Raw genomic sequence first — 59,491 nt, forward strand, 5'->3', positions numbered from 1 at the left:
ATACTTTTTCAAATTGTTAGATGTTCTCACTCTTACAGTTTTTACTCAATATGTATATTATTTTTGTGCTTTATCATCAAACATATTTAAGAGCACCCACTTATTTTGTAATTCAGTTTGAGATAAATTTTACATTATAAAATTCACAACATAGGTTTTTATCTATCTATCTATCTATCTATCTATCTATCTATCTATCTATCTATCTATCTATCTATCTATCATCTATCTAATCTATTTATTTATTTTGGACTCAAATCTCAGTAATGTTTATTAAAAAAAAATAGGCTGTTTTTTTTTAAAGAAAAATTTGTTCAGAACAAGACCACAGTCTTTTGTATTCTCCTCCTTCCTTCCTCCCAGTGAAAAAATTCCCTTTTTGAAAGGGAACATGGATTTGAAAATAACATTCTAGCATTGTTTTTATTTTCAAACTTCAGAAGCAAGATAGACATTTGTATACCAAGGACAGATTGCGATAAATCTTAACTTTATCACTTAATTTTTAGCAATGGGGAAACAATGTAGCGTGGCTTGTATTTTTATAAAAAAGTCCAGATGTCATTTCCAGCATCAGTTTACAAACCATTTCATGTACATATTGTTTATGGAACAAAATACTTTTAATATGATGGAGTTCCAAGTCTCATTTTTTGAAACAATGTATAAAGTTGAAGCTCTGCTAGTCAGAGAAGGGACAAAGCAGTTTTAGTATGGCATTAACTTTCTCCTAAACTAGACGATGTTGTTCAAATTGATAAAAGTGATTTTACTAAGCACAGAATTTCTTGTGATGTTGTGTACAATTCTCACTATAGTGTCCTGACTAAGAACTACCAACATACTTTGGCCTTGGCATTTGCTGTGATGGAGATCAATAAAAACCAAGACATTTTGCCCAATATCACTCTCGGCTTCTGTACCTATGACAGTTACTTCACTGAACGGTGGACCTACCGTGCTACAATGCAACTTCTTTCTACACAGGACAGGTTTGTTCCAAATTATGGAACAAACTATCCAAACTATAGATAACCATGACCATCTGAAACACCTGGACAATTATTTTCCAGTTTCCAATTTTCCCTTTGTGGGGAATGTTGTGGAAAAGGTGGTCAGATGGCAGCTATAGAGGATTTTGGAGGAAGCAAACTATTAGGAGCCATTTCAGTCAGCTTCAGACCTGGATATAGTATGGTGACAGCATTGGTTGCACTTGCTGATTACCTTTGACTGAGTCAGAATGGGGGTGGTGCATCCATCTTTCTGTACTTGACCTCTCAGTGACTTTCAATATCATCAAACATGGTATTCTTCTGGACTGGCTGTGGGGTTGGGCATGGGGTGCACTGTGTTGTAGTGGTTTGTCTCCTTCCTCAGTGGTCATTTATAGTTGGTATTGATGGAAGGAGAAAGACTGAGCATGCAGCCCCTCACATGTGGGTGGTTCATGGCTCAATGTTCTCCCACATGAAACCATTGGATGAAATCATCAGTTCAGAGTTTGGTATCATCAGCATGCCAAAATAAAATAGAATAAGATTACTAAACCCAAAAGAAAAGATTAATGATATAGAAGTAGTGGTCTAAATCCAAACTAACAAATCTGTCTCATTGGTACCAGTTGTTGCCATGTTTTCACTGCCGCCACCCAAAATTTGGCTACTGTGTTGGTGGTAACATGGTTGAAGCCTGAAAGAAGAAGATGGGTATAATATACTTCTGTCATACCTCAGAGATGTTGTAACCAGGTAGCATATTGTCCTTATGTGGATTCCTGTAAAAATTACAGTGAAGCAGTAGAAATTAGATGATCTCTACTTGCCCACATAGGCAGCTGTGTTCCGTTAAAGGGGTTTTGGTGAATGTGCTGATGGAAGTACATTGAACATCTTGGGAAGGTTCATGATTTATGAGACTTTCCTTCATCCATATCCAGGTGCACACCAAGGAGGAGAGGTTTAACTTTCAGAAACCATGGTAGATAGTTTACACTAATATTGAACACTGCTGGTATTGTAGGACAGCTGTGTTAGTCTATGGTAGCCCCAGATCCTCAGCAGTCTGCTAGCACCTTTTCTAACTGATACATTTTATGGAACGGCATAAGCTTTCATGAGCTACTGTATACCACTCCATGCATTTGATGAGGTGCAGTGTAGCTCATAAAATTTATGCCTTTTCATAAAAGTGTTAGTTGGAAAAGGTGCTACTAGGGTGCTGTGGATTATTGAGCATTGCTGTGACTCTGAGAAAAACAAGAGGTCCAAATGTTGGGAGAGATTTAATATCATATTTACTTCAAAAGTTCTTGAAATTACAACTATCCCTTCAAAAAAACTAGACACACAAAGAGAGATTCTTATCCATTGTCCAATGTGTATGCAACATAAATATATTGGTACATATAGTTTTGTGTATGTAAAATAAGATATCTCACTTAACAGATCACCATCTACTTATGCCAACCAATCTCTTTTGCAGAAATCATTTTCACATACAGAAACATACAAGAACACATATGGACCTATTCCCCTCCCACTTCCGATGATGATGATGATGATGATGATGATGATGATGATGATGATGATAATATAAGGGAAAAGGGTTGTTGATGTGGTGAGGGAAAGAGGTAGTTGCACTGAGAAGGAAAGGAATGAGAAGCTAAGAGACAAAATTTGGTGGTAATGAGGTAAGAGGAAACTGGATGGGTAAAGAAAAAAGATCAATATCCCGGGGACTGTTGCAAAACCTTAATTATCAGGAGAAATTACTAAACTGTCTAACTTTCAAGCAGTTATATTTTGTTTATTTTAATGTTTCATTCATTCATTCATTCATTCATTCATTCATTCATTCATTTTTGTGCCTTTGGATCAATATTGACTGGTGGCTGCCTGGACAAGTCCCTGCACTTTCTTGGCAAGATTTTGGAAGTAGTTTGTCATTGCCTTCTTCCTCGGGCTGGGAGAGAATGACTGGCCCAAGATCATCCGTCTGGCTTCATATCAAAGGCAGGACTAGAACTCACAGTCTCCTGGTTTCTAGCCTGATGCCTTAACCACTACACCAAACTGTCTCTCTTCATTAAATTAATTGATATATTTGAATTATTATATTGTAAATTTTCTGTTTGGCTTGAAATGAAGACTACACATTATGGGGTTGTTGTAATAAATATGGCTTATGCACGCTAAATGAAAAAAAGTTGTATTTTCAGAATACTACAAAACTAGGAAATGTTGCACATCTAGGGAAAAGTACAGGGAAAGATAGATAATAGGCTTTTTTATTTAAGAAGTCTATGGTATTTGAGCCATTTCATTTTTCAAAGAAGATTGGTAAATGAGGGAACATGACACTGATAATCTATACACAACAAATGTGGGTAATTTTTTCTCCCTCTTACAAGTTTAGAATTTAGTGACATCCACTGAAGCTAAACATCACAGAGAAGTGTTATTTTGATGGCAATAATATTAAGTAAATTCATATTCCCTTGGGAGAAGAGAAGTTCAGAGAAATGGCTACACGTTCATGTAAGTTGTAATTATATAACCTGTAATTATTCTTCTCACCAAAAACTCTTGTGGATTTCTGGCAGGTACAGGGCATCAATGTGATATCTGTGGCCAAATATTCACAGTTACATTAAAAGGCACATTTTTAAATTATTATTATCATTTATTTTTTCATTCCAAAAGAGAATTAAGGAGATAGGATTCTATTGCTAAAATTTCTCTTTGGTCTTCACGAGGCTGTTAAGTGTTTATTGGGACACAATCATAGTTGTACATTATTCTGTCAGCAGAGAAAAATCTGCTGCATATTTTCCCCTCCCTTGACATTTGAGAATGCCATAATTAGTATCCAAAGTGTTGCAAGTGCTACGGGTGACTCCAACTTAATTTCAGGCAGAATTGTGAATAGCAATGCTGATGTTTTCTCTTATAAAGTTATGAATAGTATCAAATATATGAACTCACTCTCAATTCCATTTACTTTTTGGATTTTCAATGTTTCAATAGCAATATTTCAACAGACTAGAAATATTGTTACATTTTAGCCCCCAATAACTGAAGTTTATATTGGGTTGCCAATAACAAATTAACATTAATTAATTGTAGTGAACAAATTGTTTGCATTTTAGTGACTGAGTTGAATTAATTATCTTCATTAATTAGTTAAATATAAGCCTATTATCAAAATAACATCAAATGGGGTATGAATTTAATTCTCAGCCCCAATAATTGAAACATGTCAGACTGAATAATATTAATCTTATGTAGAATACAATAAGAAATTGAACTGTATAGCCTCAGGGACAACATCCTAGATGTTGCACATACAGTTCATCAGATTTCTCTGTATCCATAAAAATTGAACCATTGACTCACTCAGTCTAATCCTAGAAACTTAATGGATATTGAAGATTTATCAGGTGTGGTCCTAAACTCCTTGAAGGAAGATTCTTAAAGAAGACAAAGAGCATGAAAAGAGTGTCTTTTCCACAAATGATTTCATTAAACACCAAAACAAATTTTCACCAAAACTCCATATCTATGAACATATACTGAAAGGAACTGAAGAAATATCAAATCTGAAAATCTATGTTTCCCATCCACCTCTCCAGAACCTGTAATCAAAATGCTTCCTCCCAACCACTTGGCATTGATAGTCTGTAAATATTTTTAAAACTGTGGAGAGCAATTATGAAATGTGAAAATGTTCAAGCACAAGCATTTTCCCCTGAACTATGCAAACTACATTAGTATTTGTCTGTTGCTATTTTTGGGAAGGAGGAGGTTTCAACCTACTGGAGACTTAACATTTTCTCTTTTATTTAGCAAAACTGAAGTATTCACATTCCCCAATCCTGTCTCACTGTCTCACTCACAGATTCAGACTTACTGGTTTAAATTCCAAAATTGTACACAGTTTGAGCTTATTGATGAATTTTGGAAAACACGATATTCAAAACCTTGTGCTCTGACAGACAACTGGTGACCCTTGTAGCCCCAGTTATTGTATAAAAATGAGTGATAAATTCTTCACCTTTAATGTTAGCAGAAGATAGCTATCCATCTGTATCATCTGAAATATTTACTAAACTTTTAAGGCTACACTAGTTCCCCACTCTCCAGTTTCATGCCATTAACTCCCATTATCCCCCAAGGACTTAACTCTATCTGATAAGGTATCATCTTTGCAATGTAGCAAATGTACTTTCACTTTAAAGAAAAATTGATTGCCATTAAAAAAGGGAAGCTGCACTTATTTTGAGATCCATTCCCTTTCCAGACAAACCTCTAAGTTTAACATTAAAGCATATTTGTTAAAATAAAGCAACTTGTTTGCTATTATACCAGTCTCCAATCATAATTTGTACATGATGTAATGCATGTGCATTTTGTTCCATTTTCCTGTTCCTTAGAAAAAGCATATAGATGTGAGCAATAAAACTCAACATAGCAAAATATGTATATCAGTCATGAGATGTGGAATGAGATGAGACTATGAGGCACAAGGAGGCTACATAAGTCCATTGATCTTGGTCCACTTGTAGATAGCCTGCTAAGACACTATATCTGAGTTTATGAGAAGGTATCTGTCACCAACACAAAAATGTTTCTGGCAAGCAGCACACTTGAAGCATTCCAGATGGTACACTTTATCATTTACTCTCATAGTCGTCACATAGGATCACCTGAGAGAGTCTTTTCAACAGAACTCTCTGCCCAGATTATATTATAGTGTCCATACTTCATTTCTTCAAGATGGTACTCACATAAGTCACAGCTAAGACAGTCATAATGACAGTATTGGTCAGTGGCTTTTAGGAAATACTGGTTCCCAATATTCTCCCAACAACCTCCACAGGTTAACAGGGAAGGGGGGATTTGGAGCACCTCATCTACTGGCTCCATTCTAGTCAAACTGCTAACAACTTTCTCCCCAACTGGCTTAATTATAAATTTCTTTATTGGATCTCTCATCACAACCACTGTCAAGAATTATTTGTCTTAATGATTCAACATTACTTCCTAATTTGTGTGTGGGGGGAGGACAAATACCCATTATACTAGAATAAAGGTAGGAAAAGGATATGTTTCCATCTTCTGCTTGCAAGCATCTAGATGGCCATTGGGAGAAATACAATTCTGGATTAAGGCTAGACAGGGACTTATCCACCAGGACTGTTCTTATGTTCTTAAAAAGTACAGTTTAATCACGCCTTTATTTTTGGTGAGAGGAAGGACCTCAGATTTCTGTATTGTGTAACACAGCAGTTAAGGAAGCTATAAGAATAGCATAGACAATGCACTTCCCCTTAAGCCCTTAGAGCAGAGAATATAGATGTTACATGATGTTATACTTATGTGTACAGGTTTTTATAAGACTTCCACCCCTCTCCCTTGGAAGGGGATTTTTTCCCCCCTATTTTTATAGAGTGTATAACCGGTGTGATGCTTTTAGTTATGTTTATCACCAGGAGACAGGCACTACGTGACTGTTTTGTCCTATTTGGGACTCATCAGATGTAGGTAATCAGATGTTATTCTACTGGTTTATCATCTGGCTACTTACATCTGATGAGTCCCAGATCGGATGAAACCAGTCATCTAATGCATGCTTCTTAGTGATCAATGCAACAGTTAGCAGCTAATGGTGCCAAATAAGAAAATGATAAATTAGCTTTCATGGACATTAGCTTATGGAGTTGTTCTTACCTTTCCACCAGATTTGTGGTTAAAACTAGCAGAATGTGTAGTACCACATTGACAATAGGGAATAAAGTTCCCAAAAATAAATAAAGCGTCCAGATTTGTATAATGGAGTCCTTTTTATTAAATATGAAAACCAGTCTGTATAATCATTATACATTATATATAGACATATACTATAATAGAAGTCTTCAGAGTCCGCTGGACTGCTAGGAGGTCAAACCAGTCAATCTTAAAGGAAATCAACCCTGACTGCTCATTGGAAGGATTGATAATGAAGCTCAAGCTCAGATACTTTGGTCACCTAATGCGAAGAGAGGACTCTTTGGAAAAGACCCTGATGCTGGGAAAGATTGAAGGCAAAAGGAGAAGAGGGCGGCAGAGGATGAGATGGTTAGATAGCATCACTGAAGCAATGAGCATGAAACTGAGCAAACTCAGGGAGGCAGTGAAGGACAGGAAGGCCTGGCGCAATATGGTTCATGGGGTCACGAAGAGTCGGACACGACTTAACGACTAAATAACAACAACAACAACACCCTCACCACTGTCATAAATACTTGAACTCTACTGAATTGGATGAATAAATATGCATCTAATTGTTATTTTAAGCTTCAGAAATCAGAGAAATATATTTTTGTTTTGTATAAATGTGGTTTTGTTTTATATCACCTATATATGCTAACATTTAAGGATTTCAGGAATGAGCAGTTAAAAGGTAATAAAACCATTCTATATCAGTCTCATGAAATTAACATTCATACAAATAGCCAATAGCTTAAAACTGAACATTACATTGGTCTATACGTAGCTTTAGGTAGCATTTAGAAGAGGCTGGTTCAGTAGTAGTTAAAGGAAAAAAATAAGCATGCATTTTACACATTCAATTCAGATTAACAGTTTCAATGTTTGTGCTTCATAAGCTGTTCCCGGTTGTTTAACTCAGGCCTCAGGAGAATTATGTAACATTTTGGAAAAAAGATACAACTCAGAAGCCCAGCACTGGAGGCTAAGATACAGAAGATCTCCACTGCTACAGTATATTTTCCCCTGGTACTGAGATAGGCTGGTACAAAAGATGACCAAACACTGCAGAAGATCAACATACTAAAAGTGATGAACTTGGCTTCATTGAAACTATCTGGCAACTTTCTGGCAAAGAAAGCTATGATGAAACATGTTGTTGACAGAAAGCCCACATAGCCCAAAACACAGTAAAACATCGTAACAGAACCTTCATTACATTCCAGTACAATTTTTTCAGTTACTGAGTTCATGTCAGCTTCTGGAAATGGAGGACAGGTGACCAGCCATGCTGTACAAATGCCTGCTTGGATAATGGAGCAACAGAGGACAATGGGAAAAGCTAGTCCTTTTCCCACCCAAGTCCTCATTCTACTTCCTGGTTTTATAGCCCTAAAAGCCAGAATAACGGTAGTGGTTTTTGCCAATATGCAAGAAATAGCCACTGAAAAGATCATGCCAAAACTAACTTGTCTCAAAAGGCATGTCACTTTCCCAGGTGGGCCAATAAATAGAAAAGCACAGGGAAAACAGAGCAAGAGGGATATTAGGAGTGTGTAGGTGAGACGCCTATTATTAGCTTTGATGACTGGGGAATCATGGTGCTTCACAATAGCTCCTAAAACCAAAGCTGTGAAAACAAACAGGGTGAGTGCCAACATTATTAAACTGATCCCCAGTGGTTCGATATAGGACAAGAACCAGGTATTCTTAGGAACACAGAGGTCTTGAGCTCTGTTTGGATATTCATCTTCAGGGCATTTGTGACAGTCATCCATGTCTGAAAATGAAAGGATGTCATTACATACAGTATTTCTCCAAGTTTCCTTAATTATTCTCCCATAAACATAAACTTGAACACCCACGTGACTTTTCATTCCCAAAAGATTTTGCCAAGTAAAGTAACTTAAATCTTAAGTAATGTACCAGATAATGTCTTGTTTTATGGAGATAAAGAAAATGTCCTATATTATCATAATCAATGCAACATATTGTGTTGCTGGAGAAAATAAAGCTTTAACACACATGGTAACAATTCACAGTCATGTTACTCATTTATCCATTTGATTTATTTTATTTATTTGCTTCAGCAAATATTTGATTCATTGGCTTTATCCCTTTCAACAACTTCAGAATAATTTTCAAGTGTAATTTGAGTGTCATAGTAAATACGTGTAGAAGGAGGAAGCAGAAGAAAAAGCAGCCTTTGATCAGCGTTTCTCAAACTTGGCAATTTTAAGATGTGTGGCTGGGGAATTCTGGGAGTTGAAATCCACACATCTTAAAGTTGCCAAGTTTGAGAAATGCAGGTCTAGATCTTGTTAACTGACCTTTAAGAATGTAATTGGTCATCCTATTACTCAGAAATATATTCCGCTGAATTTAATTGGAGTTGCTCCTAGTAGGTTTGTATAAGATTGCCAATATATTGTTCTGCTATTGGACTTTTAACCCAGGATCAAACTACATATTACATTTTTCATTAAATATTTCATATGGATTAGGCTGTATCCAGGTTTAATGATAAGTAAGTAGACCTATGGCAATAAAATGGGCTTAGTTTAGTAATTACTAACAAGTCCTTCATATTTCTAGTTATTAACAACAAATATGAAAAAAATCTAGATCCAATCCATTATGTCAGTCAGCCTTGCATATACTTATCTATTTAGCTATCTAGCTACCGATCGTGATTGATGGATGCCATATTTGCCAAACAGAAAATGAGTGTTTTTCCCTCAAATAATTACCTTTGAAGGGTGGTTTTGAAAATATAAGTAAAGACTATTTAAAGAAGCAGATTCCATTTAAAAATGTGCAGATGTTATTGAAAAAGAAAGATGGGTCCACCTCTCAATGAGTAAAGAGTATACAAAAATAGATATAGAGTTCTCATTTTCAGCAAGGTAGAAACAATTGGCTACAGTGCCCCCCCCCCCTTTACAACTAGAGGACCAACAATCTAGATCTCTTTGGGAGTTATGAAAAAGGTTACAACTCATGAGAGTATCAGGGAGGAACCTTGCTCCTCCCAAATCCTACTGGCTATTCCTAATTTTTTTTTTTTTTTCCTTTCCTGCAGACAACACTACTGAAAGTTAGTAGTATTACTGGAGTAGTAACTTTTAAACAACTTTGAAGAGAGCTTCTGTCTCTTTCCTTGTTTTCTTCAATCCCTATTTAGAGACCTCCTCCCTCAACTGCATCCAGTTACCTCTTCTCAGATGCATTACTTTGATAAATGGAGCATTTTATTTTAAAGGCAATTGATTTTAATCAGGAATTATCAAGTCAGTTATAATGTATTTAATTACTGATCCCACCCCACTTTTATTGTGTGTGTGTGGGGGGGGGGCATGGTTGGTTCCTGCTGGACTTGGCAATTCCAGATTAATACAATGGGGAAGATGGAATTATGCCAGATTTCTGCTTATGCTTTTTGGGGAAACAGGGTTGTAATAAATTCAGGGTCACCATCCTTTTAAATAAATACAGTCAATAGACCTTAAAAATTCTTCAGAATTTTAAAATGCATTTCGTACCTGTTTGGTCAGTGATTTTTTCTCCTGGACATGGCATACAATCATAGCAACAAAATGGCTTCCCTTCCTGTTTTCTCTTGAAATAACCAGGATGGCAGTTGTCAGAGCACACAGAGATGGGCAACATCTAGTTAAAAAAAAAAAAGGACAATCCCTATATATATAAAGCTGTTCCTATTCACTTTAGAAAACCAAATCTGAAAAGAAATAAAACAAAGTAGTGATAATTTTTTAAAATCACTTTGTTTTCTCTGCAGGAGAAAAACAGCAATTATGTTTGAAGTTTCAAACACCATTTATGTTTAGAAATGATCTTAGTTTTATTAGCTTAACATAAAAATAAAAATAATTAGGAATCACCAGCAAAACATATGGCAAAACTCATGCATGTCCAGAGAAGACCACCTCCTTAATGAAGGTAAAAATTGCAAGCAAGTGGAAGGAAGGAAGGAAGGAAGGAAGGAAGGAAGGAAGGAAGGAAGGAAGGAAGGAAGGAAGGAAGGAAGGAAGGACTTGCTCACTATGAAACAAAACTGAGGATTTCTCAATTGTACCACCTCATGTCTCTGTTGATGATTGTTTTATCTCATGCCTATGCCGAGCATCCTGAAGCCCTGATGAAATGGAGAGTATCTTACCTAGCCTAACTTTAATTGCTGATATTTAGAAGAGGTTCTTAAAGGCTGGAAATCCAAGGTGCATTAGCCAATCAAATACTGACTAGTGAGCATTGGGTGGGATTCTCATTGTCTTGTCTTTTTTTTCATTTTAAATATAACTTCATGAAAATTTTAAAGAGAAAGATAAAAACTAACAAGAATTAATATTTAGAATGAAGAAAGAAATGCAAAGAGGGAAATAAGAAAAGAACGGAGTTAAAAGTGCAGAAAATAAAAAGAGAGAAAAAGAAAAGAAATATAAAGAAAGACTCAATTTTCTTTTACAGCAGTTTTAACTATAAATGTAAATTAACTTCTTACTCTATGGTTACTTGCTTACATTTTTTCTATAATCCAAAAGGGCTAGAAACAAATTAATTTTAAAGGAGTTTAAACATGAATAATCTAGTCCAGTTCCATTCATGTACATGTTCATGATTTTGATGAATATTTGGTAGCTTATAGTTTACTGGTTATTATTATCAGTTACTTCAGTTGTTTTCCTTGAATGCATTTTCAGTCTTGTGTTAACCACTGAACCGAAATGGAAGGAAAATATCTGTAATGAATTCCATCCTATTTATGGAATACATTGCTCTGTTAAAAATATCCAACTGGAGTTCACACAAGATCTTATTAGAATGGAACATCCAATCATACCTGGTTAAAACTGCTGTGCCATGTGATAGCTTCATCACAAATGCTGAACATTTTGTCAGGTGAAACATGGGGATCTAGCTTTCCAACTTTCACTCGATGGAAAGATTGGTTTGCAAATGCAACCCAATTTACTATATCGAAGCCCCCTATCAATGCACCATTTTGGTCAAAAGAAATTTCATCTCCAACAGTATTATTAAATGAGACTCTTTTTAGAAAATCGTGGAGCTGTTGGAAATATAATAAAGAAATTCTTTATCAGAACTTACAGCATGGAAACTCATCTCACAATGTTTTAGAAGATATATGTTTCCTTTCATTGAAAACAGCTCTCTAAAATTATTAATACTTTTTGAGTTATAGTACCCAGTACCTTTCTCAAAACAAAAATTATGCTCAGTGTGTGGAATTGATTCCTAAATTACACATGTAAATGCAGGATTTTGGATGTTGCTCTTCTCCTGATTTGTTATACTTGATCTAAATGGAACACTAGAATGCTGTTCTGTGATAAACATTACAGAATATTTATTTATTACAGAATATTTATTCTGTAATTCTGTAAAGAAATGTTGAAAGGAGGAAGTTTCTATCATCCCAATATAATCCTTGTTATTCAGTCAACCATCAGCCATGTATTCTTTTGCAATAATTAAAATATCTCACAGTCAATCCAATATCAACTGTTTTTACCAGGAGAAGCTATTCAGTGCCACCTTCCTCATGGAATTATTACTGAACCACTCTTGTTATTCTGGTTTTGGAGTAAGAAATTGTTTTTCTTTGGATATAATTCTTTCTTGTTTCTTTGACTTGATCTTGACCTTGACTGTGATCTTACAGCAAGCATCATGACTCCCCAAAGAGCAAACTTCTATTTAAGTATGCAGATTGATGATGTGGTATGATAATAATATTGGTAGGCAACTGAATTTGTGGTATCATAAGCAGATTAACCTTTCTCTGTGAGCAACCCTTTTGAGAGGAAAATTTTTGGGATGAATCCCTATTCCTCCCACATATGGGGATCTCAATTTACTGCTTTATTTTATTTGTATATGTTTGCTCTACCTTGCCACTGACCAAAATAAACATTATCTATCTATTTATCTAATCTATCTTGGTGAGTGTAGCCAAATAAAACAAGCAAAACAAGATTAGCATATTGATTAAGTATACAACTAGGATGGGACGACGACGACGACGACGACGACGATGATGATGATGATGATGATGATACTTATTATTCCTTCATTTCACAAAGGACTCTGGAAGGCCATACAATGTTTCTATGGGATTTCATAAATTCTGGATTGCTCTTGGATATGACAGTACAACTATAAAAGGCATTGCTGGATGGAAGAAAAAGGAATGCCTCTTTACTATCAATAACTTGAGGGCCACTGCAACCTTTTGGCACATTTTCAACAATGTAGTACTGTGCTTCCAGAAAGTCACCATGTCCTGGCTCATCAGGTAGGGCATGCACATTGAAAGATGGACAGCTAATATTCCTGGTGACTAGTTAAGTAGAAAAGATAGGAAGATGAGAAGAATGGGAAGAGGCATCAATGGAGAAATATGTTTATATTCATATGAACCTGTTGTTACATAAAATACAGCATGCTGGCTATCCTGGCTCTACTTGGTATGCAATTGTTATGGTGCATTGGTTGGAATGTGATGGTTTTTAATTCTGTGGAATCCTGGTTTTAATTTTTCATATATTCATAGTGACTTGATTGTTGTTATCAGCCCAGGGTTATATTGTATAAGATGGGTGACCATATAAATATTTTAAATAATAAACAAGGAAGCAAGGAAGCAAGGAAGCTTGCCTTCTGAGGCCATTACCTGCCATGGTTGTTGATTCTGTAGTTTCATGCTTCTTCCATGTTTGGATTCACTTGACTGCATGTCATGTAAGGCATGGGCAACTGCATAGACAGCATTATAAACATTGTAGCTGTGGCCAGTCATGCTTATTTCAAAAAAAGCCCCAGGAAGATCATCTAGCTTCTCTTCCCCAGTGCAAACTTTAATATCATTTTTGCTAATGAACAGACCTGGAAATGTACAGTCAAATGATTGTTCCCAAAAATCCCTGATGAAGCCATCTCCTCTTGTCAAGAAATGATTTCGAGTTTGAATAAAATTTTGAAATCCTAATATTTCATTTGAGTGAACAGCCATTGATAGAGCCCCATGGATAGTTAGTATATCCCAGTTCTTCTGAAAAGGTAATGTGCTGAGCTCCTGCTGGATAGCCATGATCCATACTTTGCTTTCATACTGCATGGTTACAAACTCCATTTCTGGCAAATATAGTAGCCATCTCAGGTGTATCATATTTTCTTCATACACAACTATTATACTGGCTTTGCTTTGAAATATAACATCATGTGTTCTCAGCATCCACTGCCATAGATCAAAAAGATTACTGATGTAAACTGTCATGATCCTTTCTAAAAAGGCAAAACAGATTCCACTCAAGGGAAACACTGAGACTATGTTTTCTATAAATCCTTCTCCATTGTTATCATCTTTAGCAAGGATCCCAACCCATGTCCATGCAAAGTGCAGCAATAGTCGTAGAATCCCTGTATATTTGTAGGATTCATTTGGGACCATCTGGTAGAAGGAGAAGACACCATCTCTGTCATTCATAGATGGAATAGATCCATAAGGGAACTATAAAACCATACGTAGGCTTGGTTATATGTAAAAGAAAAACAATATAAAGAGACATCATCAGAATTAAAGTTATGAGTAAGATATTGTTTATCATGCTATGCATTGCTGTGCTAATTTTAATTAGCAAACCTTGTCTACTTGAAATATGCTTGGAAGAAATATATCATACAGAATGATGAAAGAGATTCTTACAGGTATTCACCAATAACTGATTGATGAGGGTGTTCATTGAAATCCATTGAGTAGGTAGGCATGAAGACTTGAGATGTTATGCAGCCAATAATGATTCTTCCTGGTTGATGATACCTGTCAACAGGAAAATGTGCACTGGTTAAGTTAGATTTTGCTCAGTTTCTCATTTTTCCAGTCTTAAATTAATTCTGTCTGGCGTCTTCATCACTTTGCAATTTAAAAAAAAAAAATCCATGTGAATATTCATATGGAGATTCATGCACACAACTCCTAATATACTGTATAACTTTTTCTCATACAGTGCACACATTTTTGAAAATAGTTTCCCTAATACAATGCACTTTCTAATGCACCTCCCCTAATAGATACATATTTGAGTTATAAATTGCATTACAAAGTTTGAGATATGCAGGTATCAGGATATAACTCCACTCTGATTCATGTATAAATTGGGTAAGTATCATTTAAATCTGTACTAAGAACCTTTCTCTTCAGACCTACCTGTGCAGAATAGGGATTGGTTCACTGCTTTCACACTTCCTTTTATGAGATTTGCATACCAGATGAGGCAACATTATGACTAGAATAATCACAAAGAGTGCCATCATAAAGAAAAACTTCTGTGAAATTCCAGATCAGTAGAACAAGGCTTGTTCTATTTTAGCATCAGATCTGATTAATCTGGGCTCCAGTTGGGCTATTTCTGTGACTCCTCAACACAAAGTACGATCCTTTTCCAAAAGAATCAGAACAGAAATGGGGATATTTTGAAACTTCATACACCATCCAGTAGTTTAGAATACTTCAGAAAAGCAGAGTGTATGTTGATCAAAAAAGAAAAGGCAGCCCTGATTCTTTGTTTCTCTTTTGTGTTTCTCTCTGAAATTCTAGAATAGAATGTAACGGTGGGAGGAGAAATAGAATTGTGAGACTGATAAATCTGTGTTCTAATCACGTGGAATAGTTTATAAGAGTGGTAATTCTACTAATTATAGGTTGCAAGAGAGACAGAGTAGAATTAAAATTTCTCTGTAGAATTGCAAAAAATGTGTGTTCTGTTGTTCATTAGAATAATACATTAGGTTGATTGGAGAGCTAAGTTAGAGGATTAGGATCAAGAGCAAACTATAAGGTAAATAGAGGAATAAAATGTTATATAAGACAGAGGGTTTATTGAAAAGCCAATAAAATATATTTATTTATTATTTTTGTTTGTTTGTTTGTTTTGTTCATTCATTCATTAAAAAAGGAAAATATGAAAAGGCAGAAGTATCTGTATCTGGGAAGTCCAAATCTGGAAAATGTAAAGAACAAAAGGAAACCACATACGTAAACCAATCTAGGAATGTGTTGATTGGAGTAAATTGATTGGAGTTGCCCAGAGTCCCCCATTGGGGGAAGATCGGCAGGGGAGAAATCCAACAAATAAAATAAAATAAATAAATAAATCTAAAACAGCAATAAAAACCATATGGGATGACTATTTGGATGGGCTGCAATGAATATTGTTGCTGTTGTTGTTGTTGTTGTTGCAATTTGCAATGTCCTGAAATTAATACCCAAGCTCTCAGACTTTTGTTTATCTTTTTTTGGTGCTTCCAATACAATCTTGTCTTCTGGCAACTACCAAGACAGGTTCATTCAGTTTTCTTGGTCATATTTTCAGATATGGTTTGCCATTGCCTTCTTCCTAGAGCTGAGAGTGAATGGCACAAAGTCACCCAGATGACAAAGAATGGGGTCTGTTCTGTCAAGTCATGCAAGGAATTGTTGTAAGCAAATTCAGAGAAGGGTAGGAGTTGGGACCAGTTGTCCTGTTGGTAGCTAGTGTAGCAATGGTGAAGTTACAATACAGCGAAGTTACAATGGTGCTGAATAAGTGGTGGTTAGAACTGATCTTCGAAGTTCTGGCCATTCCAACACCCTGTTGGTCATGTCATCATGATCTGGGTATGTGGCAACTGGCTCGCACTTATGACAGTTGCACCGTCCCATGGTTAAATGATCGTGATTTGTGACCTTCCCTGCCAGCTTCCCACAAGAAAAGTCCTGGTGTAGCAATGGAGGTACTGTCCCAGTGCAGCCTTGGCTAAGGCAGGACTGGAATTCATGGTTTCTCAGTCTCTAGACCAATTCCTTTAACCACCACACTAACCAGGTTCTCTAGCCTTTTATTATCTTTGAAGAAATATAAATTTTATTGCCTTTGAACCAATATGTATTTAATGTTGAGAACAAAACAAGGTTAACAAGCACTAGACTTGGCAGTGGACAGTAAAGAATAACTGATGGCAGTATTGGAAATAGACTAAATAGATTTAAAAAATGAAGAACAGTTGTAGCTTTCATTCTGATTTTGATTATCAGCAAAAAATATAAGAAATGCACCATGAATATTTCACAGTTGTCCACATGGTGGTGGATCATTTCACCAAAATGGCCCACTTCATCCTATGTGTTGTTGTCCCCATTACCAAGGAGACAGCTTCCTTCTTCCTCCATGTCTTCTGGTTATATGTCCTACCTACTGTATTGCCTCAGATTGGGCCATCCAGTTCACCTCCAAGTTCTGGAAAATGCTATTTAGCCTTCTAGAAGTCAAACTATACCTGTTTGCCACTTTCCATCCAGAGTCAGATGGAGAGGTGGAACAGGCCAGTGCTATACCAGCTATCAACAGGACAACTGGTCCGAACTCCTACTACTCTCTGAATTTGCTTGCACCAATTCCTTGCATGCCTTGACACAACAGATCCCATTCTTTGTCAACTATGGTTATCACAACCAGTACCTTTCTGCACCTGGATCTTCTTTCTCACTTCCCACAACTGATGTAGCCCTTTCTGAGCTACAGGCTGCTCATGACACCATTTGAGAACAAGTGGCCAAGGATTGATACAACATTTTGTTGACCACCTTTGCCACCATCAAGCAGGGCCACCTTTAAAAATTGGTGACCGTGTCTGGCTCTCTCCAAGCACCTGCCATTACATGGCCACAATAGAAAACTAGCCAAATGATTCATAGGACCCTTCCCCATCATAGCACAGATCAACCTTGTCACCTACAATGTTTAGCTTCTCCCTTCTTACCAGATTCTTCCTTATTTTCATTGCTCACTCTTTTTCCTGGACACCTTACCATATCCTGCTCATGAAACTCATGCACCACCTCCACCCGTACCAGTAGAAGATCATGAGAAACATGAACTAAGCCAAATAATACACTCTCAGCAGTACAAAAGACAGCTGCAGTAGCTCTTAGACTGGAAGAAGTATGGTCCAGAGGAAAGTGCACAAGAAGATGCCACTATTGTTCCTGCATAGGGACTGCCTTTTGTTGCTGGAAGTAGCTTCGGATCTGGCTTTGTACTTTGCTTATTCTTGCTCCTGATTCCTGCTGTATTTGGCCTTGGCATTTTCCTGACCAAGTCTCTGACTCTTCCCTCAGTGCTTTTTAAGATGGTCTGTGTTTTCTGATTACAGACAGAGTGACCCAGCTTATGTATTGTTCTAAGACTATAATAACCTGTCTTATACATGGACATTCTTTCTTTGGTTCACCAGCTCCATTTCTGTTGCCTTTCCCATCCATATGCTGCTGTTCATCCAGACAAGCCTTCTTGACACTTTCACAAGCCTCACTGCAAACATACAGCTCCAACCACCCATATCAGCACTCTCCTCATGCCTCCCCTCCTTTCCCCTCCTCACTGCATTTTTACCAAGCTCCCTCCACAGTGTGTGTTCTCCCACCCAGAGCTACTGCAAGCCTTGCCCCCAACCATCTGCATCATGCCCACATCTTGCCTGACACCCTGAAGCCAGGAGATGAAAAGTGTAACATATATACCACATAAAAAGACTGAAACTTTGACAGAAATGAAATTAATAAAAATATTTATTTTCTCAAGGAGGAAAGGAAAGGAAAGGAAAGGAAAGGAAAGGAAAGGAAAGGAAAGGAAAGGAAAGGAAAGGAAAGGAAAGGAAAGGAAAGGAAAGGAAAGGAAAGGAAAGGAAAGGAAAGGAAAGGAATTATGGACCCTGATGTAATAAGGAACTGCAGTGTCAAAAAGAACCAGACCAAGAGGGAGAGCATAGATGCCTGGGTACTGGGTATTGGCTTTGAACATGGCAGTATGGACCATCATCTAAGATCATGTTCTAACTCTTTAAAGTCAGGATGTACAAAGATCACAGGGTTCACCTCAGGGAGACCCTGACAAAGAGATATGAATTTAATTTCAACACCCACCCGTCCCAATAAGGGAACAAAAAGAAAACCAAGTGATAAAAACATTAAAAAAACAGAGGTCCACAATTCACAATAAACATCAGTTTATTATCATTGTTGGTCAGCCAGATGTTCAGACTGGATATGTCATTTTTATCCACCTATCAAGTCCTTCCCAAGGACCTGGGATAGGCAGATGTTGCTGTTTTTATCTGTGTGTCTTTTGCTTAATATTAAGATTAAATCAAAAATATTAAGATTAAAATAAAGAAGGCTAGAAAGAGAAGGAAAATTGAAAAAGATGTTTCCATTTTGTTAATGTTTTCTCTGTGTTAGCAGTTCCCTGTTGTTTAGCTCAGGTTTCAGGATAATTATGTAGCACTTTGGTAAGAATATGCAAGTGAATAACCCAGCACTAGAGGCTAAAATGGAAAAAATCTCCACAGCTACCACATATTTTCCTTTGGTGCTCAGGTAGCTGGGAATAAAGGATAGCCACACACTGCAAAATGTCAACATGCTGAAAGTGATCAGTTTGGCTTCATTGAAAGTGCTGGGGAGTTTCCTCGCCAGAAAAGCCACTATAAAACTGGCCACTGCCAGGAAACCCATATAGCCCAGGACACAATAAAACATAAAGACTGAGCCTTCATTGCATTCTAGTATAATTTCTTCAGTGACGGAGCTCATATCAGCATCTGGGAAGGGCGGAGCCATTGCCAGCCAAAACATACATATGACTGCTTGGACAAGAGAGCAAGAAAGTACAATGGAGGCTGTCAATTCTTTCCCTACCCACTTTTTCATCCTGGATCCTGGCTTGGTGGCCAGGAATGCTAAAACCACAATGATGGTTTTGGCCAAGACACACGAGACAGCCACGGAGAAGATGAGTCCAAAAGTGATTTGTCGGAAGAGGCATATTGTAGTCCCAGGTTTAACAAGGAACTGCAATGCACAAAGGAAGCAGAGCTGGAGAGAAACAAGTAGAGTGTAGGTGAGATCCCGGTTGTTGGCTTTGACGATGGGGGTGTGGTGGTGTTTCAAAAATGTTCCAAGCACCAACGCGGTGAATAAAAAAAAGGAGAGGGCCACAATAGTTAAAGCAATGCCCAAAGGTTCTTCATAAGTCAAGGAAGTTACTCTCTTGGGAATACATGAAGTTTTGTCTTTGCTTGCATATTGATCTTCTGGGCAACCTGAACAGTCCTCAGCATCTGAAAAAGGGAAAGACTCATACTCTTATTATTGTCCCACAAATATTTCTATCCTCAGTGGCACAAAATCATTACGGTGATTATAATTTAGAACAAATTTTAGTTTTAAACCCAGTTTATTCCTGTTCATTCTGGAGAAGACTTAGGTAGGTGGTCACTAAATTTGGCCTTCCCTTGATGGAGCACAATCAATCAGTCAATTATGGTATCATATTAAAGATTTTACTGCTTTTAGAATAAGAACAAATGGCAAGAAACCTAAACTTTTCTTCTTTCTTATTTAATTCAGGATTCAGATTATTTCTGTAAGAACAGCAGGGGTCTGGATGAACAGAGATTTACAGTCATGTTGAAAACACCATGAAGAAAAATGTCATTTACGGGTCTTCACTGAACATCTGAAGATTATAAAGAACAGAATATGGAACTCCAGTGTTTTGTTACTAATTATTCCAGGGTGATTTTTTTTTTAAATGATGTACTTAAAATATGATTTCTCTAGTTCAGCTAAATTTGAATTTCACCTATGCAATGTGAGCAAATCTGTTTTAGATTATCAGCTGAAATAGTTGCATTCTATGCAATTGATATTGCTATATTGGGGTAACAAATTTCTAAGATGAAATATATTAATTGTAAACAAAGCTATGTTCAATTAAAATTATAGGTTTGAATAAGACTAGCACTTTTTTTTTCCTCCATCAACTTTGTGTGTGTGCTGTGTGTCTGTTGGTATTCCCACCATACACAGGGAAAGCAAATTCTGCCTTCAACACAAAAATACTGTATGGATATTGCAGTTTGCAACTAATTTTTCTTGTCTGTTCTTCCAGATTGTAAGATAACCCTGTTGCTTGATAGCACTTACCATTCTGGCCTGACACTTTCCCTTCAGGACATCGGATACAGACATAGCAGCAAGGTTGTTTCTCCTCTTGCTTTTGCCTGAAGTAACCAGGATGGCAGCTATCAGTACAAAGAGATGTGGGCACAGTCTAATCCAAAAATGAGAAAAAGCAAAGCTTTACTATTCAGGACAAATATCTGTAACATTTAAAACATAAGTTTGGATTTTTAAAGACTGATAGGTCTACCAAAATTTCAGTGCACAATTCAATGAATCTGAATTGCCCATCTGGATGGAAGTTGGGGTATAACAGATATACTTATGACGCATATATACCATTTGCTTTGAGTTCCTACAGAATGGATACTCTGGAAAAAGTCTAAGAAGTTCCTCTTTCCACAATGCTAGCCAAAGTGCTTCCACACTAGAAAACGTTTTTGAACTCTATGGACAATTCAAAAGCATTTGCTAAAGCTCCTTGCCTGGAACATGATCAAATACCCTAAAGGTCTTTCAGGATGAACACCATCAGTTCATTTTCCAAGCCACACAGCTGCATTGTCCAAATCTGTCCATCATGGAGGGCAATGGATGTTTTCTTCCAGGGTAACTGGAAAGCTTCAGAGGGGTTTCAGCACATGTGGTTATAGCTTATAAGCATTAACTTTCCTTCACACAGATATCCATGGTGTTTTGAAATGAAGTAGATAAATATGGACAAATATGTGAAAGGAAATAGGCAGAATATGTTGGGGAATATTATACATTTATTGTCTTTATATTTATAAGGAGGGAAGTGATTATTTTTATTTAAGGGCCTGCCTGGAAAAGGGGAAGGACTTTGGCAGCTTTAGACATTGGATGGACGGATGGACGGACAAACAGACAGACAGATGATAGATGCAGGAATTACAGATATTGATGTACTTGTTGATGTAGATATGGATCTAGATGTAGACAGATCTGGATGACATAAATACAGATGATATAATATGGATAAGTTAACCATGTCCATAATATTAATCTCTCAATGAATGTGCAAATGTTTAACATAGTTCAGCTCGATCTTGAATGCAGTATAAGCTGAGCTGATAATAACTGGGAGGCAGACAAGCCATCTGAAAGGTCTTATTTGTACAAAGACACAAGTATCTCTACTTTTAAAGAATGTTGCATGCTTTTAAAGCTTGCTTGTTCTCCTTGCCAGCCATATTTGTAAATTTATATTTGCATGAACATATATGTTTGTATAACAAGGGATTTAATATTGTCCACTGAAAATCATAGAAGTTGGACATTTCAGGCTACCTGGTTAATGCTGCTGTGCCAAGTGATGCTGTTGTCATTAATCACAAGCAAGTTCTCTTGAGGAGCCCAAGGATCCAGATTTCCAACTTTCCTTCGATGAAGGGATTGGTTCGGGAAAGTTATCCAGTTTATAATATCAAATCCAACTAACAATTTCCCATTCATGTCGAAAGAAATTGCATCTCCAGCACTGTTATTAAATGAGACTCTTTTCAGGTAATACTGGAGCTGAATATGGAAGGAAAAAATAAACACATATAATAGTGTAAGTTAGGAAAGACATGAAATTATTTCTTTCCAAGTATACGGAACTCCAGAGACTGCTGAGCTAGAATGTCAGCAGCCCTCATCTTTAACTTTAATTACTAATTATAATCATAATCATAATCCAGCTGCCAGTATACTGATTGTCCATTCAGTTGACTGGGAGCACAGGACCTCTCTACTATTCATTAAAGCCAAAAGAAAAAGAAAACTCCCTTTTAAAAAAGCTGAATGAAAACTTAATGAACCATGGTAATCAATCATTTAACAGAAGAAAGAAACCAGATTAGGTGGCTTTATTATGGACTCCATTCTTCTGGGATTCTCTGGGTACCACAAAAAGGATGTTGGAGGTACTGCATTTTGTCATCTGAATTTTTCTTATGAGAATGGAGTGACCCCATTAATGTGTGTGTGTGTGTGCGTCCAAGTCAGTGTGGACTCCTGGAGACTGCTTGGACAAGTCCCTCCAGGTTTCTGGCAAAATTTCAGAAGTGGCGTGCCATTGCCTGCCTCCTTGGGCTGAGAGAGAGTGACTGGCCCAAGAACACCCAGCTGGCTTTTGCCTAAGTTGAGAGTAGAACTCATGGCCTCCTGGTTTCTAGCCTGATGCCTTAACCACTACACTCAGCCCCATTAATACATTGCCTTAATTTTAGTTACAGATCTGTCAGAGAGCCAGTCAGTATCTCATCAGTGTCCTGTGATGGAAGAAAAAGTAGACTCTTAATCATGTCTGCTTGAGCTCCTGGGGAAAAGGTGGGCTATCAAATACATGAAGGCTATCAAATACATGATAGAAGGAAGGAAGGAAGGAAGGAAGGAAGGAAGGAAGGAAGGAAGGAAGGAAGGAAGGAAGGAAGGAAGGAAGGAAGGAAGGTTTATTTGTGGGGGGAAACAGACACACATACACACACATTCCTCCTTATTGTCCAGAAATAAAAGAAGGATCCAATACCAGATAGATAGGTAGATAGGTAGATAGGTAGAGATAGGTAAACAGTGGCACTACTGAACTGTTTGATGTTCAGATATTGCAGTCCTCTAATCCAACGGAGAGAAAAAAGATAGAAAAATGAATTCATAAAATTTTGGTAAAAATACATTATTCCCTTGTATAATAAAACATTTAAATTAACTGATCAGACATAGTACTTTCCACTTTTTCTATAACTTCTACTTTACCTTCCATGGCTGCTTATCTTGAAGGTGCAATTTTTCTCCATTCATTCGCATTCTATATTTTTGTGGACTTGACTGCATGTTATGTAATGCATATGCAATAGCAGAGACTGAATTGTATATGCTGTAACTATGGCCAGTCATGCTCATTTCAAAAAGAACCGCAGGAAGGCTCTCCAATCTCTCTTCCCCAGTGCAAGTGTCATCTTCATTGACAGATGGAGTAGGATAAACACAGCCAAATGCTTGTTCCCACACTTCTCTCACAAACAAATCTTCTTTAATGAATAAATGGTTCCTACTTCGAAGGAAAGTTTGAAATCCTGGAACTTCCTTGGAGTGAGCAGCAAAAGACAGAGCACCATGGAGGACTTGTATATCCCATCTCCTTTGAAAAATGTAGGAAGCAAGATCCATCTCAGAAACCAGGATCCAGACTTTAGGTTTAGGCTGTATAGGTACTTCTTCCATTTGAGGTAAATGTAACAATATCCTCAAAAGTAAAACATTTTTTTCATAGACTATCATGACATTGGCTTTGCTGTTCATGATAATATTATATACTTCCAACAGTTGTTCCATTCCATCAATAAGAGTACTGATGAAAAAAGTCTTAAGTCTTCCTAGGAATTCAGCACAAATACCGGAATGAGGGAACATGGAAAGCATGTTTTGCTGAAATCCTTCTAGTTCATCTTCTTTAACCAGAACCCCAACCCAAGTCCATCTGAAATGCAACAGTAGTAGAAGAATCCCTCTGTACTGGTGTTCCTGATTTGGGACCATTTCATAGAAAGAAGGGACCTGGGTTGTCTTCTCCATTTTTGGAAGGGAGCTATACACAAACTAGAAATATAAAAATTAGATGGGAGGTTGAAAATAAGAAACAAAGAGGAAAGAATGTTATTCACAAGCACCTGGTGGTTCAAACAATTAGATTGTCCCTTCTATAAATTTATCTAAGATGAATTGTGTGAAAAGAGATTGGTGTGCTAATGTTTTTAATAGTTTTTATTATTTTATTTTATTTAGCAGACTTGTCCCCGCCGAACTCCCCCCAATGGGGGACTCTGGGAGGTTTACAACAATTAAAACAAATAAATACATAATTAAAATTAAAAAGAGAAAAACACATTTACCCAAAATGGAAGGAGGAGAAAAAAAATCCAAGAGGCTGATGGAAGCAACACCAGGCCACTCGGGGGCTAGCCAATCCCATTTCTGATGACCTCCCTCCCCGCCCCAGGCCAGATGGCAGAGCCAGGTCTTCAAATCCCTCTGAAAGACCGGGAGTGAGGGGGCCTGTCTCACCTCTGGGGGCAAGATGTTCCAAAGGGTGGGGGCTACAGCAGAGAAGGCGGAGTTCTTTTGCCAAGGGGGTCCAGAGCATGCCCTCTCTTTGAGATCGGGTGGGATGGGTTGAAATCATGGGGGCGAGGTGGTCCTTCAGGTAATCTGGCCCCATGCCATGTAGGGGTTTAAAGGTGATAACCAACACCTTGAATTGGACCCAGAAGCAAACTGGTACCCAATGCAGCTCATGAAGCAAAGGTGTTATATTGGTCCTTCTTTGGACCCCAAAAATAGCTCACGCGGCTGCATTTTGGACCAGCTGAAGCTTCTGGATACTCTTCAAGGGTAGCCCCATGTAGAGCACATTGCAGTACTCTATCTGGAAGATAACAAGGGCATGAGTGACTATTCGAAGGGCATCCCGATCCAGGAAAGAGTGTAACTGGTGCACAACCTGGAGCTGTGCAAAAGCCCTCCTGGCCGTGGCTGCCACCTGCTCTTCGTGCAGGAGCCATGAGTCCAGGAGGACCCCCAAATTATGCACTGAGTCTGTCTGGGGCAGTGCTACCCCATCCAGCACCAACGATGACAATATCCCGGATACAGAGGAGCCATTAACCCACAGCCACTCCATCTTACCAGGGTTCAGCTGGAGCCTGTTGTTCCCCATCCAGACCCTCACAGCCTCCAGGCACTGCAAGAGGGCGGTCACGGCATCACTTACCTCACCAGGGATGGAGATATATAATTGAGTATCATCAGCATACTGATGATACCTCATCCCATGATGACAGATGATCTCACCCAGTGGTTTCATGTAGATGTTGAAAAGGAGCGGAGAGAGAACCGAACCCTCCGGCAGCCCACAGAGGAGGGGCCAAGGATGGGATCTCTCACTCCCTATCACCACCGACTGGGACTGGCCCTGAAGAAAGGAGGTGAACCAGCACAAAACTGTGCCGCCCACCCCCAAATACCTGAGCCGTCCCAATAGGATACCATGGTCGATGGTATCGAAAGCCGCTGACAGATCAAGGAGAGCAAGGATGGTCGCACTTCCACCATCCTGCTCCCACCAGAGATCATCCAGAAGTGAGACCAATGCTGTTTCTGTTCCATAACCGGGCCTGAAACCTGACTGATAAGGGTCCAGATAATCCATTTCCTCCAGGACCCTTTGGAGCTGTGATGCCACCACTTTCTCAACCACCTTCCCCAAGAAGGGGAGGTGGAAGACTGGACAGAAATTGTCCAGTATGGTAGGATCTAGGGAGGGCTTCTTGAGGAGGGGGTGCACCAATGCCTGTTTAAAGGGTGCTGGAAACACTCCCTCCTGCAAGGATGTATTAACTATCGCCTGGATCCAATCACATGTTACCTCCCGAGCTGCTTTCACCAACCAGGAGGGACATCGGTCCAGATGACAAGTGGTGCCCCTCACAGTCTGGAGGATCCTGTCCACTTCCTCAGGAACAACAGGATCAAACCGTTCCCAGCTAACTGGGGAAGGACGATCCCCTGGTATCTCCCCAGACCCTGTTAAAGAGTTTGGGGTACCTTCTCTTAATGTGCAATTATTGAGATAAAATTCTGGATTCTTAAAAGAGAAATTTAGAACTGACAATGAAGATATTGAAGTGGCAGATAAACCTCTGTCTTTTAGGATTGACTGTCATGAGTAAAGGAACAAGCAGTCAAATAATGCACTATAGATGAATACTTGATTAGGCATAAGGAAGTCCTTGGAAAACATATTCAAATGCCATGTTGCATTTATATCCACAAAGATTAGAATCCTGCAACTAATGGTTTTCTCTGGGACATTCTATGGAAGTGAAAGTTGGATTTCGAAGAATCTAGAATTGAAAGAGTATTGATCATTTTGAACTTGGGAAGACTCTTGAAAATAGCATGAATAGCCACAAAAACAATGAATGGGCCATAGAACAAATCAATTCAGAATTCTCATTGGAGGCTCAAACAATTACATTTTGGGCATATTATGAGAAGACTTCATTAAGAAGTCCTTAATGCTGGGAAGAGAAAGAAAAAGGGGGGGGGGGAAGACTAGCAGCAAGGTGGATGGATTCAAATACAGCAGCAATGGGTGCATGATTGGAAGTCCTGAAGGGCCAGGTTGGAGAATGATCACTTTTGAGAAGAAATTATGTGGTTGCTAGGAGTCAACACTGACAAAATAAAACATAATCTATCAACCAGTCAGTCAATATGGGAGTTCCTCTAGTTCAAAAATTTTCTTTCACTTGAAAGAGAGATCATGGTTCTCTCAACCTATATGCATCTCAAAAGAAAAATGTTCCCTGAATTCTGCCTTCTCTGTTTTGTTTTTCTTTGACAGAATTATTGAAACTTGAACTCTTCCAGCAAGATAAAATGCTCAATAATATTGAGGAATAAGACAAAATAATAAATCAGTTCTCAGAGAACACTTCAGCATCACCTAGCAGTCCACACAGAAACACATTTATAGTTTAAGATAAGAAAGAAAGAAAGAAAGAAAGAAAGAAAGAAAGAAAGAAAGAAAGAAAGAAAGAAAGAAAGAGAGAGAGAGAGAGAGAGAGAGAGAGAGAGAGAGAGGAGAGGAGAGGAGAGGAGAGGAGAGGAGAGGAGAGGAGAGGAGATGAGAGGAGAGGAAAGGAAAGGAAAGGAAAGGAAAGGAAAGGAAAGGAAAGGAAAGGAAAGGAAAGGAAAGGAAAGGAAAGGAAAGGAAAGGAAAGGAAAGGAAAGGAAAGGAAAGGAAAGGAAAGGAAAGGAAAGGAAAGGAAAGGAAAGGAAAGGAAAGATGAAGAGAAGAATCAGACTGTGATCAACAAATAGCCTGGAGATTTTCTTGTGCCTGATTTTACAGGCTGTCATGAAGAATGCTGTGATTAGTATAAATTGTTCTTACCTGATTGCAGGAAGCAGGAAAAAAAATGTTCTGATCAATCTAGAAAATCCAATAGGCATGTGATGTACGTTGTGTACTAATCTCTGTAGAAGGCACAATAGACTAAATGGTAAGGATGATATTTTTATCATTCCCAGGCCACAAGGGCAGGTACATACCTTACGACAGGGGTACCCTAGGAAATCTCACCAACTCTGCTTTCCCTAATGTGGTTCTTTCTTCCAGAAAATTGCCTGTTTCAGACTTGGGTAAAATTCCTTCTTGTAAATTGTTCGAATGGGGAAGACACATGTGGCCAAAGCCAGCATAAACTTTGTTTCCAGGTGCTCCAGTTTCAGTATTCTATGCCTGAGTTTCACTTTTCTTGAAAAACGTCAGAATGGAATGTGAGTTTATTTTTCCCTACAAATTATAACTAATCTCTATAGATTCTGGGGTTCTTCTGAGACTTCCCTTATTTCCTACAACATTTGTGTTTACATTGTTTTTGAAGCATGAAAAAAGGGGGGAAAAAAGTACTATAAGTAGAAGTGAAAACCCCACCCAGAAGTTAGATAGATAGATATCAGCATCCTATATACCTTTGGAGTGGTGCAGAAGTGATCCAAGCAAGAGGTTGACAGAAAACAATAATAGTGTTTTACAAGACAAGAATATCCACTATCCCCACTTTTGTTTATCTTGGTCTTGGAAATTTTAAATAGAGATATGAGAGAAGATGAGGGGATAACAGGAGTTAAAATCAAGAAAGAGACATATAAAATGAGAGCCTTTGCAGATGATCTGGTGTTGGTGCTAGAAGACCCTCTGAAAGGGATAGAAATAATACTGAGAAAATTAAAGGAATTTCGTGCACTAGCTGGATTTAAGGTTAATAAACAAAAGACAAATATGCTAACAAAAATATCAATATACAAGACCAATTAGAATTGATGAATAAAATAGGTTTTAAGATTGAAAAAAAAACTAAAATATTCGGGTGTTAATCTGACAAATATGAATTGGATGTTGTTCCAAAATAATTATGTAAAGATATGTTAAGATGGGAGAAATTACAACTATCATTGTGAGGAAGAATCTCTGTGATAAAAATGAATGTCTTACTTAGGATGCTACTTTTGTTTCAGACAATACCAGTCATGACTACTGATTTATCATTTAAACAAGGGCAGAAGGATATAACTAAATTTATCTGGCAAAGTAAAAAAACCCGCGAGCTGAATATAAGGCATTGCAAGATGCTAAAGAAAGAGGAGGTTTAGCTTTACCTGATTTCAAATGGTACTTTGCCACTTGCTGTTTGGTTTGGTTGAGAGAATGAGTGTTGCTGAGAAATTACATGTTATTGAATTTGGACGGACAAATAATTGAGATTTGGGTGGCACGGTTATTTATGGTATGATAATGTGGACTTTAAGAATCATTTTATCAGACATGCCATTCTGAGAATTTGGAATAGATATAAACCTAGACTGTGTCTGAGAATACCCCTATGGAGTCCTTGGAGTTCTCTGAGCTTGGTTCTTTTCTTGCAAACATTTCATTACCTGGCTAGGTAACATCTTTAGATGTTCACAGTTCAACCCTGAGCTACACATATTCGCCTCCATTAATACCCCGATGGTTATCTCCACAAGAAGCATTTTATAGGAAAGAAATGGTAACTAAGCAGAAATGGTTAACTCATGGTGATATCCTTGATATTCATCAAGGAGAAATGAAAATAAAATCAAGAGAGGATTTGACATCTCAAGGACATTCATGCCCCTGGTTTTCATATGTATAACTTGCTGAAAGATTTAAAGTTGATAAAAAGACATATGGTTTTGAATGAAACAAACTGTTTTGAAACTGAATTGTGTACTAGCAATGAACATCTTGCTAAAACATATAAGCTTTTGCTGAGATTTGAAACAGAAAATGAACAAGTTAGATTGTATGATAAAATGGGCTAAAAATGTTGGATATAATATACAAATGGAGCAATGGGAAAATATGTGGATGAAAGGGTTAAAATTTACACTGTGTTATAACTTGAAGGAGAATTTCTAGGAAATGATGTATAGATGGTATTTGTCACCAGAAAGATTATCAAAAATGTTCAAAGGGGTTTCAAACATATGTTGGAAATGTGAACAACAAGAAGGAATTTTTTATCATCTTTAGTGGACATCTAATAAGGCTAAAAAAATTTGCACCCAAATTCATACATTAATTCAGAAGATTTTGAAGGTTAATATACAGTTAAAACCAGAGGTTTTCCTTTTGGGACTGACGGACAAACAATTGGAAAAAGCTCATGGACCTTTATTTCTATATATGATAACTGCAGCTAGAGCTTTAGATGCTCAAAGATGGAAAGACTGGACATTACCTATAACGGAAGAATGAATTGTGAAGATTATGGAGTTAGCCGAGATGGCAAAACTGACAGCTTTGCTTAGAGAAAAAACATTGACTAACTTTAATGCCAATTGGAAGCTCCTTTTGGACTTTTTGTAGGAGAACGAAAAAAATGAAATCATGATATATGGATCTGATGATAAGTTAAAATAATAGGTTATACAAAATATGTATGTTAAGATGTAGTTTTAGTAAGAGGCTACAATATGATTTATCCATATCTGCTGTATAAAAATTCGGAAGTCATTCTTTTTTTTAATTCAGAAGTCATTCTTCCCTTTTCTTTACTTTCCATCACCTTTGTATTCTTTCTTTATCTCTAATTCTCTTGCTGTCTACAAGAGTTCTCTCTACAAAGAGAACTCTTGGATTATTAGTTCTTCTTTGGTTTTATCTTTATGCTTTTTGTAACTTAATAAAGTTCTTATAACAAGAAAACAATAATAGTGTTTGAGATCCCTGTGATGAGTGCGATAGGAATCAGAGTATAAATTGGACTGGAGAAACAATGAAGATCTCTACCTAGAATTGGTAGCTTAGAGTACATCAGTATGAAACTTTGGGAGAAGGATAGCAACCTCTCTTTTGCCTTTTTCAAAAGTGAACACTCTGCTCCTCTTCTCTTTAGATTGCTCATGTGGTCACCTGAAGATTCAGCCTCTGTCAAGAGTTCTCAGGTGATTTTGGACAGTTGGCTGCCTGTGAGGGAAGGCTTAAAAAGGGCACTGTTTGAATCACAAAAGTTGATGCTTAAAGGCTTTTGAAATGTTGTTATCTCAAACAACCTTAATGCCTAAAATCTTCACTTACACAACTTCAGTCTCTAAGAAACTGCCTTTATCTACTGAGATATAATTCCAAAAAAGATATCAATAGATACAGTACTTCTGTGCCTCTTTATAGAAGAAAAGTCTTAGAAAGCAAAGAAATAGGTGTGACTGAAGCCTCATAACTCACCCAAACATCCTACCTGTGGAACTTTGTACATCGCCAGGATATCTGACATATCAAGAGAGATTTCAGGATACAGAGCCCCAATAACAGAAATCAGGTTGTTCTGGGTGCCACACTTATAATTGGGAATCAATCTGTTTTCAGGGGAGAAAAGTTCCATGGTAGTATGATAGGTCCATTTTCCAGCGTACTTGTCATGAATTCTGAAGCCCAAAGTGATATTGGGTAAAATCTGGAGGTTTTCATTGATCTCTTTCACAGCAAATACGAACGCCAAAACATGCTGATAATGCTTAGTGAGAACCCTACAAAAATTATATACTGTGTTAAGAAAAAGACTTCTGAAAGAGACATTGCAAAGACGATGTGCTTCATCAAAACATTCTTTTTTTGGAAGTCAACCCATGATTCATTATTTAAACAATATCTCTCAGCATTTTTGACAATGCAATAATTGGAAGATTTTTCTGAAGTGTATTTGGGCTCTATTCTTTTCTGGTGTGCATGTATATACTATATTCATAGGAAAATGGACAATTTAAAAATGCACTTTTTTATTTAAAAAAATGAAATTGGATTTCCCACCACCAGTGTAACAGAACTGTATATCCATAATGGAACTTTTGCTCTTATTTTAGCAAAATATGTTGACTCTTTCTATCTTAGCAATAACAATGTAGAGTTGAAAGTTAAAATAATAGGGAATACTAGCAACAAGAGCAACAATAACATTATTGTGTGCAATAGCAAATATATTCATCTGTAAATGAGGAACTCAAAAATTGGCCTACTTTGTTGGGCAAATCCATGTTCTATCTTTAGGGTATGATTTAACACAGAGCATCTCATCAATTAAGTAAGTATCTTTGGACTTAGTGCTGGGCAAATCATTGAAATGCTTCTCTTTCAGAAATGAATAGTTGCATTACTGAACCTAATTTAACAACTGCTCAAAAATAACTTAAATAGACATGCATTTGGAAAAAAAGGAATTATTGCTTACAGAGGGTCCTCAATAGATGTAAGGATAGGGTTTTTCTCAAAGTTGGACTCCTCTGTAGCTATAACAAAAAGAGAAGTAATAGCACCAATGATGAAGTCTTCAGTTTGAAAGTACTTGTGTTGAGTAGCAGGAAGATCACTGAAAGTGCATTCTCTTTTCTCTACGTAGCATGCCACGCGAGGAAGCAACACCAAAAGAAGAGCCAACATCATTCTTAAACTACATTACGTGCTGAAACAGTTGGCCATATTCAGTTCTGAAATTTCCGTGATATGATCTTCACGTTCTATGCTAACATTTTTATTGTAGTATAAAACATCCTGGAACATGATCTAACTTTTGTTTCTAACTCAAAACATGAAATTAGTGGGGATATTTATATTATCTACCACTTCCCAGTTCATAGTGGGGCTAATCAGTAGTTTCTCCAGAATGGCTGTGGCAAGAAGCAGAATTAATCAACTCTCATTGGGATAATTACAAAGGAAGAAAAATCATTCTAAATTTAGATGCCTGTCTTGCATCATGAAGAATGTACTTTTCACCTCTAACTACTAATAGTAAGATGACTATCAAGGGACATGTCAACTTGAAATGAACTACTGGTTAAAAAATGTAATGGAAGAAAACTTTATGGGAGAAAAGGAAAACTTTTGTTGTTGTTTAAATATGTTTTTGGGGGAAAGAGGCATAGATGTGTTGAGTCACTTTGGTGTAGTGGTTAAGGCACCAGGTTCGAAACCAGGAGAATGTGAGTTCTAGTTCTGCCTTAGGTACGAAGCCAGCTGGGTAACACTGGGTCTGTCACTCTCTCTCAGCTCTAGGAAGAAGGCAATGGCAAACCAATTCTGAAATCTTGCCAAGAAAGCTGCAGGGACTAGTCCAGGCAGTTGCCAGAAGTCACAACTGATTGGAAAGCACACACACAAACACACACATATACACACGTGTTAGTCTGAAACTTTTCCAACTAAAATTTCTAAGGTTGGGCAGAAATAATTTCGCCATCTTCAAGGATTGGATTCAGTACTCTAGAAATAGACAGTTTTGATTCATTTATTTTTCCATGCTATGACTTGGGAAAACACAGTCCCATTCTTGCTGGGAAGATTCTCCTCATTTTGTTAAAAAAAAAAAAGTACTCCTTCACCTTAATGGCAATGTTCTCTACTTGCCATTTGAGAAAATGATTGGGGCACAGTTACTGTGGTACAGTTAGAAATATTTCTATCCCTTCCCTCCTACACAGCCATTCTTCAAAATCTGATAAGAAGCTTTTTCCTCATAACATTTACCTGATGATGAAAGCATTTATGAATCTACAGCAGTCATGCTCCACCATTATCCAGACTCTGATATATGTGATGATATGTGAGAACCAGTATACTCTACGCTACAGCTGCTGTAATCCTGGACATGTTTGGCTACCCAATTAAGAAGAACAGCACTACATACCACCATCCACCATCCCCAAGAAAATGAGGTTGGAGTCTAAGATTAAGGCAACTTGGAGAGAAGTCAGTCAGCTGGTGGAATTACAGAAGGGTGTGATGATAAAGGATAAGACTCAGCTACTGAAAAAATACAAGGGCCTGACTCCAATTGAAGTCCTAGAGTTTGCTAAACAAAAGCTCACAGCACTGGCTGCATGGCTAAGGAGATACACTTAGAGAAGCAGAGGCCAAGAATAGAAATGCCTTGTTCTCCAAAGAACCATCCAAGGTGTACTCCCAACTGCAGTGCAACCACACATTAAGAGCAGAGCCACCAACAGCAGAAACTGAACAGTACTGGAAGAACACATGGGAGAAAGAGAAGGTAAATAACACTAATGCAAAGTGGCTGCAGGACCTGAAAGTAGACCACAGCAATCTCCCAGAACAGGAACCAGTCACCATCACAGTAGCAGACATCCAACAGCAGGTCAAGAACATGAAGAGCTGGCAGCACCTGGCCTGGACATAGTCCACACCTATTGGGTAAAGAAACTAACAGCAGTGCATGAATGCCTAGCAGCACTGATGAAACAGCTGCTAGTACCAGGCTCCCATTGTGACTGGCTAATACAAGGAAGGACAGTGCTGACCATGAAAGACCCGCACAAAGGAACAGCACTGTCCAATTACTGGCCAATAACCTGCCTCCCTACCACATGGAAATTCCTATCAGGCAATCTCCACACCTTTCTGTAGTTCCACCAACTGACTGAATTCTCTCCAAGTTGCCTTGATCTTAGCCTCCAATCTCATTTTCCGGGGGGGCGGGTATGTACTGCTGTTCTTCTTAACTGTATAGCCAAGCATGTCCAGGATTACAGCAGCTGTAGTGTATATCAGTTCACTGGTTTGAGTTATGGTGGTAGTCGGGATTGTCTGGAGGGCTCTACTGTCATCTTCTAGCATACTATCTGATGGTACCTCTCCACTGAGCCTTGGCAATTGGTCTTAAGGGTTGATTGTAGCTAGTTTAGCCATGATCTTATGCCTCATATCAGCTGCTGTGCTCTGTAATGGAGAGGGTGGCAGTGACGTTCTAGCTTCAGGTGTTGGCTGCAGATCCAATTGTTCTTCTGGGTCTTTTTGAGTCTGGGATGTAATATCTATCTCAAGTTGTGAGAGCAGCTTCCTCTTCACTATACTAACTAGCTGTTTCTCAGTTAGTATTCTGTCCATCCATAGTTACCTCATAGGCTTCATATATCCCCTTTCATTAGGTCTACTGTTGTAGTAACATTCCATCAATTCCAAGTTCTCTTGTCTTGTCCATGTATGGTTTGTTCCAGTAGCCCACTTATCATCAGATTATCCTGGTTCCCCAGCATCTGACGCAGACCTTGTTAATCCAGGCAATGTCGGAACCGGCATAACTCTTTTAGTTTGCGTCACTCTCATTTTTGAGGTAGGCAGGTGAAGCATTAGGGGGGTCTTTGCCTAAGGATCCCTTCTGGTACGGTAGGGACCAGCTGGGATTCCAACCCCAGTCTCCCACATCAAAGGGAGTGCTCTAACCACTACGCTATCCAGCTGCTCCAGCCATAAGATAGATAGATAGATAGATAGATAGATAGATAGATAGATAGATAGATAGATAGATAGATAGATAGATAGACAGACAGACAGACAGACAGACAGACAGACAGACAATGCATCTTTAACTTAGACAGGATAAAGGCCTATGTGACATTGTCTCACTCTGTACAAAATTTAATTATTTTTATTCTTGATCAGTTCTTTGTGACTTTTATAAGATGCAGCCCAAAATGAAATAATGTTGCATGTTTGTGAGGGAGTATACTCTGTTAATAGCATTGGCAAATATTCCTGATTAGCATGTTCTCTTGTGCTCGACAGTATCAGGTAGATAAAAATATTCCATAATTTTCTCTATAGTGAGCATTGGAGAAAGATGGGCTCAGCAGTCTCAACGTGCCCATTTCTACTCAGTGGTAGGGAAAATAACTTTGAAATAAGTTTCACCAAGGGACTGAACATCTTTGATCTTTGGGTTAAATCTGCTGGCCCTATACTCTTCTGTTTACCGATATCACCAGGAAAATATCACCTGGCTGGCTAAAGATAGATACAGAAGTACAGGAGAGTGGTTAGAGCAATATTGAGTTTGCCCATATATCTTATAAATACCATTTTGGTGAAATGCTCTTAAAATTAGGTTGAATTCACAGAACGCACTAAACCATTATTTAGTTTCTTTGGCTTGGCTTAACAGTATGTATGTATGACTTGTAGTTTGTAAACTACTACTACTACTACCATTATTATTATTATTATTATTATTATTAATAATAATAATAATAATAATATTAATATTATTATTGAATACTGCTACCCACTCCCCTGGACTCTGGATGGCTTACAAAATGTAATCACTGTATGTACTCACATATAAGCCCATCCATGTTTAAGCTGACCCTTGAATTTTTAATGAATATACCATGAAAACGTGTCACCAGTGGATAAGTCGACCCTCAGCATTTTTGTATGTTTTAAGTTTCAAAATTGATTTATGTTTGGGTAATCCATGGATTATTGATTTTTTATGGTATTTTGGTTAAATCTGAGGGTCAGCTTATCCACAGATGGGCTGATATGTCAGTATATATGGGGTATATGGGATATATGTGTACTTTAAAAGAGAGCCAGTTTGGTCTAGTGTTTAAGGCTCCAGGCTAGAAAGCAGGAAAATGTGACTTCGAGTCCTTCCTTAGGCATGAAAGCCGGCTAGTCATTCTTTCTCAGCTCATAATGTCAGGCTCAGGCAAGAAGCTAGTCAGTCAATTCCTGTCACAACCAGCGGATCAACATTTGGTTGATCAAAAAAAAAAAAAAAAAAAAGCGAACCCTGAATCTGAAGGAAAAATGCTGGGAAGAAAAAAAAGAAGCCATCATTAAGTCAGCCATCAACAGGTACATAGAGATAAACAACATCTACACACTATTCAAAAGAGGCAATAAAAAGGAAACAAAAACACCAGAACATCTTGTCAGCAATCAACACCCAGATCAACAAAGATTAACTCCCAGATTAACACCAGACAGACAATCAGGCAGTAAGCAACACCCTAATCAAGGAACTACCAAGGAGAAAACCACACCCCCACCCCCACTGAGAGAGCAAAACCCACTCCCTTCTAGCACTGAAGATGTTACCTAGGTGGATAATGAGACAAGAAAAACAACCAAGCTCAGAGAACCCCAAGGACTCCTCAGTTCAACCCTGAGCTACATATATTCTCTTCTAGAGTATAGCTATATCCATCTATCCATCTGTCTAATTGCAGTCAGTGACAGAAACCAAAATACAGAGGCACCAGACAAACATTACAAATAAAATATACTGCACATTATTTTACTAGAAAAGGAATATTTGAGTTATCTGAAATATATCACATGGCCAAGGCCTGAAGGTACATTATTGTTAATAGTGCTGTAAAACAATTTTTTTTTAAAAAAATCTTATCACGTGAAAATGGAATTATTTGTTTGCTTAAGGAGAGGGAGAAACCAGTGTCTTCTTCCACCGTAACATCAATCTGGTTAAAGTGGGCAACAGTGCATCATTAACATTAGCTGATGTTACAAAACTACAAAAAGCAGAGTTGGTACTTAGTACTTTAGTGGGTGACTAACACGAAATAAGTAAGCTATATCCCGGAAGAAAACAGTGGCAAAATACTTGAACTCAATTTTGCCTATTTGAAAACTCATTTGACAAAGTTCAAATATAAAGCACTTGTTTTTATGTTGTTAACTCCCTAAATCTCTCTCTCTCTCTCTCTCTCTCTCTCACACACACACACACACACACATACACACACACAGAATATAATTACACTATTTGCTTATTGTGGAGAACTGTAGATGTCATTGGTTTCTCTATTGTCTAGTATATATGTAATATTCACCAATAATTATTTTATGGAGTGTTATCCAAATATCACATGAAACAATATCATAATCAGGAATGTTTTGATACATTTTTGTATTTATTTAAAAATAATAAATTCTCAGTTAGAAGCATGCTATCAAAGCATAATATTTATATATTTCTTTCTTTTATTTGTTCAATTTGTAGGTTACATCAATAGTCCAAATAACTCTAGGCAGAATACAACATACTAAACAATAAAACAAACAGACAGTAATAAACAACATGTATATGTGTATCTCTCTCTGCTCTCTGTTTTGAACGCTTTCTTAAATGACCACTAGGTTCAACCTTTGTAGATTTGGAGGAGAGAGACTAACCCACGGAACGAGTAAAGACACAAAAAAATGCACATCTTCAAGGTCCCACAAGTTGACATAACAGTTGGACCTGGAGCATGCCTGCTCTACTAGATCTAATAGGATGGGAGACTTAACTGGAGAGGGTTATTCATACAGATAACTTGGCCATGAATATCTGTGTGAATAACCCTCTCCAGTTAAGTCTCCCATCCTATTAGATCTAGCAGAGCAGGCATGCTCCAGGTCCAACTGTTATGTCAACTTGTGGGACCATGAAGGGCTTTAGACATGATGACTAGGTATCCAAGAGTATGGAGCTTACTCTGAAGAAGAAATGCAAAAACAGTTTTGTAAATCAAGGAACTACCAAAGAGAAAACAACACCCCCACCAACACTGACAAGGCAAGCTACTGTATATAAACAGAGAGCAAACCCCATTCCCTTCTAACACTGAAGATGTTACCTAGTCAGGTAACAAAATGTCTGCAAGAAAACAAGAACCCGAAGAATGCCACGGTTCAACCTTAAGCTACATATATTTTCTTCTGTTAGTTCAGTACATATCTTCCTAGCTCTGGAAGGAAGAGAGGGTGAGAAAGAAACTAAAGATAACCTCACACTGAGTATAATAGGGAACAGAGAGAAAGTCTGTCAGGTTTTCAAAGTTTTATTATATCCTACAACTATAAAGCAGAATCAATAAAGCAGTAGTTCTTCTGATGTCTGTTTCTTAACAGGCATACCTCAAAGGGTGACACTAGAACCTTAAACTCTCATTGGCAACCAGTACAGCTTGCAGAACAACAGAGACATTCCTCCAGTGAAACAAGGTGTTCACATAATCATTACACCATAGCATTCTAAGCTCAAAGGTAATTAAAATAGGAATAATTGTAATATTTGCAAGTCAAGAAGTATATAAATAATTCAAATAGATTATTCAGAGTTCTAAATATTTAAAAGATTGATTGATTGATTGATTGATTGATAGGGTTTATAGGCTACTCCAGCCAGAAGTAATTCTGAGTGGTCTAGATGCTGTACTTGAAAATAAAATGAAGAGAGGGATCATCTTTCAATATTTTTTCCTCATTAGCTCTCCCCTGATATTTAAGTGTGGCCTCAGAAAAATTAAGAAACATTTTGGGAGAAAAATGCAACCCAATAATGCAGCACTTGAGGCCAAGATGGAAAAAATCTCCATAGCCACCATGTATTTCCCCTTGGTGCTCAAGTAGCTTGGAACAAAAGATACCCAAACGCTACAAAAGATCAACATGCTGAAAGTGATGAATTTTGCTTCATTGAAAGTGCTGGGGAGTTTCCTAGAAAGAAAAGCCACTGTAAAACTGGAAGCTGCCAGGAAGCCCATATAACCCAGGACACAGTAAAACATAGTAGCTGAGCCTTCACTGCACTGCAGGACAATTTCTGCAGTTTCTGAGTGTAGGTCCATATCTGGGAAGGGAGGAGACATTGCCAGCCAAGCTATACAAATGCCTGCTTGAATAAGGGAACAAGAGAGGACAATGGAGATGGCCAGTCCCCTCCCCACCCACTTCCGTACTCGGGATCCCGGTTTGGTGGCCATGAATGCTAAAAGCACAATGATGGTTTTTGCCAACACGCAAGATACAGCCACAGAGAAGACAATGGCAAAAGTGATTTGTCGGAGGAGGCAAATGATATTCCCAGGAGGAATGAGGAACTGCAGTGTGCAGAGGAAGCAGAGCAATAGAGAGACAAGGAGCATGTAGGTGAGATCCCGGTTGTTGGCTTTGACAATGGGAGTGTTGTGATATTGAACAAACGTACCTAGGACCAAAAGAGTGAAGAGAGAAAAGAAAAGGGCCAATATAGCTAAACTCATGCCCAAAGGATTTTCATAAGATAAGAAGGTTAGTTGCTTCATAATACACGAGTCTTGTTTCTTGCTTGCATATTGATCTTGTGAGCATTCAGAACAATCATCCATGTCTAAAGATGAAAAGATTGGTTCAGCTATGATTCTGAGCTGAGAAATTATCCCTTGTTGATCAATAATTATCAAGAAAATTAAAACATATAAATCATAAAGATTAAAAAAAATCACAAATGTATTCCTTATTTAAGAAGTACATTTGTAAACCCATTGTCCTAAGGTAAGCCTAAACTGTTTATTCCATATAAGCCAGTAATTCCTATGTGAATTACTGCTGAAGAGGAATTGGAGTTAGAGTCCAAAGAGCAGCAAATGGAATTTTTCTCCCATTTCAGCAAGGGCTTATTCCAACCTTTATTGGCTGCACACAACATCTGCTAATTCTGAGGGATATAGGCAATATTGGACGATATTTCATGAGGAAAGGAATGATTGGTAAACCAAAAAAGGTCAGTACAGAAAAAGAGGCTTTTAATGCAGTCAGTTCCCCTGGATTTTTTATAAATTTATAAAATTTCGGAATTTCTGTGACAGTGAAATAAAATATAAACCCTTTTTAATTAAATTTTTGAAGCTTATAATAAATCTCCACTGATGAACCTTGATCTTTAGGTTTTCTCTGATGCCACAGAGATATTAAATTTTACCTTTGCTAGAACAAAAAATCTACCTCTGCCATTTTTCAGTATTGCTGGAGCTTTCTCATAAATACCTTGAGATGATTCAGTCACCTGTACCTGAAGGCGCTTACCATGCTGGCTGGATATTTTTCCTCCAGGGCATGGGGGGCAATTGTAACAGCAGAACTGCTTCCCTTCTTGCTTTTGTTTGAAGTGACCAGGGAGGCAACTCTCAGTACATGAAGAAATGGGCAGGGCCTAGTAAAGGAACAGGAAGGAGAGTTAACCAATTGATTTGGGGTGTTGATTTAGAAACATTCTAGGGATACTTTGGAAATACACATCCTTTAGTGGTCAACAATTCAACAATTCCAGAAAAACAGAGTTTTTACTGCAGAAAAAAATTTAAATAGTTTTAGAGGTTTTTCAGATTTTTATTTGTGATGTCGTGAAATTATATAAAAGAATTATATTCAGAGGTCTATAACACTTTATCCTTCCTCTTGATCCTGTCATTTGTCTCTCTTCCTTGTCCAAGAATAAAAAAAGGACAAACAAGAAAAACCTCATAATTTTTCCTTTTGTCAAGAAAGTACCTTTTTAAAATTGCAGTGTTGCCTACAGTTCTTCATTTGCTTATCTAAATACTTTCAATTGCATTAATATGGTGTTCTTGCAAAATATTGATTAAAACTGATCTTCATCCAAAGAGAAAAACTTATCCCAAGAATTTTTATCTAAAAGCAATTGTGTTCCTGTTAACTCAGTGTTAAATCCGTTTGGTTTGCTCCCCCCAAAATATCACACCATTCTGTCTCTTTCTCTCTCTCTCCACAAACATGCATATACATGACTACTTTTCTATTAACTCATAATATACTGTAATTACAGTTTTAAAAAGGATCTGTACAATCTGCCATTTCTTTCCACTGGAACTTTTCCTGCCCCCCAACATACTTTTGATTATTTAATGGCTCTTTCTGTAAGAGCCCAGATGCTGCTTTTTTTTTGGGAAAAAAGTTAACCATCTTATTTTAGCTACTCTTTACTCTAATATGAAAACTGCACATGGACAGCGTATATATATACATGAGTGAGGAAAATAAATCATACACACACATACACACATTTATACAAAATAAATATTTTTAATATCAGTATAACACAATATCCACACCCATAAAATCTACCTGGTTAAAACTGCTGGGCCATGTAAGGGCATCTTCATAGATGGTAAAGAACTTGCCTGAGGAAGCCCAAGGATCTAGCTTTCCAACTTTGACGTGATGAATGGATTGGTTCGGGAAAGTGACCCAGTTCACAATATCAAATCCGGTTATCAATTCTCCATTCTGGTCAAAAGAAATCTGATCTCCTGCACTATTGTTAAATATGACTCTTTTCAAGAACGAGTAGAGCTGCATGCCAAAGGAGAGCACAGGAGTTTGCAAAAAGATGTCAGAGAGAATGCTGAAATCCCAACCCTTGTCACCATTATATATTATTTTTGTGTTTCTCCATTAGTTCATTCATCAGAATTTGATTGCACAAAAGTTCATGTGGTTGCCCTAACTCTTTCCATTCAAATGGGAAAGGGATACTGACAACAGTAACAAATCACCAGTCAGCTATGCTCATTATCAGTCAAATCTGACTGTAGTTGAGCACTAAAAAGCTCCATTTCAAATTGTCCCTCCAGCTCCCTCCCAACATTGAAATAGAAAACTTGCAGTCTAGACAGGAAAATAAGACTGCATTAAAATGGCAAACAAACCATTTTTTCCCCATTCCAACTCCAAACAGATTATGGGGGAATAGCAGAATAATTGGGTTGTATGCTAGAACAGGGTCAAAAGCCACAAATAACCAGAAGGTGCTGAAGTGACCAAACAAGATCAAAATTCAACTTGGAAGAACTCATCCTGATCACTGTAGTTGGTTTCATATTAAAAGATAAAGGACATAAAATTATCATGGCTGGTTGCACAGTCAGCCAGATGTTTACACTGGATTTGGCATTTTTGTCCACCTATCGAGTCCTTCAGTGCCATTGTCTGTACAATCTTCTTGCAGCAACTAACTAGGTTGTCCACTGTTTCCTCAGCTTCTTTGCAGAGGCAGCATTTGCTGTCTGTTGCTGTCTTCTCAACTTTGGCTTCCTATGCATTTGTTCTTAAGGCTTGGCCTTATGCAGCCGGAATTAGCCCCTCTGCCTCTTTCTTCAACTTTCCTGCTCTTAGCCATTGCTAGGTTTTGTCATTATCTGCTTTGCCTGCCAGATTTATTTGTGTGTGTGTGTGTGTGTGTGTGTTGGTCATGTAACACTTTGCCTTGCTTTGTCTCCTTTCTATTCTTCATTTGGTCTTTCTTGAAGGGCTGTTTGGTCTCTTCAGTATTCAGTAAGCCTTCATGGTCTACTAGGTTCAGTGCATCTTCTTCACTGCCCATCAGATATTCTTCCAATGCCCTTTTTTCTTCTTCAATATCAGGTGTACTTGCAACATTCCACCCCCACCTATGCTCCTTGGTAAGCTGAGACTGTTAACATCACTGCGTGGATAAAGGGCATAATTCATTCTCATTATTTTTCTGGTCTTCCTATCTAGGGATTCTATTTCTGCTTGAGTCCAGTGCACTATTCCAGCTTTGCATCTAATGACCGGAACTGCCCAGGTCTCAATTGCCTTGATGGTATTTCCTCCAATTTTTGATCTCATGATATATTCACTACTAACCTTGTTCTTGACTTCAATGTGCTTGAAGTTGTCAGCTTGAAGGATGCCCAGTTCTTTATAGTCTTCTTATTCATCCAGACTCCTGTTGTTGTTGTTGTTGTTATGGTTGGTTGCACAGTCAGCCAGAAGTTTAGACTGGATTTGGGATTTTTATCCACCTATCGAGTCCTTCCCAAGGATCTGGGATAGGCAGATGTTGTTGCTTGATGGTGTTAAAGGCATTGTCACATGATACAAGCTGTTCCAACTAAAGGTGTCTTTTGCAATTGACTGAAGGTGATTTTGTCAATGCCAATGGTCGTCAAGTGGTGCTCCAGAAGTTTTGTCATTGCACTTAAGGCACATATTACTACCGGTACTATCTTTGCTTTCTTTTGCCATAGCTGTTCTACTTCTATTTGCAGGTTTTTATATTTTGTGATTTTCTCCAGTTCTTTCTCTTCTCTTCTACTGTCTCCAGCTATTGCAATGTCCACTATTCAGACTTTTTTCTCTTTCTTATCAACAATTTTAAGTTTGGGGTGTTGTGTGGCTGGTGCTTGTCTGTTTGAATTCTAAAGTCCCAGAGCACTTTAGCTTCTTTGTTTTCTATTACTTTGTCAGCTTGTGGTCCCACCGGTTCTTGCTTGCAGGCAAATGGTATTTCTTGTGGATATTCCAGTGCACCATTCTTGCTACTTTGTCATGCTATTGTTTGTAGTCAGTCTGTGTGATCTTGTACCAGCAGCTAACTAGGTGGTCCGCTGTTTCTTCAGCTTCATTGTATTATTATTATGGTTGGTTGCACAGTCAGCCAGATAGTTAGACTGGATTTGGCATTTTATCCACCTATCAAGTCTTTCACAAGAACCTGGAATAGGCAAATGTTGTTTGTCGATCTGATGGTGTTAAAGGTATCATCGCAGGATATAGGTTTCATTAAAATATAATAAATATAATGATATATATATGAAATTTATTTATAATATATATAAGAAATTTATTATAAGAATTATATCTTATATCATCATCATCATCATCATCATCAGGCAAAAGTGACACTTTAAGATTTCAAGGTCATAGGAATGGATCTCAAAAGCATACGGTAAAGTTGTTGGGAGGATTTAATAAAAGACAATAATTGCACAATCCCTAATTCATAATATGAGAACTGAGAATAAGGCTACATTACCCGCCATGGCTGCAGATCTTGAAGAAAGGCTGTGTCTACATTCACACTTCCTCTCTGTCTGAAGTGACATGACCTCATGGCCTGTATAGCATGTGCTACTGCATAGACAGCATTATATACACCGTAGCTATGGCTACTCATGGTCATTTCAAAAAAAGCTCCAGGAAGGGTCTCCAGCTTTTCCTTCCCAGTGCAGGTGTCATCGGTTTCCTCAGTTAGGGGCACTTTGGGAAATGTACAATCAAATGCATGTACCCAGACATCTTTGATAAAACCATCACCTCTTGATAAGAAAGGGTTTCTAGTCTGAAGAAACTGTTGGAAACCAGGAACTTCATTTGAGTGAACAGTGATGGACAGAGCACCATGGAGGACCTGGATATCCCACTTTTTTTGATAGTAAAATGATGCAACATCACTCTGAGCTGTCATGATCCATACTTTCCCTTTTGGCTCCTTAGGCACTAATTCCATTTCTGGTAGATAGAGCAACAACCTCAAAATCACCATGTTTATTTCATAAATTATCACAACATTGGCATTACTTTTCATGAAGGAAAGGTACATTTCTACTAGCGAATCCAGGTCATCAAAAACGGTACCTAAATAAAATGGCTTAAGTCTTTCCAAGAAAGCAACACAGATTTTATGAGGAGAAAACATGGTGGAAATAGTGCGCACAAATCTTTCTCCATCTTCATCTTTAAAAATGATCCCAATCCATGTCCACCTGAAGTGCAAAAGGAGGTGGACAGTGGCCCTGTATTGGTAGACTTCATCTGGGGCCATCTGATAGAAAGAATGTGCTTCAGAGGTGTCATTCTTATGTAGAGGGGAACTGTACGTGATCTAGCGAAAGAAAAAATTGAAAGATTTGAAGAAGGATATTTTTTATTTGTATTTATTTGTATTTATTCATTATATTTATGATAGCCCACATACTCCAAATAACTCATGGTGGCTAAATTAAATATTTGGATCATGAGCATCCATCGGGGTTGAGGGATGGAAGAAGTAAAAGACAAAACCTGCATTATGATTTTCTGACACAGATTCTCTCCCTTTGCACTGAAGATTCTTTTGATATTACTGGACTGAGAACTGTACTAAATAAGCATTATAGAATAGTTATTGTTTAATACCTACTGATTCACATGTACTCATTCTTGCATTCCCATCATTTATTTTGTATGTGTTTGTAGCTACAGTATGTTCTCACTATTTGCTACACCAGTGTGGTGGGAAGCATTTGGTAAAATTAGATGTTTATCCATAATTGCCATGAGCTTTGGCAACAACAGCCCTTGTCAGGTTGATAAAGTAGGTCATGTAGTTTTCCTCTTCTCTTAAAAATGCATCACCAGCTTCCTGAACTTATACTCTTACATAAACTAGTAAATTACATAAGAAAATGTGCCCACATTTGAAGCAGAAGTCAGTTCCTTACTTCAAACATTTCAACAGGTTTTTAATACAGGAGAATTCCAGTTTGAAATTGAGGTTCTTGAATTTCTGATTTATTTATTAGCACATATCTTTATTTGACTAGATTTGTATTCCCCCTTTCCCTTAGAAGCTCAAGGCAGCCTACATAGTGTTTTCTCTTCCCATTTTTCTCCACAACAACTCTGTGAAGCAAGTTGGACTGAGAGAAAGTCACCCAGTCTGCTTCTGTGGCTATGGCTGTTCCTGTCCTACTCTGGTCCCACAACAACACACTGGCTGTCACTGAACTCACCTACCACACTCTTCATTGTCCATCATCCATAGAGACAATGGGTCAGGCAAAAGAACTGGGCATACTGAGGGATGTCCCCAGGGATGCCACTCTGTCTGGCTAGTGCCCTTGTCTATCACAATCACTTAAGCATTCTAAGCTTTAAAAAAGTTATCCTTGGATGTGTGAAGCCATAAAAAAACAAATACATTTTTGCTAAGTGTTTTCAGCTCACCTACTTTTTATCTTATATCTCAAAGAACAAGTCATGCTGTTACATGTTGTCAAGCAAAAACCTTTTCAGTTCTCCCACATTTAAGTCTGAGGCCTCAAGGAAGAAAGGGGATAAATAACTTCAGGAAGAACTTAATGAAGGTAGGATGTTTTCTTCTCCAAATGTAAGGGAAACTATGTTCCTAGGAATACTTAGAATTACAGTCTGCTTGCTCTGTATCCCGCTTTAATGTTGTTATTTATTTTTAATAAAGTAAGAGCCACCATTATGTATCTGACTTCAAAACATACCAAGGAGCAAAATCCAGGAGGCTTAGGAAAACTTTGTTTATTAAAATGATGGTAACAATCATTTCCTAGCTGTCAGGAAATGATCACATTCTCACTATATATAGTTACGAACATCTTTAGTACAACTGACTTCTAATCACCACATGAAGTTCTAAAATACATATTATTGAGTCTCACTCTTCAGTAAGTTGATAACATTTAAGTGTTTCGTAAAGAGATTGCCTTTAAACACTGCCTTCAACTCACATACATACGAGGATATAGAACCTACCTGTGGGACTTTGTAGATACCCAAAATATCTGCCATTGCAAAAGAGTTTCCAGAATAAAGAGCTCCAATGACTGAAATTAGTTTGTTCTGGATCTCACACTTATAATTGGGGATGAATTTCCTCTGACTGGATAAAAGTTTCATTGTGGCATATTTTGAGTATAACCCAGCATAGTCATCATAGATTCTGAAGCCCAGAGTGATGTTGGGTAAGGTCTGTGGGGTTTCATTGATCTCCTTCACAGCAAATATCAAGGCCAAGATATGTTGATAGTACTTGGTAAGGACACTGAAATCAGGATTGGATATTGCATCAAAGAAGTTCTGCAGCTAGAGAATAACTGTTATATACCTACACTGCACTAAAAGACCTCCAGAAGGGAACTTTAATTGTGTCAGATGTGAGAAATATTTTGGATAGACCAAGAATAAATTTTCAGCCAAACGTTCCCTGGCTTATTTTTTAGGATGGTTTGTTTGTGTGTTTTTGTGCCTTCAAGTTGGTGTTGACTCCTGGAGACTGCCTGGACAAGTCCCTGAAGTCTTCTTGGCAGGATTTCAGAAGTGATTTGCCATTGCCTTCTTCTTCCTAGGGCTGAGAAAGTGTGACTGGCCCAAGGTCACCCAGCTAGCTTTGCACATAAGGCATGACTAAAATTTCTGGTCTCCCAATTTCTAGGCTGGCACCTTAACTACTACACCAAACTGGCTGTTTACCAGTTTTTAAAAGGATGAAAACAAGGAAGCTTATGGTGTCTTAAAAATAACCAATTAAACATTTGAATAACTCTTCATGGAACAAATATGAAAATAGAAAGACATGACATGTTCTCATTATACTTGAAACAATTTAAAATCCTTTTTATCCCTCCACAAGTTTAAAATGATGTTCTGATAAGGAGTTCAATTTCTTCCAGTTTTAAAACTTGGAGCTAAGCTATGGAAGACTTAGCACAAAAATGGTATACCATTAAATGTACATAGACCAATACCATAAAGATAATATAAGACTTTTAATCCCAGCACTGAACTCAGAGGTGTGAAAAGATATTTTTAATCGTTCACTGCATCCTAGAGATATTCCTGTGAGAAAGCTGTATGTGAACATTTCCCTTTGACTTTTTTTTCTAATTGTGCTCTATGGCACTTAAATGAAAACAAACAGTATAAAGTTAAAATTCACTTAATTATTTGCTAGAGAGAACTGATGTCAATAACTGCTGCTTTAGCCCCAACCAAGTATGGCAACTGAGTGCTAACCAAATCCCTGACTGTCATCCTAGGCTCTTGTCTTTCTTTAGTTCCTCCCTCAAGGATCATATGCAGGGAAAAAAGCATAATAGTGCATTACTTTATGTGCATAAATTTCTGTATAAATTACATTCAATAACATTCTTGTGGTAAATATGTATAATCAAGAGTATGAGCACGTACATATAAAAGCACAGATACCCACAGGTGGAAAAAGGAAGGGGGAGAGAGGCAGTGAAAAAAAATAAAGATTTCTCACAGAGGCTCATCATTAAACAAATGGTGGGGATCTTCTCTGAAGCTGGATGGAGTTGTAGGAATGTTGATAAGAGATGTGACACCACCAATGATAAAGTCACCAGCTTGAAAATAATTGTGTACGATGGGAAGAGGATCATTGCTAGTACATTCTGCCACTTCTTTCATACATACTGTCTGTGGTAAAAATAGAATTAAAAGGAATAGTCGTGCCATTATATAGTCAGATTTCATTTATCTACCGATGGTCTAGTTTCCACCTTATTCTAAAGTTTCCCCACTATTGCCCTAATCTTGTTTAAATATCCATCAATTACCCTGAGTGTTCCATTCTCTACTGAAGCTGTAAAAACTTCTATCCTGTCTCAATCCTTAGCTTTTCTAGTGTTTACAAAGCCTCCAGCAGTGTTTTTTATGGAAGCAGAATTAATCATAGTCTTTTAAATAATTACAGATAGGGAAAATCTCTGTATTTAATTTCTAAGCTCTCTGGTATTTTGAGGAACTGTTTCCACTAAATACTATTTTTTCACATCCCATAACATATCAAGCCAGAAGTCTGTTAAGAAAAACATCGGTCCACTAAATTTTGAAAAGATTATGAGATAGAAAAGGGGAACCATGGAAGTTGAGAGAGGTTGGCTGGTGTGGGTCTTCCGGGCTGTGTGGCCGTGTTCTGGAAGTTTTGTTTCCTAACGTTTCGCCAGCATCTGTGACTGTGAATACCCACAAAAGGGTCACCTCATCCTGGGCACAGGGAGAACTGCTCCTGTCTGTGCTCCTGCTCTCTGAAGATGCCGGTCAAAGATGCTGGCGAAACGTTAGGAAACAAAACTTCCAGAACACGGCCACACAGCCCGGAAGACCCACACCAGCCATCGTATTCCGGCCGTGAAAGCCTTCGACAGTACATTGAGAGAGTTTGTTTGTCAAGAAAATGTTTACTTCCAAATGTACTAATCACTAGGAAGGCATAGGTTTACCAGCAGAGGCATCTTCTAGCAGTTGTTCAGAGAATCTTTAACCAGAGCATATTCTGTGAAATAGCAAGTATCTGCCTGTACCTTTCATGAGTGGGTGATATATGTTAAGCACCAAAGTTTGATAGATATAACAATGATAATTGCCCAGTTCAATCCTTAGAAGAGAATTGACTTTTGTTGTGGCCTAAACTCTTGCAAATAAGCCTGGATCCTAAAAGGACTACTTACATACAACATATGACACTTGCATAAGTCTGGATGTTATCTTAGGTGAAGGGCAAAATGGTAAATACATCCTGTTCACAAACAGAAGCCCCCCATTTTTATGGGTTAAATTTACCTTAATACTTCTGAGGTAAAATCATCCCTCACTATAATGGACTCCAGCAGTATTGAGATGCCCTGGGCAATAGATTCAATACATATAATAATGTCCCTAAAAGGAGCCTCACTCTGCCTCATAATAACATTGGACCAGTTTTATTCTTTATTGCTAAACAGTTCATCATGTGCCAGGGAAGCGACACATCCTCTCAATCATAAGTGTTTTGTGAGTGGCCTAGAGTACATTGGCCTAAACCAGTATTTCTCAAACTTGGCAACTTTGAGATGGGTGGACTTCAACTCCCAGAATTCCCCATCCAGCATGCTGGTCTAAACTATCAGTGAGAAATAATTTTAGAATACAACACCTGTAGTGAGTTGCCCAGAGATATTTAGACAAGATGGGTAGATATACAAACCAAATAAATAAATGAATATGCTTTCAATCCTCTTTATGTTTATGTATGATATATGAACGAAGAACTTTGAAGGTAGATTTTGAGAATATTCAATTCTCTGTTCATTGTTCATTGTTTTGACGACGACCCATTCCAAACAGCAAAATAGTTAAGTAAACTAATAACCAACCATAGTTAAATAGCATTATCATTCATTCATTCATTAGAATACATTAAAATGAAGTAAAACCTACAGATCATTCTTGCTACAGTGTAAATGAATGAATGAATGAATGAATGAATGAATGAATGAATGAATGAATGAATATTTAGCAGCTGCTCAAAGAACTTGCTAGTCTGCATTACAGAGTCTCCTTGTTTCAAATAATTAAACCTCCAATGTTGTATCAATCAGGCCAGGATAATTTAAATTTCCTGAGAAACTCCAAAATTTTTCCACAGCAGAAGCAGAAAATAGGGCTGTGCAGTAAATAGTCTGAAATATTTAACCCAAGCCCCATTTTTGAATAGCTGATTATCATTGGAATTCAGAAAGCATGCTGGTGAAAAGCCAAAGGAATGCATATGATTAGTAAGCCAACAAGTGCAAGATGGAGTAAGGAATTTCATTTACTTCAAAAGGCACAAATGGATGAGTCACGAATCAGTTGGTGAAAGATGCCTAACCAAGTAATTAAGTGCACTAGTAATTACTTTGGTTTTAATTGGATATGTGCCAGTTTCTGCATGCCCTCCCCGACAAATGTTGTACACTTAAGTGCACCTATAGTGTTTCTTTTGGAAAAACTCCATGTCATAAGGGGTAGAAATCCCCCATATCTCTACTACATGCAGGATCCTAGGAACTACTGTAGCTTCCTTTTCAAAGGGATTTGACAGCCACCCCTTGAACACCAAAACTTTATTATTCCAAATAAAAATCAAGAGGTTTTGGTTTTGGGGATGCGATAATGAGAGCACCAACTACCTAATGCTGTAAAAAGAATGCCCAGGTAGTGGTAAAAGGGAACTTGTTCTATATCATGCCAAAAAGATGGCCACTCTTCTGTCCACCAAATTCCACCCACCCACCCAACTCCTCATCCAAATACTCTGGATTATGGTTTGGTGGCACAAGGAACATTTTTGCTAATACTCAAGATAGCCATAGAGAACACAATGACAAAATCAATTTGTCTGAGGAAGCATTGATATTCCCAGGTGGAGCAAGGAACTGGAATGTGTAGAGGAAAGAGCAACAGGAGCATAGAGGTGAGATTCTGGTTGCTGACTTTGACAATTGGAGAGTAGTGGTGCTTCACAAATCCTCCCAACACCAGAAGAGTAAAGAGAGAAAAGGAAAGGACCAATATAGCTAAGCTGATCCCCAAAATATTGTTGCAGGACAAGAAGGTAAATTTCTTAATAATGCACAAATCACGCTTCTTGCTTGCAAATTGATTTTGTGGGCATTCAGAACAGTCATCCATCTCTGAGATGAAAAGCTTTGGTTTCTCATGATTATCATCACAGAAAGTATCCCAAATGCAGAAATATGAAGTAACACCACAAATCCTTTATATCTTTAAAGTGAAGAAAGATTAAAAATTAACATATGTTCTAATAAAAATCGTTTCTAATTTAAAGACTAAATGTTTAACTCTTTTGTGCCTTCCAAACACCTGATTTCAGCTCATATTTTTCTTCTATATAAGCCAATAGCTCTCCCATTTTAACACTTCCAGAATACCTGTGAAGATCAGCTGAAGAGGAAGCACAGTTAGAAACAAGCGAAGCACCATACTAGAGGATGCCTGGCCCAGGGGAAGCCATTCCTTCAGCTACACAGGGCTCAGTACATTTAGGGATTTATATATCAACACAACCACCTTGAATTTGATCTTGACAATTATGGGAAGGTAGTGTAGCAGTACGAGAACTGCCCCATACTTAAAACAAAAAGCACCAAATAGAAACCTGCCCACCACATTTTTGATTTCCCACAGCTTCCCTTACAATAATTTACCTGGGAGGTAAGAGTACATACAAAGATCTAGATATTCTACACCAAAGGTAAATAAATACTGTTTAATTGGATAATTAATAACTTACAACTCGAATGATTCTAAGCATTTCCAGGACTAGAGTTGTCCCCTAAGGTTTCAAATACACTATATATTCAGAGTTCCAATAGTTAAATCTTTTCTTTGTTCATTGATAGGGTTTATAGGCTACACAAGTCAAAAATCCGTGGTGTGTAATCAGAAGAAGCTACCATTGAGAAAGAAAAGAGGATTCTCAATATAACTAATTTCCCTGTTTTTTTCTCATTAGCTCTTCTCTGATATTTAAGTGCGGCCTCAGAAAAATTAGGAAACATTTTGGGAAAAATATGCAACCCAATAATGCAGCACTTGAGGCCAGGATGGAAAAGATCTCCACGGCCACCACGTATTTCCCCTTGGTGCTCAAGTAGCTTGGAACAAAAGATACCCAAACGCTACAAAAGATCAACATGCTGAAAGTGATGAATTTTGCTTCATTGAAAGTACTGGGGAGTTTCCTAGAAAGAAAAGCCACTGTAAAACTGGAAGCTGCCAGGAAGCCCGTATAACCCAGAACACAGTAAAACATAGTAGCTGAGCCTTCATTGCATTGCAGGATGATTTCTGCAGTTTCTGAGTGTAGGTCCATATCTGGAAAGGGAGGAGTTGTTGCCAACCAAACTGTACAGATGCCTGCTTGAACAAGGGAACAGGAAAAGACAATGGAGATGGCCAGTCCTCTCCCCACCCACTTCCGTACTCGGGATCCCGGTTTGGTGGCCATGAATGCTAAAAGCACAATGATGGTTTTTGCCAACACGCAAGATACAGCCACAGAGAAGACAATGGCAAAAGTGATTTGTCGGAGGAGGCAAATGATATTCCCAGGAGGAATGAGGAACTGCAGTGTGCAGAGGAAGCAGAGCAATAGAGAGACAAGGAGCATGTAGGTGAGATCCCGGTTGTTGGCTTTCACAATGGGATTGTTGTGATATTTAACAAATGTTCCTAGCACCAAAAAAGTGAAGAACGAAAAGGAAAGGGCCAATATAGCTAAGCTCATCCCCAAAGGATTGTCATAGGATAAGAAGGTTTGTTTCTTCATAGTACATGTGTCTTGCTTCTTGCTTGCATACTGATCTTGCAGGCATTCGGAACAGTCATCCACGTCTAAAGATGAAAAGATTAGTTCAGGCATGATTGTGAGCCAAGTAATTATCACATGTTTATCAATAACTATCAAGAACATAAAACATCCAATATCAAATTATCTCTTGATTTTATCTTAAATTCTCCTCAGTGAATGTTGAGGATGTTGCCACGAGTTAACCATTTCTCCTTAGTTACCATTTCTTTCCTATAAAATGCTTCTTGTGGGGATAACAGCAAGGGTATTTTCTGACACAGTCTAGGTTTACATCTATTCCAGATGTAATTTGAATTTACATCAAATTCTCAGAATTTGATATCAGAAGGACATTTCTGTCAAAGGTTTTCATATGTACAACTTTGTAAGGTTAAAATTGATAAAAATGCATGGGTTTGAACAGAATAAAACTGTTTTCGAAACTGAATTGCGTACTAATGATGAACATCTTCTGACTAAAATGTATAAGCATTTGTTGAGGGTTGAAACCGAAGATGAGCAATTTAAAAATTGTATGATAAAATGGGCTAAAAAATTGGTTATAATAAACAAATAGAACAATGGGAAAATATATGGATGAAAGGGTTAAAATTCTCCTTTGAAGGAGAATTTTTATGAAATGATGTATAGATGGTATTTCTCACCAGAAAGATTATCAAAAATCTTCATAGGGGTTTCAAACGTATGGTGGAAATGTGAAAACAAGAAAAGACTTTTTATCATCTTTGGTGGACATGTAATAAAGCTAAAAAAAATTGCACTCAAATACATATTACTTCAGAAGATTTTGAAGGTTAATATACAGTCAAAACCAGAGAATTTTCTTTTGAGACTAATGGATAAACACCTTGGAAAAAACTCATGGACCTTTGTTTTTGTATATGATAACTGCAGCTAGACTTTTATACGCTCAAAAGCAGAAAGACTCGACAGTACCTACAATGGAAGAATGGATGGTGAAGTTGATGGAATTAGCTATCATGGCAAAAGTGACAGCTTTGCTTGGAAAAAGAAATATATATTAACTTTAATGATAACTGGCAGCCCCTTTTGGCATTTTTGCAGGAAACAGAAAAATGAAATTATGACATATGGATTTGATTAGTGAAATTATTAGATTATACAAAATATGTATGTTAAGATGCAGTTTTAGAGTAAGAGGTTATTTTATTATTCATTTATATCTGCTGTGTAAGAAGTCAGAAGTTATTCTTTCTATATATATATATATATATATATATATATATATATATATTTTAAAAAAGGAACAGAACATTGAAATTGTTAGGATAAAAAAAAGGAATCTTAAACCTCATTTAAGAAGAATATTTGTAAATCCTATTTTCTGTTGTGCTACTTTTTATGTCTCTTTTCATCGTCCTCAGGTTAGCCTACACTGTTTATTCTAGATAGGATAGTATCTCCCCTGTGAAGATCTGCAAGAGGAACTGGAGTTAGAGCCCCCCAAAACTCAGCAAATTAAATTTTTCTCCCATTTCAGCAAGGAAGCTGAAAGCAGCAATTCCAACCTTTCCTGGCTACAAGCAACATTTGTTAATTCTAAGGGATATAGGCAATATTGGACGATATTTCATGAGGAAAGGAATGATTAGTAAACCAATAAAGGCCAGTACAGAGAAAGAGAATTTGAATGCAGTCAGCCACCCTGGATTTTTTATAAATTTATAAAATTTTGTAATTTCATATGACTGAAATAAAATATGAAGGCTTTTTAACTAATTTTTAAAGCTAGTAATAGATACTTTATCTCCACTGATAGAGTGTGTTCTTTAGGTTTTCTTTGATGCCACACAGATATTAAATTCTATCTTTGCTGATTCAAAAAAATCTGCCTCTGCCATTGTTCAGTGTTGCTGGAGCTTTCTCATAAATACCTTGGGCTGATACAATAACCCCAAGACTCTTACCATGCTGGCTGGATATTTTCCCTCCAGGGCAGGGGAGGCAATCGTAACAGCAGAACTGCTTCCCTTCTTGCTTTTGTTTGAAGTGACCGGGAAGACAGCTCTCAGTACATGAAGAAATGGGCAGGGCCTAGTAAAGGAACAGGAAGGAGAATTAACCACTGTCATTTAGGGTATAGATGTAGAAACATTCTGGGGATACTTTGGGAAAACACATCCTTTAGTGGTCAACAATTCAACAATTCCAGAAAAATGGAGTTTGTACTGAAGGAAAAAAAAAATACATTTATAGTTTGTCAGATTTTTATTTGTGATGTCATGAAATTATATAAAAGAATTATATTCAGAGGTCTATAACACTTTATCCTTACCCTTGGTCCTGTCATTTGTCTCCCTTTCTTGTCCAAGAACAAAAGAAGAAGAAGAAGGAAAGAAAAAGAAAAAGCACCAATGTGGTGTTGATGCAAAATATTGATTAAAACTGATCTTCATCCAAAAACAAAAACATATGGCAAGAATTCATATCTAAAACAATTGTGTTCCTGTTAATTCAGTGTTAAATCCCTTTGGTTTGTTCCCCCCAAAATATAACACAATTCTCCCTCTCTCTCTCTCTCTCTCTCTCTCTCTTTCTTCCCCCCTCCCCTCCCCACAAACACACATATACATGCACTTTTCTATTAACTCATAATATGTATACTGTAATTCCTGTTGTAAAAAGGATCTGTACAATCTGCCCTTTCCTTCCAGCGGGATTTTTTCTTCCCCTCAGCATACACTTGATTATTTAATGGCTCTTTCTATAAGAGCTGAGAACCTACCTTTTTTTGAAAAAAAAACTTAACCATCTTATTTTAGCTACTCTTTACTCTCATATGCAAATGGTACATGCACAGTGAATATATGTGATACAAAAGAATTATTTTCATTATCAGCATAACCCAATATCCACATCCACAAAACCCACCTGGTTAAAACTGCTGGGCCATGTGATGGCATCTTCATGGATGGTAAAGATCTTGCCTGAAGAAGCCCAAGGATCTAGCTTTCCAACTTTGACGTGATGAATGGATTGGTTTGGGAAAGTGACCCAGTTCACAATATCAAATCCAGTTACTAATTCTCCATTCTGGTCAAAAGAAACCTGATCTCCTGCACTATTGTTAAATATAACCCTTTTCAAGAACAAGTAGAGCTGCATGCCAAAGGAGAGAACATGAATTTGCAAAAGAATGTCAGAGGGAATGCTGAAAACCCTACCCCTATCACCTTTATATTTCTGTGTTTCTCCATAGTCCATTCATCAGAAATGGATTGCACAGAATTTCATGAGGCTGCCCCAACCATAAGCCTTTTCATTCAAATGGGAAAGGGGTGCGGAATGCAAGAACAAATCCCCAGTCAACTATGCTCATTATCAGTCAGTTTGATTGTAGTTGAGCACTAAAAAGCTCCATTTCAAACTGTCCCTCCAGCATCGTCCCAAAACTGAATTAGAAGTCTTGCAGTTTACAGAGGAAAATAACACTGCATTAAAATGGAAACCAAACAAATTTATCCTCATTCCAACTCTAAAAAGATTATGGGAAAATACAAGAACATGCAGTGGATTGTACTCTAGAAGAGGATCAAAAGACACAAAGAAGAAAGTCCTGAAGCGACCAAACAAGATCAAAATTTATCTTGGAAGGACTCATCATGATCACTGTAGTTGGTTTCATATTAAAAGATAAAGGATATTAAATTATTATGGTTGGTCATGCAGGTACCCGGAAGTTTAGACTAGTTTTGGTATATTTGTCTACCTATTGAGTCCTTCCAAAGGAAGAATTATGGTTGGTCACACATTTAGCCAGATGTTTAGGCTGGATTCGGCATTTTTATCCCTCTATCAATCCATTCTGAAAGCCATGGGATAGGCAGATGTTGTTGATGTTCAAGCAATGCTCCAGATGTTTTGGGATTGCACCTAAGGTGCCTGTTACTATTGGTACTGTTGTTTTCTTTCACCATAGTCATTCTACTTCCATTTGCAGGTCTTTATATTTCCTCCAGTTCTTTCTCTTCTATTCTGCTTTCTCCAGATATTGCACTTTTTATCCACCTTTTATGCATTCTTCTTGTATTTTTTGGGGTTGTCCCATAGCTGTGCCCAGAACTGCACTGTTTCTTCTTTGTCAGATGTTGACTGGTTCATTGCATTCTCTCCATTGATGGATCGGTGGAAACATTTCTGGTTAGACTGAAATTGGAGATTCTGCCTGTAGTGTGTCATTTGAGGTTTGTATCTGCTGATTTTCTTGGCTATGGCTGTTATTTGCTGCTTTATTATTTCCAGTGCTTCCTTGATCTTCCTTATTTCTAAGTGATATTTCTTGATCAGGTATTCTTTGGTCTTCTTGTTCTTCAGCTTCTTTTCTTTCATCTGATCTTATTTTTCCAACCTGATCTTCCATTTTGATGATGCGCTGTTTGGATTTTTTTCTTCTTTGCTGTTTTGCATCCAAGGTATTCAGTTATAATAGTTGGTTTGTTTCTTGCCGTGAGCTGGTGCTTATATTTGTTATTACTATATTGGCATTTTTAATACTTGTGATAGCTGTTTCTTTGTAACAAGCTTCAGTGAAGGTAACTTTATTCTGTATTTTTGTGCTGTTCCAGATGCTCAGTTCCTCTTTGTTCAGTTCCTCTTGTTTTTTAATTAGAGGGCTTTGTCCTTTCTGAGGAGAAGGCAGAGAAGAGGGTGCCTGGTTTGGCAATGAGAACATTTTAATAGCAATGTTGGCTTCCTCTAATCTATTGTTCCTCTATTGCTGCTTGCACAGTCAGCCAGAGGTTTAGATTGGATTTGGCATTTTTGTCCACCTGTTTCCAAGGACCTGGGATAGACAGATGTTGTTTGATGGGGTTAAAGGTACCGTTATTGTAGTATATAAGCTGTTTGAAGTAAAGCTGCCTTTTGCAATTGACTGATGGTGATTTTGTCAGTGCTGATGGTGTTCAAGTGGTGCTCCAGATGTTTGGGGAATGCACCTAGAACGATTGGGACTATCTTTGCTTTCTTTTGTCATAGTCGTTCTACTTCTATTTGCAGGTCTTTACATTTTCTGATTTTCTCCAGTTCTCTCTCTTCTATTCTGCTGTCTCCAGATATTGAAATGTCCACTATCCAGATTTTTTTTTTTTTTTTGTCTTTCTTATCCACAATTGTTAAGTCTGGGGTGTTGCGTGGCAGGTGCTTGTCTGTTTGAATTCTAAAGTCCCAGAGAACTTTAGCTTCTTCATTTTCTATTACTTTGTCTGTTTTGTGGTCCCACCAGTTCTTCCTTTGTTGCAGATATTCCAATGCACCCTTGTTGCTACTCTGTCATGCCGTTGTTTGTAGTCTTGCAGCAGCTAACTAGGTGGTCCACTGTTTCTTCAACTTCTTTGCAAAGGCAGCATTTGCTGTCTATTGTTTTCTTCTCAGTTCTGGCTTTATATCCATTTGTTCTTAAGGCTTGGTTTTGTGTAGGCAGAATTAGACCCTCTGTCTCTTTCTTCAGCTTTCCTGCTCTTAGCCATTGCCAGATCTTGTTGTCACTTGCTTTGCTGGCTAGTTTTAAGTGAACATTAATCTGGTAGCCTCTGTTCTATTATTTCTGATTCTAGATGTTGTTCTTTCCAGAACTGGTGCATTCTTTTCAGATAGCCTCTTCTTGTTCAACTTGATTTATAATAGCAAATTATTTCTTTGTTTTCAGTCTTTGTATGTTGGTGATGGGTAAACAACTTTTCTTCCAGTAGTCCTGCAGGTGCTAGCCTTGGTTGCTCAGCCAATAGTCCAGAGTCCTGTAGTCTGCTTGTCACCTGATGTCCAGGAATTAGAACACCTAGTGCGGTCCTTGCTGAACTGGTGATGACTGATCTGGTACAGGTTTCTGTAAATTACATCTCACCATTTTGTTTATGGAAGAAACAGTCTTCATCTGGTTCCTCTGATGACACTTGTCCAGTATAGTTGAACCTCTGGTATAGCTCTCATCCTCCCTGGAGCACACAAGCCCCACAATCAAGTCAAGGTAGTACCTCACTGGGGGATATTTATTATTATATTCATATTTGTATATAAATATTTTATATATAAATATTTAAATATATTTAAATAAATATTTATATATAAATATTTAAATATATTTAAATAAATATAAATAATTACATATATTATTATTAGTATTATTCAGAAATCACACTTTCAGATTCCTAAGTCATAGGGATGGGTCTCAAAATCTTACAGTAAAGTTGCTGAAAGGATTTAATAAAATACAATAATTGCACAATCCCTAATTCATAACTTAACAA

At 37.6% G+C, this 59,491-nt stretch overlaps 2 protein-coding genes across 2 annotated transcripts; both read right to left on the reverse strand.

The window, feature by feature from the left end:
• Window positions 1–7,627: 7,627 nt before the first annotated feature.
• On the reverse strand, window positions 7,628–13,908 carry LOC103056343 (vomeronasal type-2 receptor 26-like). Its single transcript, XM_025173685.2, has 4 exons — window positions 13,465–13,908; window positions 11,611–11,838; window positions 10,292–10,418; window positions 7,628–8,529 (listed from the first exon to the last, which is right to left on the reverse strand). Exons 1-4 carry the CDS (start codon window positions 13,906–13,908, stop codon window positions 7,628–7,630), a joined length of 1,701 nt encoding a protein of 566 aa, XP_025029453.2.
• A 5,136-nt stretch (window positions 13,909–19,044) lies between these two features.
• Window positions 19,045–24,369, reverse strand: LOC148215769 (vomeronasal type-2 receptor 26-like). Its single transcript, XM_088142471.1, has 4 exons — window positions 23,551–24,369; window positions 22,102–22,329; window positions 20,815–20,941; window positions 19,045–19,946 (listed from the first exon to the last, which is right to left on the reverse strand). Exons 1-4 carry the CDS (start codon window positions 24,367–24,369, stop codon window positions 19,045–19,047), a joined length of 2,076 nt encoding a protein of 691 aa, XP_087998597.1.
• Between the last annotated feature and the right edge of the window lie 35,122 nt (window positions 24,370–59,491).

The sequence above is a fragment of the Python bivittatus genome, unplaced genomic scaffold (assembly GCF_059951505.1).
Source record: "Python bivittatus isolate LINGU-HERP-01145 unplaced genomic scaffold, Pbiv_v1 ctg000440_np1212, whole genome shotgun sequence".
Taxonomy (NCBI): Eukaryota; Metazoa; Chordata; class Lepidosauria; order Squamata; family Pythonidae; genus Python; species Python bivittatus.

Bases quoted from the DNA above. Each gene is read 5' to 3' on its own strand.
- LOC103056343 (XM_025173685.2), bottom strand. From the start codon at position 13,908: ATGCAGTATGAAAGCAAAGTATGGATCATGGCTATCCAGCAGGAGCTC. The intron at 11,839-13,464 runs GTAATGGCCTCA...TATTTCCAACAG, and splicing joins AGAATCAACAACCATGGCAG to CTCCACGATTTTCTAAAAAG. The intron at 8,530-10,291 runs GTACGAAATGCA...TTTCATTTTCAG, and splicing joins AAAAATCACTGACCAAACAG to ACATGGATGACTGTCACAAA.
- LOC148215769 (XM_088142471.1), bottom strand. From the start codon at position 24,369: ATGGAGAAGACAACCCAGGTCCCTTCTTTCTATGAAATGGTCCCAAAT. The intron at 22,330-23,550 runs GTAAAGTAGAAG...TTCCATATTCAG, and splicing joins AAGATAAGCAGCCATGGAAG to CTCCAGTATTACCTGAAAAG. The intron at 20,942-22,101 runs GTAGCCTGAAAT...TTTTTGGATTAG, and splicing joins GGCACAGCAGCATTAACCAG to ACTGTGCCCACATCTCTTTG.